Here is a 72089-nt window from a genome sequence, read left to right on the forward strand (position 1 = left end):
AGTATGCCACCATCGTGAGACTACGGTCCTATAGTATTGTGAGACAGATGTTCGAAGAACCCCGACGGCCGGGAATTCTTTGAGTGCTTCCGAATGTCATGAGCAAGGTAGGGTGTGCTGCTTTTTATTTTGGATTATTTTTATGTTATATATCAAGTGGCGTACCACATAGGCTCGCGCGTCGCTCGCAGGAATACTCACCTGGAGCGTGCGCTCTCGCAGTGAAAGCACGTTTATATCATTTTTAACGCGGCAGGATCACGAGAGCAGCTTTCGTAACAGTCACATGCTTGTCAAATTTTACTGCGTCTGTGCTATAAAAAAATAGCAATGGCATGCACATGTGCAGCTCGTACGACACGCTCTTTCGGTCCACTAAATCTGGTCACGGTGTTGTGCTCCTTTGAGTGCATGTATGAGGGTAGCCCGTTAAGCTTTCTTGTCCTTTGTGCTAGCTAGGATGTGTGCTTACAAGCTTTCTGCACGAAAGCTCGCGCTGCAGAACCCAGGGATCTTGGGTTCATTCCCCACCCCTGCCCGTTTCGATCTGGATGAGCATCGTACCAGCAGACCTTCGTGTTTCACTACTGCGTGACGGGTGTTAAAGACCCTTGGCTAGCGGTCGTACAGTACTGCCTAAAGACTGGTCTACAGCGCGTACCAGTGTCGTTGACCTTTTTAACATTTTAAGTGTCAGATGTAGCCCGCACGGACAATGGTTGCAGCTAGGCACGTAGCCAGGATTTTGTTTCGGGGGGAGGAGAATTTGTCGGTCGCGGAGTGCCCGAGGCTGGTAGAACATTGTGTATAAAAAAAAAATGAACAAATGAGTTGCTTCATTGCAATGGTAGTGACCAAGCATGCCCTCAAAGCTGGAAACTTAGCACATTCGCTTATTAATAACATCCCACTGCCTTTCCGGTCTCTTTGCAGGCAGCAAGCCAACCACTGCCTGTCTCTACAAACGGCCTTTCTAAACGCTACTGATATTTGCATTGAAGATGCCGTTTTATCGGGTTGCAACCACCTCCCGTGTCTCCGAAACCGTGTCAATAAATTATTAAAAGCAGTATCGTGTTCTTTCACTTGTCCCGGTCCTTGTGGTCGCTACGATACCTGTCGTAGATCCAGGGGTACCGCTGAACTAGCTAACTAGTCCATAGGCTTTCTCGGGTACGTCAAACGTAGCGGCACTCCTCTTTGCAGCCTCAGCTGCTTTCCTCACGTCGGAGACGGGCGGGAAGTTCATTGCCGGAGCTTGTCTTGCAAGCAAGCACGGAGCGACTGAGGCATTCGCACGCGGAACAACGTGAACGCCTGTGGCAAGGAGGGTGGAGGAGGGAAGCGCGCCGCGCTGATTGGCCGCGGAGAAAATACGGAAACTTACGTCACGACCCGGGCAGGAGAAAGTTGAAAAAATTTCAACTCTTCAATCCGGGTGCCGGAAGCCGTATTTACGTCACCGCCCGAACGGAGGGAGCGCTGACGTCACTACGGGTTCCGGCGCCCGGGTTTTCAGTCCGGGTCTGTTTGAACCGGCCTTTACCTGCAAACACGCCGGCCCTCCTCCCAACCTGCTAATGAGAATCGCTGACAATCACACCTGTAAATCTTCAAAGCTGGTATACATTATTTTCTCTACACTCTGTCCGACCTCGTTATATCTCGGCGAAACTGACCGCCGACTCCACGAAAGCTTTCGAGAACACCACAGACTTGTCATGCAGAAAGAGCGGGCCAACTTATATATGACCCCTCCAGAAACGTATCTAAACACTTCTCCACCACGGATCACTCCGAACTCAACATGCCAGTATGCGTCGTCAAATGAGGCTTCCATAGACCAATCTCACGCAGAAAAAGAAAACAGATTAATTTTTAAACTAAAGACAGAGTTCCCTTCCAGTTTCAACAAGAATTTTCCTTTCTGTTATTAGACATTCCCCTTTTACAACGCTCCTTTCTCTCTCTCTTTTTTTATAATTTGCGGGGTCACGGGGAGCTCTAAGCTTCCTCCCGCCCGTATTCCTCCTCTTGTTGACTTCAGACCCCCTGAACCTTACTCGAAGACTTTCCCTCCTCCCACTCTGACTCTATGACGCCCCATCTGATACGTGTTACCTCCGCCTTTTGTATATACGTGGTATATATATTTTGATCTGTCATCTTCCATTTTGGAATGCCTGAAGAAGGCCGTTTGGTCGAAACGTGTTCCCCTCCTTTCCTCTGACACCAACACTTCCCCTTTATATACCTACCGCATGGCCACCCTAATTCGCTCAAATGGCGCTTTCACTCTGGAAGCGGATCCGCAAACGCGAAGCGGGTCCGCAAACGCGAAGCGGATCCGCGCGTTCTCAACCGCAAGGTGGTTGGTTGGTTGGTCGGTTGATTTGGTGTCTATGGCGCAAAAGCTACTTAGGCCATAGAGCGCCAAAAACGAGACTATTGCTGGAAAGGTTTGGAGAGAAAAAAGAGGCTTTAGTAGCCAGTGATTAGATAAAAGATGGTAATGGGGTACCAAAAGGTAAAAGGGTGATGGGCATGATCTGTAGGCTAAGAAAGCTACAATCGTTGTAGAAGGCCGATACTATCTAAAAATTTGAAAACATTAGTGTGCGTCACAAGAGAATCATCACTTAAGAGCAGAGCTGGGTGTAGTGGGACTTGTTCTTGATACAGTTGCGAAAAATACAAAAGCCGTTCTTCATGATAAGCAGGAAATTCAACTAGAATATGAAAAATGCTTAAGGCATCGTCACACTGCTCACAAGTGGGGGCATCTTCCCCACGAAGGAGGTAGCCATGAGTCAGATGAGTGTGACCAATCCCGAGGCGGCAAAGGACAACCTCAAAAAAGCGTTCCTGGTGGCGTGCGCTCTGCCATTCGCTCAAAAAAAGTTTGATCATGTGCAACTTGTTGCCGATTTCTTGGTCCCATCCAGCCTGCCATTTGCACTTAACGTGACGCCTGAGAAGGCCTTTGTAGTCTGCATAAGGAATGCTGTGGAGGTCAACTGTTCGCTTTACGCAAGTACTTGCTGCGCGATCTGCTGCCTCATTGCCCGGAATGCCCACGTGGCTGGGAATCCAGCAAAATACTATTTCGTGTCCCTGTCTTGAGGCAGCAACAACCTTATTTCGCAGTTCAAGGAGCAGAAAGTGCTTGAGGGGTGTTAGTGAAGACAGTGCATGCAACGCACTGAGAGAGTCGGTGTATACGATGGAGTGAGAGAGCTTTTTATCAAGTATGAAGCCTAAGGTAAGAAGCAGACCATAGAGCTCTGCTGCAAAAATAGAAGCAGAGGAGTTGATTCGCTTAACAAGTTGAACTGTCGGGCCAATCATGGAACACCCAACAGCAGATTCCGTCTGTGTACCATCTGTGTAGAAGCTTACATATTCGAAATACTGACTTTGCAGTGCTAAGAATTCCTGAAGAAACACACCATTAGGAGTATCAGCTTTCTTGTATCGCGTGAGTGAAAGGTCACACTTAATAACAAGGTGCTCCCAAGGTGCTCCCGCAACAGTAAACTGCACTACCGGGGGCCTCCAATCGGGTCCCGTGTTCTTACTGCCACTTTTCAATTTCAAACAGAAGGGAAGCACAATTGTGGCTTTGTTTTGAAACACCCTTTCAGAGCGCATGTCTTCCACAGCCATTCGCGCAGGGTTATCAGAGATGGACCTGACTTTCAGGAAATACGTAAAGCCCAGTGAAAATCTCTTCTCAAGAGACAGCTCGTTGGCCTCTGCAAACAGACTTGGCACAGGAAACGTGCGAAACGCACCTGTCGCCAATCGCAGCCCAAGATGATAAATAGGGTCCAGCATTTTTAGAAAGGAAGGCCTAGCTGAACCATAAACAATACTGCCATGGTCTAATCGTGATCGCACTATCGAGCGATATATCCTCAAAAGGCACCTCCGGTCAGAACCCCAGGATCGGTGGGACAGGACTTTAAGAATATTAATTGATTTGTGAGCTTTTAGTCTTAGATTCTTAATATGGGCACCAAATGTTAGTTTGCTGTCAAATGTAAGACCCAGAAACTTGTGCTCAGGCTTCACAGAAACTGTGGCATTGTTTAGTGCAAGAACAGGTTCTGGAAGTAGTGCGCGTTTCCGAGAAAAGCACACACAAACTGTTTTATCTGAGGAAAACTTAAACCCATTTTGATTGGCTCAGGTTGATGGCTTTTGATAGTTAGCTGAATTCGTCCCTCACTTTGTGACAAATTGCAAGACGACTTAGAGATCCGAGGGTCGTCTACATAGAGTGAATATTACACCGATGGGGGGATAGCCAATTCAAGGGAGTTCATTTTGACAATAAACAAAGTGGCACTAAGAACGCCTCCCTGAGGAACGCCATTTTCCTGGACAAACACTTTAGATAAAGCTCTTCCTATTTGAACACGACAGGTGCCCCTGCTGAGGTAGCTCTCAATGGTACGAAGCATTCGACCACGGATACCCATATCATACAAGTTCCTCAGTGTTCCAAAGCGCCAGTCTGTATCGTAGGCTCTTGTGAGGTCGAAAGACACAGATAGGCATAGTTGTCTATGAACGAAAGCCTCATGCACGACTGTCGCCAGCCGTACTAAATAGTCAAGAGTGGACCGAGACGACCGATCCCCGGATTGGTTCACATCTAGATGTTTATTTAATTCCAGGAACCACATCAACCTTCTACTAATTATTCGTTCAAGAGTCTTCCTAAGGCAGCTAGTAAGAGCGATAGGCTTATAACTAGCTGCACAGGATGGCTTCCTACCGGGCTTGAGTATGTGTATAACGGTTGCCATTCTCCACTCACATGGAAAGTAGCCGTCAAACCAAATGCGATTAAAAAGGTATAAAACAATATAAAGTATGGAAAGATAGAGATGTTGAAGTATATAGTAATGAATGCAATCTGGACCACGTGCTGATCACTTAGAGTTTTCGAGCTCTATGTTCAGTTCATGTAAGGTAAAGGGGGCATTAAAAGCTTCGCGTTCACCACCGGATGTTTTCAGTACCGTACTTTCAGCTTTTATTTTATGTTGCAGAAATGCAGGCGAGTAATGCTGCGAGCTGGAAATGAATTCAAAATGCTCAACAAGGATGTTGCAATGCTCTTCAAGATTGCTTGGACATTTTCCATTTCTGGAAAGAAGTGGAATAGTGAAAGCATGATATGAGCCATTTACTTTATGAATCCTGTTCCATACTTCCTTGGAAGAAGTACTACTATTGATAAAGGACTCATATTTTTGCCAGCTCTCGCGTTTCGCTTTGCGACGAATGTACCCAGCACCAGCTTTCATTTTTCGGAAAGATATCAGGTTATGCCGAGCTGGATATCATCTTAGAACACTCCAAGCTTTGTTTTTTCTGTTTGCGACACTCTTTAGAGTCTTCATTCCACCATGGCTTCGGTCGTCTAGGGAGCTGTCCAGATGACAGAGGGATTGAGAGTGACGCTGCAGTGAGAATATGGGATGTTAAAAGATGGTTGAGCTCATTAATCGAAACATGATCGAGGCGAGAACAGGCCAGGAGTGACGACTGCTTAAAAGGGCTCCACTCTGCTTTTTCAAACTTCCAGCGTGGATGGCGCGTAGGTGAAGACTGCGGAGTGTCGTTACATTTGAAAATAATGGGGAAGTGGTCACTTTTATGGGGATTCTGATCAACAGTCCATGAAACATCGGGTAGCAGATATGCACTGCCAATAGGAAGATCGATGCATGCAGATGAAAAGGATGAAGGAGTAAAATATGAAGGATGGCCAGTATTAAAAATGCATAGTGTCTGTGAAAATAATATGGATTCGATTATCTTTCCACGTGTATCTGTATGATCACTTTCCTAGAGGGTACTATGTGCGTTAAAATCACCGAGTAAAAGAAGGGGCTCTGGAAGCTGGCTTAAAAGAAAGTCGAGATCTTGTCCCTTCAGAGAAAGAGAAGGTGGAAAATACACTGAACATACAGTTATGGCTTTATGCAACAAGAGACGAACAGCGATAGCTTCGAGTGGCGTTTGAAGCGGAACCTCTGCACACGGAATATGTTTTGGAAGCACCACCGAAACGCCGCCACCAGAAATGGACGTGCTAGTGCGGTCTTTTGGAAACACAATGTAGCGTCTCAGAAAGTTAATGTGAGATGTATTCAAGTGTGTTTCCTGCAAGCATAAGGCAGATGTCTCAAACTCTTTTTAAAAGTAACTCAACATCTGCAAGATTAGTGAATAATCCACGGCAGTTCCACTGAATAATTACAGAGCCCATTTTAAAGGATAAAAGATTTCATAAATGAATAAAAGTAATTCTGCATCTGCTACACACTAAGGAGGAACCACCGGCTTTTTCCCTTTTTGTTTTGATTTAGCAGTTTGCCATTCCATGTCCTCCTGATCCGAGGAAGGAGCTGAAGAGTCGGCAATGTCAACAGCTCCCACTGCATCCTGAACCTTGGACGCAGGTTTGCCAGTTCCGACGTGGTCGGGGACCTGGACCACGAGTTTCCGGCCACGGCCAGACCCCGCCGAAGGAGCCTTCGACGTACCAGGCCGGGACCCTCCCACATTCACGCTTTCAACGTCTTTTGTCACTGATAGAGCAGCAGGTGGGCCCTGTTGCACCGTAACAAGGCGGGCCGCCTCCGAGAGATTGGAACGTCGGCCTCGCTCTCCACCTTGAGAAGCGCCACTGGCACGAGTCTGCCCGTCAGCCGGAGGTCGTGCCTGAATCAACTGGGGAGTCTGTGTGCTCCCAGCGTTACCTGGGGCACCCTGCTTCTCCGCAGGTTGTTTCGGGGCCTGAGAAGGGCCTGCCAAGTCCCCAAAGAGGACTGAGTGACCCTGGACTCCGTACGTGGTGCAGGGCCCCTGCGCACCGCGTCGGAGTAGGTACCTTTGGAAATGAAGGAAAACCTTTGTTTTGCTTCAGGGTACGATAAGTTCTCTTTGGCTCGTGAGGTAAAGATCTCCTTTTCTTATCGCCACAGCGGGCAGGACTGAGAGTAAGCAGGGTGAGGAAACCTGCAGTTCGCGCAGCAAAATGAACCTTCACAGACGTCGGCCACGTGGTCGTGGCTCCCACACTTTGCACACGTCTCCCTCCCCCGACAGCTGCGCGACCCGTTACCAAAACGCTGGCAACGGAGGCATCGCTGTGGGTTCGGGACGTAGGGTTTGACACGACAATTCAAGTAGCCGGCTTTGACGAGTGCAGGAAGCGTGTGATGTTCAAACGTCAGGATAAGGTGTTTAGTTTTCACCTCTGCACCGTCACGTCTCGTCATAATGCGTTTGACAGCCACTACTCTAGACGCCTGCAGGCCTTCCAAGATCTCGTCTTCACTACTGGAAAGAAGATCATCTGAAATCACCCCTCAAATGGTGTTGAGGGTTCTGTGAGTGCTCACTGTTACCTGTATGTCACCTAGGGATGTCGATTTTAGAAGAGCAATGCTCTTGGACTTTTTTGCAACTTTAACAAGCAGATCACCAAAATGCAGTTTCTTTGCCTTGTAATCCCCACCAATCTGACTGTCGAGAGCCTTCGCTACAAGAAACGGTGACATCTTAGAGAGAGGTTTGTCAGGGACCTCGGAGTGGATCACCATGAATCTTGAAAAAGTTTCATCTTCTTTACCTTTCACTATGACTGTTCGTTCGGGACGATGCCTCTTAGGGGCGCGTTCAGAACTGGGGGTTTGGTTTGGGGAGTTGCCATAAGAGGCGAAGTTTGTTCGGAACCTGTGGTGTGCCGCCCACCACGGAGCCCAACATGGGAATAGATAACGCACCATAACAAAAAGGCCTTTGCTGGAGACGTTATGCTATTAGCACTGCCCAGGAACTATAATCGAGTGTGGTTCTGGACAAAGGGTCTCTCGCCACCCAAGGTTATCCCTTGCCTCCAAAGGAGTTGAAGAAGGAAAGAAGGGAAATGAGAAGAGTGAAAAGAAGGAGAAGACAAGGGTGAAAGAAGGGAGGGGGTAGTAGAAGATGTGGCGACTAGACTGAATCATCGTGGCCGGGTCTTACCAGGACTCTCGTCTATGAAAAGCGGGGGCCGAAGTGGTATATTGCCTTTCGCCCGGGGCGCCCCGAAGGGTCCAAACCTACCCCGGACTTGGCTCAACCACCAGGATGCCCTTTTCCCCAGACACGGGAAAGCCACGCACAGCCAGACGTGGGCGAGCGAACCCGCATGGCTCGGGGTCCGTGAAACGCCACTCTCCAAACACTTGCTTTCACAGGTGCCCCCTGCGGGGGCCGCAAGGCGGCTAGGACCGAGCGGTTGGAGCGCGTTTTTGCCAACTGCTTCAGGACTGATATCTCCCAACCACTTTCACGAGCTGCAAAGCGGCAACCAATCGCAACGCTACGCTGATCAGTTACTTTCGAGACAAGATGGTACCTATCGCTGGTGAGGCGTCCAAGGCGCTGTAGTCCTAGCATTACAGCAGGCAAATCAACGGAGAAACGTGAGGTTCACGCCCGTCACTTGAATCCATAGTGAAAAGTTATTGATTGAACGAGCTTCGCACCGGTGAGTTGGTTCTTGACTCTGGCTCTTATACTGACTGTGTTTTTTTAGATTTCTCGAAGGCATTCGATAAAGTTTCTCATTCTCTACTGTTTCAGAAACTCCGCGTCTTAAATATTGACCCGCACATACTCGATTGGATAAATGCCTTTTTAACTAATCGTCTACAGTTTGTGCGTGTTAACAACAACAATTCTGCTTTAGCGTCTGTTCATTCAGGGGTGCCTCAAGGTTCCGTCATTGGTCCTTTATTGTTTCTTATTTATATTAATGATTTAGTATCTAACATTTCTTCACCAGTCTGCTTGTTCGCTGATGACTGCGTTCTCTATCGCAAGATCACTGACCAATCTGACATGGTTCATCTTCAAACAGATCTTAACTACATTGCTCGCTGGTGCAATGCTTGGCTAATGGAATTAAATACGAATAAATGCAAGTCCATGAGAGTATCGCGCTCTAAAACTACATGTCTTACATACTACATTAACAATGCACCCCTATCACCTGTTTCCAGTTACAAATACCTCGGCGTCTATATCACCTCTAATATTTCGTGGAATACCCATATTGAGCATGTTGTTGTTAATTCCAACCGTATGTTGGGTTACTTAAAACGCAATTTTTCTCAAGCACCTTCATCGCTAAAACTTCTAATGTACAAGTGTCTAGTCCACTCTAAATTAAAGTACGCTTCATCTGTGTGGGATCCCGGCCAACATTGTCTTGTCACTGCATTAGAAAGCATTCAGAATTGAGCAGCTCGATTTATCTTATCTAATTATCATCCTACTTCCAGTGTAACATTTATGAAAATAACTGTCACTACCTGACTTATCTTCCCGCCGTAAATGTGCTCGTCTCTCTTTTTTTCATAAAATCTACAATCACAACTCACTTTTACGTCAGTACCTCGTGCTCGAACCATCTTATCGCTCAGCTCGCCTTGATCATGCTCATAAGGTTGGCATACCAAGTTACAACACTAACGCATTCAGTACGTCATTCATACCTCGTACGTCAGCAGATTGGAACCGCCTTCCCGCTTCAATTGCCTCCATCTCTAACGTTTCTCTTTTTAAGCAAGCACTTGGTAACAGCACCCTTAGTTGATTGATTTATTTGCCATCATTTTTTTTGTGTTCACTCCCCTCTGAAATGTACCATGTACCTTAAGGGTAAATAAATAAATAAATAAATAAATAAAGAATTTGTTTATTATTCCAAGTGCCACAGCCCGAAGCTCGCTGTTTTGTTAGTTTCTGCCCGTAGAACGTTGGAACCCGCCCTTGATCGACCGAGATGTCAGCTTTTGTAGTCACTAAGACAGTTGAGTGAGCTATTGAAAGCACACCGTGCATGACCACCACGGAGGCCAATAGAGACGTCGTGAGCCTGATTGCGCAGCCAAGGCACTACCGCGGAACTGGCAAGGTACCTGCGCTAGCTCGACCTGTAACGCTTACTGCCAACAAAAGAAAATAAAGGGAACATACTCAAGAAATAAAGTGCACGTACCAGACGATGCAGAGGTAATTCATACGGGGTTTATTCGAGCTTAATGTTAAACAAAGAGCAGACTCGGCCGACGTGCGAGTGACGAGAGGAGAGTCCGCCACCAACGAAGCCACGACCGGCTAGCAGCGAACACATTCCCCGCACCACAATCCACCCCACCTCTCACAAATTCGAAAATGATAAGAGCGAACAACGAGGGAGGAAAACTGGCCCTCTATCCCGAGAACAAGGTCAGCTATTCATGCGGGAAGGGTCCACCTCGAAGAAAAGGTCGGAGGCATCCTGTTCTGAGTCAGCAAGGCGCGCTTAGCTGGACTTTGCTTGTGGGCGAAGTCAAGGGAATCACAGGCGAGTTTGGCGGACCTCTTTTTTCGCTCTCTCAACGCGTTATGCGTGCAGACATCCCGAAAAAATCTTCAGAGTGCCAAAATAGCAAGCCTTGGAACATAGCAAAATTTTGGCTTTGGATCGTGGATTAATGTGAATTTCGGATTGCAAAACAGGGTTGCCAAACGCAAGTTTCAAAAGATCACGCGTGATTGCCGAAAAACCGCCAACCGCCACTCGGTGTGTCGGAACGGGGTCGTTCACGAACCGCATCCGCAACCGGTTCGCGAACTCAGGTTTGCTTACAGTGTGAATGCGCCATAAAAGGCCAGGGACGAATTGGGAGAGGGGGCAGAGGGATGGAAGGAGAGAAACAATTGGTGTGTCACGTGACCAGGGAGAAGAAAGGGAGGGGCACCCTAGGAGACCGGATGCGATATGAAGAAAGGGAGGAGCGGGGAAAGGGAAGAGAGAGCGGAGGGAATTTTAGGTAAGTGGGGTGGGAAGGAGAGATGGTGCGATCGAGGGAAAGGGAGGCCAGCAGGGAGAACCAAAGCCACCGAACAGAGAAAGGCCAGGGGCTACGCGAGTTACGTCGCGTACTCGGTTTAGGTGAAGCCCAATCATACGGTGGAGGTGCGCTGAAGAGGGTAGGGATTGCTCGAGTTTTTTGCAACGAACTCTTTAATGACTCGCTTGTTCAATATTTTGAACAAAACGGTGGTCACCGTGCATGCTAGGATATTCACCTTTTCTTAGGCTTGCCAACTTTATTTTCTTAGGTTTCTTGTTTAATCCAGTAACTTCGTCGTGGAGCCTGCTACAAGGCTGGTTTACTCAAACGTTTGTAAAGCAACACATCAGATGATTCAACAGGACCTCACTCGAGTGTCCTTGTTGGCACACATCGAAGTCGGTGAAATCCTCGTCGCCCAGTAAGTCCATGTGAGGTCCGTGACCACCTGGCATTAATTACTCACCTTCAAAAAGTCCAGTCAAATTCATTGGGGGTGGGCGTCCTGGTCCGGATGGTGACGACCGATTACGGTGCTCGCTCGGTGACAGCCCCCGGGAAGTTGATAAAAAAAATTAAAAGTTGTTCGATCCTGCTAGACACATTGCGACTTTGGTTGGCTTTACAGTGGCCAGTGTGGTCGTGTTTATTATGATACAAAACAATTCAACAGTGAGTTAAACTCCAAAAATTAAACCCCCTACTTTTCTTCCCAGTCTCCCAAAATCGAATCGAAGCCAAATCCCCATGAATCCTCTCGGCAGTTTTTTTTTGTAGGCTCGTACGGACCTCCTTTTCCCTTAGGGACCGACCAATCCCTTCAAATTTCACCACTCCCAGATGAGAACACTGTTCTCCAGTGTCGGTGAGCTGTCAGCCTGGCGCTCCAACCGCCAAAATCAAATTCCTTCTAGTGTCGGCCCCTGTATTTTTCGCAGTCTGGCTGGCGCCAACAGCTATATTATTAGATCGGGTAAAAAGAGACAATTTTACACTAAGCGGCGAAACCCTTCATATACGGGCACACTCGGTTGAAAGCCGCAAGCAGCTCCAAGCAGGAGTTCTGCCCGCACCGCGTCTTTAAACCGAAGACGTTTTTTAACGACCGCGGGGGAAACTCTCCTACCTCGGCCGCGATTCCCCCGTCAATGCTCCCTCGAAAACGCCGAACCCAACATAGAAAGTTAAGAACAAAAAAACAATGCCGACGCAACTCTGGAAAGAGCAACTTTTCTAGCAAAAATCACCCTAATTAAAAAGCGGGATTTCTACATACTTAACACCTCCCCACCAAGATTGCTGCAAGTACACTTGTTGTTCGCGCAACATCAGTCCCACTGTTCGTCACTTCAGAGACACACAGCACCCAGAGTTGTACATTCCAGATTCCACAATATCCATGTAGATATAATTAAAACAGCTAATCTCAAAACTCTAGAGTATGGTTGCTGACACCAGTATGCACTCTATTCCTAATAAAGTTCGCACTAGTCAATATAAACATTCAAAATAAAACAAAAAACTATACGACTTGAAAAAAAAAAAATGCAGAAAGCTCCAAGAAAGGAAACTGCAGATACCTCTCAGCGTCTCCGCCAGCAGTTTCTCTATGCTCTTTCGATCCTCGACCCGCACGTTTCAAGATATACGTGAGGACTGACAAACTTCTATCGCGGAGAATAAAACTATAAAAAAAAAGATTATGTACAATATAAAATACCGAGGGGCCGACTGAAGAGCAAAAGGAAAGTTAATCAGCAGGGCAATGAAATAAACGGCGAAACAAAACCTGAGTAGCCTTGCTAGCTACCCTCTTAATCTTGGCCGTCTTGTCGTCCAGCTCGTTCCCATCGAAGACGTTCTGAGAATTGCCTGGGGCGGCGCGCAGTAGGTCGCTTCCACAACACTCGCTGATCCCGAGCTCCAACTGAAAGTCTGCTGTCCTAGCGTGCGAGCTCTGGTCACTGGCCGAAGTGGCTTCCTCTTCTCCTCCGTGGCCATCTGGCGCTTGAAGCCCCCGCAGCTCATTGCGTCCGGACTCCTCCTTCCGGAGTCGCTCGACACAGCCTTCTTCCTGATCGTCACTCCACGATGTACCGCCGGCCTGACCTTCGGTGACGACACGGTGCCGGTACCGGAGTTGGTGTTATCACCATCGCTCCCACTCTTGCCTCCCTTCATCACCGGATCACCGGTGGGTGCTTACGCCTTGTCGGCGCCAGCTCTCCTTCCATTATTCACTTCGCGGCCGCCGCAGTCATCGCCGTATGCATTCTCTTCGCGGTCTTCCTCCGGACTCATTTCAGTCTCAGCGCTCTTAAACCATGCCGGAGCGAGGGCTGCAAACTCCTGCATCGGCGCGAGGGCGGCGCGGGGTTCTTTCGCGAGCTCTTTTAATTTTGTTGAGTCCCTCGAGCCCCTTTCAGTCATCGCCTGAATCTGGGCCAGCTTTACATTCTTAATTTCGGGTTGGAGGCTAAGAATTTCAAGCGTTATAGCTGCCGGCGTGCTACCTACTTCATCCTCTGCCCCCGAAGAGCCGCCCTTAGCCCCTGATCTTGTGCCTTTGGGCATTGTGAGCCTCGCAGGAAACAACCCTGGGTCTAACCTGAGAACGAGGGTCATGCGTGCCGTAACATTTCCCCGGGGCTTGTCTGTGGCTCCCTTCTGCCGCCTCTTTCCGCCGGTCTCGGATTCTTGACTCCCAGAGCCTCTCGCTTGGATGTCGCTCCGTCCGCCGCACACAACTCAACAGGCTATTGCCGCCGTCTTCTCACGCAGATATTGGCGGGGCTGACCATCAGCCGACGTCGTGGCGTCCTTCTTGAGTCCCTTGACTCCCGGAGCCTCTCGCTGGGATGCCGCTCCGTCCGCCGCACACGACGCAACAGGCTATTGTCTCCGTCTTCTCACTCAGATGTTGGCGGGGCTCATCATCAGCTGACCTCGTGGCGTTCTTCTCGCAACCCGTCACAGAAAGTCAGCGGTATCCCGTCGACTGCGCCAGTCAACGTCCTTTCGGCCTCGTGTGGACGTCCTAGTCCGGATGGTGACGACCGATTACGGTGCTCGCCCGATGGCAGCCCCCGGGAAGTTGATAAAAAAACTAAAAGTAGTTCAATCCCGCTAGACACAGGCGACTTTGATTGGCTTTACAGTGGCCAGTGTGGCCACCTTTATTATAAAACAAAACCACTCAACAGGAGTTAAAATCACAAAATTAAACCCGATACTTTTGTTCCCAGTCTCTCAAAATTGATTCGAAGCCAAGTCCCCCAAAATCCTCTTGGCAGTCCTTTTGTAGGATCGTAGGGGCCTCCTTCCCCCTCAGAGACAGACCAATTCCTTCAAATTTCACAACTCCCACCTGGTAGACTGTTTTCCAATGGTCGGCGAGCTGTCAGCCTGGCGCTCCAACCGCCAAATTCAAATTCCTTCTAGAGTCATCCCCTGCATTTTTCGGAGTCTGGGTGACGCCAACAGCTAAATTATTACATGGGGCAAAAAGCGACAATTTTACACTAAGCGGCGAAACCCTCTGTTTAGAAAAAGACTAAATTGTAGCGGTAAATTTAGCGGGGAAACTAAATTCACGTATAGGTCACATGACATCAACTTGACCACTTGGGGTATTAGTTACGTTAAGTTAACCATATGACGGCAATTTCCCCGCTAAATTTAACAAAAAAAAACGCACGGCCGGACGGACGGACAAACATCTGGCCATTTGCGGGTTGGAGGTTTCGTTAAAAATTAAAGAAAGCCTTATCTTCTAGAAAGTAGTGTAAGCCCTTGATGGCTACGCACACACTAAATAGCTCTCTTCCAATACACATTCTTTCCTATCGTAAAATTATGTGCCACAATTTATAATTTAAAATGAAAATCCCGGGGTTTATAAGTCATACTTTGGGGCTGATTGTCTGTATTATGCACACAAGTCAGAAGTTGGCTTTCTTCAATGCGATACATGTGTACGACTGATGATTTGAAAGTATTAAGCCTACATAGGAATGAGTTGGCGCATTAGAATAAAACGTCGCTTGTTTCTAGCAAAACCGTCTGGCAGCACCTTCTTCCAGAAATTATTTGGCCATCATTCCGAGAAAGGTCTCGGGAAGCTTGAAAGTGACATAAATTGTTTCCAGCGAATGCGCCCTTTTACTCTGTCCGCGCTTTCTTGCAGGAGAATCATGAAAGGGGAAGCCCCGCCCACCATTGTCTCCAGACTATACTCCGTTTCAAACATAGCGTGCAACGTAGTCAAAGCTAGCGCGCCGGTTTGCACAGCCGACCGCGGCTACGTTCGCTCCACAAAATAGTGCGGCCCCTGAAAAAAAAAAAAAAAGTCGAAAAGTGTACGTCTTTGTAGCTAGTAACTAATAGTGGCGTTATGATTTCGAGGGAACACCATTCTTTTTCAATAAAAAGGAACAGATAATGTAAACGACTCCAAATTGTTTTCCGTTTTCGTTCGTGCGGCACTCGCACTCGCTTCGGGTTTTCAGGTTGTGCGGCTGCTCCTGCCTCGCCGGTTTCGAGAAGATGGCGTCTTACGGGGGTATGCTTTCTTTTCCTGCTCGGATATTTTCGAAGATTCGTTGTGTGAAGATCTCGCAAAAGTGCAAGAAGGTGATCGCCAACGTGTACGCGAGTTCAAGAACGTGTTTCCCGGAGACGTCGGTCTGTGAGGTCCTGGAGACGGTCAGTAACGACACCGGAGTGTCTGGCAAGGTGGCGTCCCCGAAGCGAAGACCTCGCAACGTGAAAGTTCCGAGCACGCGGACAGTGTTGTGAACTGCCACCAGTTATTTCTGGTGTTGAAATCGGCCTTATGGCTTCAAAGTGAAACAAGCCTCAAGAAGGAACTGTGTCGGTGATGAATCGTGCCTACGGCTCCGTCTGCTTGCGGGACCTTACAGCAGGCGGTGCCCGTGATTGCATTCCGAAGCGTCTGGGTTCTTCTGCCTGCGGGACCGTAACCTTGGTCGGCTCCGTCTGCCTGAAACATCTTAACCTTGGTCGGCTAAGTAAACGACGCACATGCCCGTGCCTGTATTCCGAGGCCCCTGCTTTCCTCGAAAAGGAAACAACATTCGATCCTGATCTCGAGTGCCGTGTGTTGTGTACGCGTCTATTGTGAATCATTCCCGGTTCATGGGGGCGCCGGCACCAGAGCACCGAGATACTGCCGTCTGGATGACTTCTTCCATACACCGGCGAGTATTCCGATTCTGAAGGAAACTTCCATGAAGTCACATCACGTGAGGGAATGCCAAGCCGTCTGACCAATGGCAGTGCGGTCCCCTAATCACAGTATTCGTGATATAAAGGACCGTCCACCACACTCTCAAGGTACTCTCTGATTTTCACGCTACCATGTAAATAAACGGCTTTAAATAGAGACGCCCTGGATCTCGACCGTTCTTCCGTTTTGACGAGGCCGGCGCAAGTTCAAGCGGAACACCAGCCCCTAGTATACCTTCTTATCAATAAAAATCGAAAAAAAAAAAAAGAGGAATTGAAATATGCACTTGCACAAAAAATAGGTCGAGGAAGAAAAAAAAAAAAAACCTTTGCGCCCTAAGTGGATTCGAACCATTGCCACCGAGACGTCGGCATCGCCAGAGCTGCGCCTTATACCGCTCGTCCACGAAATCTCGCGGAGTAACACATTTTTTTGTGTTTTTTCATGCGCACTACTTCAGTAGCTTTCCCAGCGTTGCACGCGATGTTTGAAACGGAGTATAGGTACTGTCAGACGACATCTGAAGGAATGGCATCATAGCGATGAGACTGCCATGGGCTCTGAGATTGAGTTGTGTGAGAAGTAAACCAAAGATTGTTTTTGTTGTTGTTGATGTTGCTTAGCAGCCCTGACGCATCGCTTAAATTAGTGCGTCCTACTCAGGGGAACAACCTAGACCAGCCCTTGAGTTCCATTGGCCTTGAGCAACTGCATCACATGAAGGACCGTTACTTCTCAACGTCCTTAGTATTCAACCAAATCAACTTAGACTGCGATGCTGTCTTAAAAGTGTTGTGTGACCTTGAATATCTCAAAAGCATACATAATTGTTTTACGCCGCTACGTCGTTTAATTTCAGTTCTTATTTAGCACCTTGCATACCTTATTATAATATATTGACCATCCTTAAATCTCAAAGAACAAAATCGCTATCAATAGTTCAGTGCTTTATAATAAAAATTAATATTCTTATATAATTATATTTTATCCACCTTCATTACACTAAATTTCTTCATAATTATACACATTTATAATATCTAAATTATACTATATTTATTTATATAAATTTATAAAAGAAAAAGAAAACGATCGCTTACTCTTAAACCTTAGAAAACAAAATTCCTATCAACGGTTCGGTGTTTTATTGCTCGCTAAAAGTGAAGAAGCCTCGTGCCCTTCTAAATAAAAAAAACAAAAAAACCTCGCGTCGTTCTCCAAGCATACGAACTCAAAGCTTTCTTGTGGGAGTTGTATCTATATTAACTTTAAATAACATATATTACTTTCAGTGGCTCAAACACACGACAGAGTTAAAATATGATAGATTCACTTTCTTGTCTCTCTCCAATATAGATGGTAGCGAAATAGAGAAATGCTTACCAGTAAGGGGTTTATATATGTCCAGAAAAATGCTTACGGCTAAGTGGTTTACATACATTTAGATTTTATTATCGACATATTCATTGCGTAAAACCAGCGATCACGCTTTGGTGCTGCCTTGAGTGCGATTTTTTTTTATTGAATTGTATTCATTGTATTATCATTTTGCATCTGCTTTCTCCAGCTCGTTCTCGAGCAGGTGCGCGCGTTGATATATTTGTATTACTGTGAGGCAACGTGTTTCAGACACAATAAGAAAATATATAATCCTATATATTTTATTACGGAATGCTTTCGCATGATATCTTTTATGCTGAATAAAAGGTTAAAACGCGCGAACAAACGGGGACAATGGAGAAACACGGATGACAGGACAGGCGCTTCCTGTCGTCTGTGTTTCTTCATTGTCCCCGTGTGTTCGTGATTTTTAACATTTTATTCAGAAATGGACCAACTAGCCCAAACCCAAGTTTTAATGCAACATATATTTTATATAGAACATTGATGAATTCTGTGAATACAACAAAATTATATACAATTGACAGCCTCTAAGCTTCGAAAAGTAGTGTTCGAACGATGATTGGCTTGTTTGTGTCGAAAACCGGCAGCAGTTGCACTGTTTTGGCACAAAACATACGAACTTGCAAAGTGCACTAAAAGGTCAAACATGCAAGTTGAAATCTTAAAAACGAGAATAAAATATATATCAAATAACCGAGGACACAATTTATTTGGTACAAGATAAAGTGCAGGATACTTTTCCCTTTCTTTTAGTTTTGGAGCGTCGCTGAAGTGCCGTAAGCGGTTTCACCAGCTAGTTACTAGAAACGCTAAAAATTATAATTCTTAAAAAAAATATATACCAATCTGGTAAGAATACACTTTCAATTAGCTTAATTTCAACACTGCGACTTCGTTGTATTGGCAGGTTTAAACGCTAATACTCTATATCAGGTACTCATATTTGACTCAGAGGCAGGTTTAAACTCACGGTTTAGTTATACTACGCGCAATCACTTGCGACACGCACTCTTCAGATAGGACATTTATAGGAAAGTACATCCAGGAACTGCACAAGTTGTACCATGAAGAAGACAGCTTTGCTTGTTTCGAGATTCCCTTTGAGAAAAAATCATGGAGCCATTAGATTAGAAAACGCTGCGAGACCGCATGAAATTATGACTTGAAGTCGAGCCTTCCGCTGATGAAGTTTCCGAGGGCGCACTCGTCGTCTGAGCTAAAGTACTCTTCAGCCAGTTGGCAAAAGTAGTCGTAGTCCAGTTTCTTGGTTTCGTTCTGCATGAAAGGAAGCACCAACGGCAAATTGCACAGCTCCCAAACACTTTTATAAAAAAAATTTAAAACGTTTTTGAGTTACAGTGCCTTTCCTCAAATTTGTTTTCATGTCGCTACTTGGAAATCGTAAAGTTCTTAATGAGGGGTTTCCAAACATTTTGGCCAAAAGACCGGATTAGCTATTTGTCGCGGTGTTGAGGGGCCGGAGAAAAAACAGTAATTCTAAGCAAGAACTGCAAAATAAAAAACCTAGATAAGCATTGAAACACCAATTAATATTAGAGTAAGTATTAAAAACCCCGGGGTGGATGAACACCTAGAGTTCACAATGTAATTTAATCTTCAGATAATTATGACATTACACAATCCATGGCAACAAGAAAACTCACCAGGCATAAATCAAAGCGTGTGGGAACTCTAGCACTTTTGCGCACTGCAGAAGACTAATAAAAATTATAAAACTAATGCTGACAAAAATTATTGAGACAGAAGACACTAAGCGCAATGCATATGACAACTCCGTAGAATTTTAGCCTAGTTACACTGACATCAAGCACGGGAATAAGAATGGTAATACTAGCGATGACAATATTCAATTAATAATATGGTGAGAGGACCCGTGTTTTAAAGTTTTTCTTTCTGGTATATTAATTTGTGCATCTGGAGCGCGTCCCGGCGTCGTATTTTTACACTCACTATTTTTGCGCCTCTACCAGCGTGTCTGCTGGAAGTGGGCTGCGGTCGGGCTTTATTCGACAGGCCGCGGTAAGACGCGGGCCGCTCTAAAGACTTCGGGATCTGGCCCGCCGGCCGGGGTTCGAAGACCCCTGTTCCAGAGTAACGTCCCCGATTTCAGCCAGCCTTATCGTTAACGTTTAGCACTCACAGTATCACAGACTACAATACAAAGTTTATAACAAGATCCTTCAACCCCAGCGCAAAACAGAACAATCTCAGGTTTCTGAAGCTATCAAGGTATGTTGCAAACCTTTATTGAGCTCACGACATGCTGCCTTCTAAGAAAAGAAGATTTGACTAACATATTTGTCTTCGCTGATTATGCTAATCAGAGGCATGTGGTTGTGTCATCTAACACCACCACGACGTCTCTTGAACAGACCTAAGGGGTCGGCTTGAGAGGTCTCGCATTCCTTAAGCCGAGTACATTTTTTTCCGCCGTCAGGTGCAAATTTCTGGCTATTGTTGCTTACTTGAATTGGTCTTCAAATAGGATTGTAGCGCGCACCTCCCGCCAAAGAACAGTGTCTTCCTCTACCAAATATTGCAACTCCAAGAGCGGCAACGAAGCAGAACACCGCTATCTTGGGAGCCGCCGTAAAACACTTGATTCCCGATTAGACCGAAGCTTGTCTTGACTTGGCTTCAGCATTCTCTCAAATTCTCGCGTATCGCGAAATTAGCGCAAAGGGTTTGCGGCAAGTTGAAGTACCTACGCCAGTTTTATAACAAAAAAATGTTGTGCGCACATAAAACCCCAAAAGCGGCCTGGGTTCGGCGCAGACGCAGTGGCGAGACTTCTTAATTTGAGCTCGCAAAGCCACTGGCTACTTTATCTTGAAACTTCCGAAATTCAAAATTTAAAACGTCTTAAATTTTGTTTAAGCCATGAAAATATCTGTCTATGTCTGGTCCCATAGTAGTATTCACGAAGGTCGATTGCTACCTTGAAGTAAATCAACAGATGTACAACATACGTTCTAAAAGGCCATTATATAAATATAACCGCGTTGCTTTGACGTTGGCAACTGATTTTTTTTTTTACCCGAGCATATCATCAGTGAACCTTGCTGCTCATAATTTCTGGATTTGTTTTTATTATTTGGCTTATTATTACTTTTTCTTATTTTTTTTTTTGCTCAAGTTATATTTTACATCATCACTACCATCGCATCAAATGTATTTATTTAAAAATTCTCCTGAAAAAAAATAACACAAAAAAGAAGACCGGAACAGCAATTTTATTTAACTGGGCCAGGATTATTGAAAGATGAGAATTATGTTGTTTCGTCACAACAAAAGCGACCACCTCAAAACAAGCAACAAACAAGCAAACAAATACACTAGTTTTGCAAGTAGTGCTCGTTTTCTACATATCTTCCTCTGAAAAGCGCATCAAACATTTTGTGCCTTATTATTAAAAAGTCTAAAACGACACATAAGCTTTTTTAAGCCTTTGCAAAAAATATTCTTTCTAATAAAACTGGGCGTGTCAGCAATGTTATAAATATGTTCTATGAACCAAAGCGCAAGGAAAGCCCCTAGAAAGGCAGACAATAAATAAAGTGATAATGGAAAGCCATCAAAAGGAGATGAAGAGTTGGTGTCTTGAACATTTCGTGTTGTAATATAAAACACCAGCAATTTCGCCCGGGGCGCTTAGAAGCAATACCCCAGCCACCGCTGAGCTGACAAAGTGCAGGTAGCTACGTCTCTGTCGGACCAAGCAATCTGCTCTCTGGGATTCGTAGAACCCGATTACCCAGAGCACTTGTCTAGACGTGGTAGTTCTTTGCAATACGTGTTTGAACAGGCAGTGAAATGTGACACGACTGTAGAAAGCCAAATTACTCCTTCCGTCCTGGTCTACTAGTGTAGTGCTACGTCACCATCAACTTTATCTGATACGTCCAATTGTCTACAAGACTGGTTACTACAACGAGTTTCCGGTTGTTGATACTTTTCCTGCTTAAGCCTCTCTCTGGAGTTGTGCCTTGGAAGAATTATTTATTACAAGGGGAGAAACCTTTATTGGTTCCGTTACAGAGCATTCTCAAGTCTACTGGTTGCGTCATTCTGGCGTTACAAAGCTAGACTGTAAAAATATGTTACTGAGAAAGATTACCGAAGCATTTGTGTCCCAATCAGTCTTAGTTAACCCTCCATGACTTTTCCCTACATCGTTGCCTATTTAGTTAGATTATATTATCCATCTCTTTTAAAATGCTATTTTTTCTCAGCCCACTAATTTATCTTTTACAAGGCCGAAACAGGTATGCAAGATTGCCTGGACCAAGAATGCCACCGCGGCCTACCATTATTTACAGCTGCAGTGCTAGTTTAATATATTACCGACTTGAATGGCCTTGCCGATAGCACGTGTAACGTTAATACGAGTATTCTTCTTTCCTAACCGATCCCTTCCCTCATCAAATGTCGGGGTACTGAGGATTCTCGTAAATAATTAAATAAATAAGCTTTTATTATAAATATACTGTCTTTTTTTCAATCCAGTATTTGCATGCAAAAGCTGGTGGTATACGATTTGTTCTTTATAAAATGGAGATCGTAAAAGTGGTTTGGCAAAGCAAAATAAATCGTCTATAGGTATTATATGGCCACGATGTTAAGTCATCTAAAAAGTCTGCAAACATTTGCTATTTTTTTTTAATTTTTCATCTGAGGAAGGCGCATGCGTCCTTGGTACACGCTTCAGAAATAATGAAAATTTCCAGTACGTAGAAATTCAACATTCAGTGTTCTAATTTAAGAGACATTTCACTGGACACTTGCCAAAGAAGGTTGGAAAACGGTAAAAATTTCAACTACATTATTAGGCTACAAACACTGAGTGCGTATGTTTGAAAAACCTTGACTAAATTACATGTTAAAGTTTTTATATTGAGTCTGTTACTCCCGCAAAGTTCCCTCCTTCAATTTTACTCTCAGAAACTACCTTGTTTTACTCTAGTATATGTAATGAAAATATAATGGATACTCTCATTATGCTTTAATTATGCTTACCCCAGCCCCAAGACGTAAAAAATATATACGTACTGTTTAGCTATTTGTACGTTAAAACAAACTATTTTGGTAACATGCGCGGGGCATCAAAGTTTAGTAATCACTTTTTAAGACCAAACAAACGATTTGGTAGTTGCCATTAGAAGATCCTACCTCAGTCATGATGAGAAAGCATTGTCTTGATTGTCTCGCAGGAATTCCAAAGTGTTCGAGTACATAGCAAAACTCCTCTACGTCCACCACGTCATCGCCTGAAAACGTACATTAAAAATTAGAAAGGTGAAAACATAAAAAAATATGATTGACAATGGTTGGAAGCGTAATGAGTAAATTTAAATGTTAAATGAAGTTGAGCAATATAGTAATCCTAGTTTAATGTTCATTCATGTACACACTGTCGTTCAGCAGGTGAACGTCGAGCGGCAGGTGAGCTAACATTTTAGGTCGAGGAAAACCAATTTCCACTTCACAAAGATTAATGTTCCTCTTCGTTAACCGTATTGCTTAAAAAGATGACATAGATCAAATTATGATCCCTAGACACACAAATAGGAGCATATTTCAGACTAAACGTAACTAACTTCAAACTGCGCCGTTTTGCATGACTCAGCCTTAAGTTTACCACGATTGTTTTAAACATGTACTTACTCATTTCAAACTGTGATTGAGATGAAAGGATTATATCTTTTTTGCTCTAGCTCTCAATGGGGTTTTGGGCAAGTCGGCCGAAATAAACAGGCATACAAGAGCGACAGGACAGTAGTGCTAAACGTAACCACAAACAACCCTCTTGTGAAACCATGCTATCTCTCAAGAATTACATGGCTTCCACGCATAGGTAACGTAATCTCCACCTTAAAGGAGGCCATGAAACAATACTGAGTTAAAATTTTGAATGATTCGCACATACAAGATGACAGAAATACAGCACAAGTTTCACGCATTCCATGCCACGCAACCAGAAGCCTCATTGTCATGGTGTAATTTTTAGGAAAAAGAAACGGACTCCTTCTTTTACTCTTTATATCACAAAGCTTGATAATGTAGTCGTGTAACCAAGATGTTGGCGTAGTCACGGAAATAACCGCTGGTTAACGATAGGTGAATGCGACGAATGAAGCGGACACGAACATTGCATCAGTACTTGACTTGAGCTGGAATACTATCCACGTTTCTTGACATTAGTGTCATGGCTTGTGCCCAATCACTACACTAGTGAAAACTGCCTAGATCTCAAACGTCCTCGGGATGTCTAAATTCCTTTGCGTTTCCAACCCAACCTCCTCCTCCTCCTCCTCCTCCTCCCCCCCCCCCCCCCCAATGAGCAGCGACCGAACGGCGGAAGATCATGTGAGCCCAAGTTTGTGGTGCGACTTAAGAGTGAAATTTCTCTTCTTTCTTTCATTTTTGTCTAATACTACGTCTAGATAAAATGCAATGCTAGAATTGAAGGTAATGAACTTCAAGAAGTTCTACACACCAGACCATTCCTGCGACTGAGGCTTGTTGCCAAGTCGCCAGAACACGCACACTGCTCTATCAACAATCCTTCAAACGATCTTATGGTGAGGAACCCCAAGACAGCCAATAGAATACCAATGAGCTCGTGGTAATAAACTTCCTCAACCACCAAAATGGCCCGTTCTGAAAAGCCTCTCCTAAAATACCTGGGACCCTACCAGGTGATTGGCCAAACTTGACCTGTAAGCTACCCAGTGGAGAGAACAACCTCCAAATGGCCGGCGGGCCCAATGTCACCACGTTGTGCACGTCAATCGTCTAAAGCCATTCACTGGCAGCGACACCAACTTTTAACTTATTGGACTTTAATTTCCGGCCGAAATAGCCTTCTTTGAAGACAGCGAGAAGGGAGCGAGTGTTTCGGCGTAATAGTGTACGTATTCAAAATCTAAACTCGGTGATCTCGGAAGCCGTTAACACTGTTTGCTGATCCTTTAGCTAGAACACCCCCGCAATATATATAATTCATTATGAGCAGATTATGTACATTAATAATTAATTCTGAAGACGTTAGAGACATTAAAATTAGTTGCAAACAAAAATATGAACATATAATATTTATGTTGTTCGATGGTAAAGTAAAAAACAAAAATACATTATTTAACATTATTGTCGCGACCATATCCGTTTGGAATAAAATGCTTCATATCTGCAAACTTAATCTGCCCAGTTGCTTAGAGTGTTCTATAGGTACCATCTTTACTCCCGCTACACTCTACCAAAAGTTTCCTCACAGTAGACCCATGCGGGCGTTTTAGGGATCCCTACAAGCGGGAGATATAAACCAGGTTCTCAGCATCACGAGCCTACCTTTGCGACCACTGGCGGGGATGCAAAACACAAGCCGAACTAACTAAGCTCGCAAGACATACATCTGCGAGTTTGTCTCCTAAAACATAACATGCAGGGACGTGAGAATGCATAGTCTTTTAAACTAAACACCTGCCATCCGAGTTAACCAAGCTGGCAGCTTCATTTCTGAAGCAAACGATATCACCACGTTCAACGAGGCTAGTTTTTGTGTTATTTGAAATATACTATTTTCAGCTTTAAATTTCGCGAGTGTACCGGGTGGTGTTTTTAATGCGCAGAGGAAGTGTTTCCTAATTTACCAAATTTCTCATAGAGCATTTGACAAGGTATATATTGTCACGGTTGGTGACCAAAAGAAAACAGGAAATAAACAGGGAGAAATAAACGTTTAATGTGGCGAACTTGTGCCGAAAATAAAGAAGGAAACAGAAGAAAGCAGAGCGTCGCGGGCGTCGAAGTCGGCGTGTCAGCAGAATCGAGCGCTAGGGCGAGACTGACTCGACAAGGTCGCGGGCGGCCTCTTATCTAGAGTGCGCCGCTATCTCGAAGATTCGGCGAAAGCGGTTCGAGCGTCGCGTGATCGGGGCGAGAATGAACACGCACTTTCTAGAAAACAAAAGCAGGGATAAATGATAGAAGTTACGTGCGGTACATGAATAAACGGGAACTTTCTGGAGGACCGTGACCGAGCGTTGCTTTCTCAGCCTTGCGCGCGGCATTACTCCCCCCTTTAAAAGTGCATCGCCCCGATGCAGTGTAAAACAAATCAAAATAAAAAAAGAACGATAAACTAAAGAGTCTTTTGGAGCACAAAAGGTCCACAGACCTATCGAGCGTAGTACGGCTTCAGGCGCACGACGTGGACGACCTCAGGTCGTGGTGGGCGGCGTGACGATGTTCGTGTTCCGTCGGGCATCACCTCGTAGTTCAGCTCGCCGAGGCGACGAAGTACCTTGTATGGTCCAAAGTACCGTTTCAGCAGTTTCTCTCTAAGGCCGCGGCGACGGATGGGCGTCCATACCCACACCCTATCTCCGGGCTGGAAGTGGACGTCCCTGCGACGAAGGTTGTAGCGGCCGGCGTCGACGCGTTGCTGGTCTTGAATCAGGAGTCGGGCGAGCTGGCGAACTTCTTCGGCGCGTTGAGCAACCGCCTGGGCGTCGTCGCTCTCGTTGTCAGATGGCTCATGGGGCAGCATGGCGTCCAGCATGGTCGTTACCTTCCGACCATGTACCAGCTGGAAAGGGGTGAATCCAGTGGTCTCTTGAACCGCCGTATTGTAGGCGAACGTGACGTAGGGCAGCACCTCGTCCCACGTCTTGTGCTCTACGTCGACGTACATAGAGATCATATCGGCGATTGTCTTGTTGAGTCGCTCCGTCAGCCCGTTGGTCTGCGGGTGGTACGCAGTTGTACGACGATGGCTGGTGTGACTGAGTCGGAAGATTTCTTGGGTCAGTTGTGCCATGAACGATGATCCGCGATCTGTAATCAGAACTTCTGGAGCGCCGTGCCGGAGGACGATGGACTCAATGAAAAACTTGGCAACTTCCACAGCAGTCCCCGAAGGAAGAGCTTTCGTTTCGGCGTACCGCGTGAGATAATCTGTGGCGACGATGATCCAGCGGTTCCCCGACGTCGAAGGCGGAAAAGGACCGAGTAGATCCATTCCGATTTGCTGGAAGGGTGCAGTTGGAGGAGAAATAGGCTGCAGGAGTCCGGCCGGCCTCGTCGGAGGTTTCTTGCGTCGCTGGCACTCGTGGCATGATCGTGTGTACAGGTGGACGGTCTTGGGGAGCTTGGGCCAGTAATACTTTTCACGAATACGGGCCAGTGTCCGGCTGTATCCAAGGTGTCCGGACGTCGGGTCGTCGTGACATGCTTGAAAGATCTCCCCTCGAAGGTCGGTCGGGATTACCAGCAGCCACGGCGAGTTGTTGTTCCCGAAGTTCTCTTTGTAGAGTACACCTTGTCGGATGGCGAAGGTCGGCAGTACTCGTGAGAAGACAGGTGGCACGGTACTCCTGCCCCCTTCCAGGTGCTCGATTAATGCGCGCAGCTCAGGATCGTCCCGTTGACGTCGTGCCATATCGTCGGTGTTCACTGCTCCTAGGAAGCACTCGTCGTCACTGTCGTCGCTGCAGCCGGAAGGGGTTTCGACGGGGGCTCTGGACAGGCAGTCGGCGTCGCTGTGCTTGCGGCCTGACTTATAGACCACTGTCATGTTGAACTCTTGTAGTCGAAGACTCCATCGAGCGAGGCGTCCTGAGGGGTCCTTCAGGTTCGCAAGCCAGCAGAGCGAGTGGTGGTCCGTGACTACACGAAACGGGCTCCCGTACAAGTACGGACAAAACTTCGTTATTGCCCAGACGACCGCAAGGCATTCTTTCTCAGTCGTGGAGTAATTTTTCTCCGCCTTGGACAATGTCCGACTCGCGTAGGCGATGACTCGCTCGATGCCTTCTTGCACTTGGACTAGTACTGCGCCCAGTCCCGCGTTACTTGCGTCCGTGTGAATTTCTGTTTCCGCATCCTGGTCGAAATGTCCAAGCACAGGAGGAGTCTGGAGTCGTTGTTTCAGTTCGTCGAATGCCTGCTGTTGCTCCTCGGCCCATTCGAACTTCTCGGCGTCCTTCGTGAGATTCGTAAGTGGTGCGGAAATCCTTGCGAAATCCCGAACGAAGCGTCGATAATAGGCACAAAGTCCAAGGAATCTTCGCACGGCCTTTTTGTCTGTCGGCGCTGGAAATGCCGCGACGGCGCGAGTCTTCTCGGGGTCTGGGCGGACGCCTTCGTTACTAACCACGTGGCCAAGGAACTTCAGTTCGTCATAGGCGAACCGGCACTTTGACGGCTTGAGTGTGAGTCCGGCGGTCTGAATGGCTTGAAGAACAGCTCGGAGTCGTCTCAAGTGCTCGTCGAAGTCAGCTGAAAATACTACGACGTCGTCAAGGTAGACGAGACAACTCTGCCACTTCAGCCCTGCCAGCACGGTGTCCATGACACGCTGGAAAGTTGCTGGCGCCGTGCATAGTCCGAAGGGCATCACCTTGAACTCGTACAGTCCATCCGGCGTGACGAAGGCTGTCTTCTCTCGGTCCCGTTGGTCGACCTCGATTTGCCAGTAGCCGCTCTTCAGATCCATCGATGAAAAGTATCGAGAGTGGCGCAGCCGGTCTAGAGTGTCGTCGATGCGGGGGAGTGGGTAGACGTCTTTCCTCGTAACCGTGTTGAGCTGCCGGTAGTCCACGCAGAACCGAAGAGTTCCGTCCTTCTTCTTAACCAGCACGACTGGAGAGGCCCATGGACTGCTTGAAGGTTGGATTATGTCGTCATTCAGCATCTCTTGAACTTGCTGATGGATCACCTCCCTTTCCTTAGCGGAGACTCTGTACGGCGATCGATGCACAGGGCGCGCGTCGTCCTCGGTAACGATGCGGTGCTTGGCAACCGCGGTCTGGCGCATCTTCGACGACGTCGCAAAGCAGTCGCGGTATTCGGCGAGGAGGTTAGCCAGCTGACGCCGTTTAGGGTCCGGAAGCTTAGGGTCAATGTCGAGCTGCGCTGGCGACGTACTGTCTTGCTGGGGCGGCGAGGATTCGTCAGTAATCGCGGTGATTTCGGCGGGGTTTCGGAGTTTCTCGATGTGGCCCACGGCTGCACCTTTTGTGAGGTGTTGCGTTTCGTTTCGGAAGTTCGTCACGAAGGCCACAGTCCGCCCGTCCTGAAGTTCAGCTACTCCCCTTGCGACGCCTATGCCTCTTCCCAGGAGCAATTGGAGGCTTCCCTCGAGAAGAACTTCGCCACAGGAAGCTTCATCGATCCCGACAAGTACGAAAACACTCGACCACGGTGGTAGGTTTACGTGGTTTGCGAGGACTCGGACCGTGGGTGACGTCGCTTGGGGTCCCTCCGCTGGTGGAGCAGGTTTTCGTAGCGTCAGCCGGTTTGTTCCGAGATCGATGACGGCGCCATACTCGCAGAGAAAGTCCATTCCGAGGATAACGTCGCTCGAACAGTCTTGCAGAACGACGAACTTGACAGGGCACGTTTCACCGTGGATGTCGACGCGAGCAGTGCATCTCCCGACTGGTGTGATGAGATGTCCTCCGGCGGTTCGTATTTGGGGTCCTTCCCACGGCGTCATGACTTTTCGAAGGCGGCGGGAGAGCCTCCCACTCAAGACTGAGTAGTCTGCTCCGGTGTCCACGAGTGCCGATGCGTCGAGGCCGTCGATCACAACGTTCAGGTTGTTAGACACCGATGCAGGAGCGTCGTTGTGATGCTTGGGGTCGGGAGAGTGGGAGCGCTCCGTCGTTCTTGGAGGCTCTTTACGTCGGTTGTCTTCGGCAACTCCACCTCCAGGGGTTGCCGCGCCTAGTTTCCCCGGTGAGGAGCGAGGGGTGACAGGCTTTCACGGCGGGGTCGGTGCATCGGCGAAGCTGGACGTCGGGGCGATGGCGACCGGAACTCTCGGCGGGACGCAGGCTCGGGGGACTGGGGTCGTCGCAGGTACTCGTCGATCTCCCGAGGGCGTTCACCATACCGGGGGCGCGGGTCGTTTGGGTGGAATCCGCGCAGCCCGAGTCGTCGGTATGGGCATCGGCGGTACACATGGTCGGCTTCCCCGCAGTGGTAGCAGAGCGGGCGTCGGTCGGCCGTTCGCCACACATCGGTCTTCCGGGGTACACGGGGCTCCTGGCTGGCGTACTGGGGCTGGTCGTCGCGGCGTCGGTCGTGCTGCGGCGCAGGAGACTGGCGTCGGGGCGGCGCGACATAGGCGCGAGGAGGAGGCGGTGGCCGTCGGGCCACTGCGGCGTAGGTCACGGTGGGCTCCTCGGGTGCAGCTACGTTGGCAGGAGCCTCCAGTTGAATTGCCCGCTGAACCTCGTCGCGGACAACTTCGGCTATTGACACCGAAGCCGGCTGGTGGGTAGCAGGCAGGAGCTTCTTAATTTCCTCCCGGACGACGTCCCGGATGATCTGGCGAATGCTGGAGATGCTGGAGCCAAGGTCGCAAGCGGACGGCGGAACCGCGCTGACGCCGGGTAGCCTCTGGTAGTGGCTGGCTCGGGATTGCAGTGCACGCTCAATGTTCGTCGCCTCGGTTACAAATTCTTGAATCGTCGTCGGTGGGTTGCGTACGAGGCCACCGAAAATGTCGTCCTTCACGCCGCGCATCAGGATACGCAGCTTCTTTTCCTCGGTGGACTGAGGGTCGGCGCGGCTGCTCAGGCGGAGGACGTCTTCAACGAAGCTGGTTACCGTTTCGTTGGGCCCTTGAGTTCGTACTTGAAGGAGGTCTTCCGCTCGCTGTCGTCGTGTCTGGTTCGTGAATGTCTCCTTCAGGCCAGCGGTACAGGTGTCCCACGACGTAAGCGACGCCTCGTGGTTCTCGAACCACTGCCTCGCGGTACCCTCCAAGGAGAAGTAGAGGTTTTGGAGGCGCTGCTCAGTGGTCCATCCATTATGGCGTGCTACACGTTCGTAGTGCAGGAGCCAGTCCTCTACGTCTTCGTGGGTCTCGCCATGGAAGGTCGTCGGGGTTCGCTGGGCAACAGGCAGGTAGACGACGGCGGCGGCGGTCGGGGACTGCGATTGCTGGTCGTCCATCGTCGGCCTCGTAGGCTGCCTGGTCCTGGGTGGCAGAAGTCCGTATTCCGGGTGTAGACCTTGGGTTCGGCGACTGGTCCGAGTTTCAGGTTCCGCGTTGAGTGGTCTTGTCACAGGGCTTGGAATCGGGCTTGCACTGCGGGCCCCGGGAGGGGAACGCTGTACGGGCATGCGGTACCCCGCACCTCCACCAAAATGTCACGGTTGGTGACCAAAAGAAAACAGGAAATAAACAGGGAGAAATAAACGTTTAATGTGGCGAACTTGTGCCGAAAATAAAGAAGGAAACAGAAGAAAGCAGAGCGTCGCGGGCGTCGAAGTCGGCGTGTCAGCAGAAGCGAGCGCTAGGGCGAGACTGACTCGACAAAGTCGCGGGCGGCCTCTTATCTAGAGTGCGCCGCTATCTCGAAGATTCGGCGAAAGCGGTTCGAGCGTCGCGTGATCGGGGCGAGAATGAACACGCACTTTCTAGAAAACAAAAGCAGGGATAAATGATAGAAGTTACGTGCGGTACATGAATAAACGGGAACTTTCTGGAGGACCGTGACCGAGCGTTGCTTTCTCAGCCTTGCGCGCGGCAATATGCATGTCTAGAGTTTTTGGGAAACAGGAATTACAATGGCCAACCATCACGAAAAGCCTTTAAGACACAAATACCTTTTTTCTGGGAAAAACCTCTTTTTCCCGAGACGCTAGTTATGTCTCTACCCTTGCATATTACCACATCTTATAGTAATGGCAAAAATACGAGCGTTCTATACTAGGTTCGTTTTCGGAGGCCCGGAGCATATACGTTGTGTGCTACAACGAGTTTAGAAAATGTAATTGGGACAAAATAATCTAACTTGCTAAATTCTTTTAATTTTTGTCTACGCGTTGACACAGCGGTCCATGAAACAATGATCTTAAATGATGAATTATTTCTAAATAAAACCAACTCACATGTTCGGTCGTACATGTTGAATCGAAACCACATGTACGTTGCCAGCCATTCTGGGGCGTCGCATTCTTCGTTTTTTCTTTCTTTCTCCGAACGCCGCTCCCAGAGCCTCAACTGCAAGTGAAAAGAGACGCGGTCATTAGGTGATGGTCATGACAATTCGCATTTTATTTTTCGACCAACCGCTGCAAATAAATTAGGAATAAAAATAAAACACAGCACAAAAATAAATTGCATTTGCCTGCATTGTCAATCGAGAACGATTAATACTTATGGGATGAGAAATTGACTTGAGAGCGTTGCTTTGAACAATTTTCATCGAAGGTCAGACGACTTCGCATCTGTTGGTTGATAGTGGAAACATTCATTGTTCTATATTTGTCTTTTACTTGAACGTGTTAAGCAACGAGCAAGCGACATTATGAAGAGTAGGTTTGTTGTCTTGCTTTGTGGTTGTCAAGACATTCGGCAAAATATGGCTGCGATGGGAGATTGGCTGTACCTACTCCTCTAACTTAATAATCATGTTCACGTAGATTATTAAAGTCTTCTAAATGTTTAAACATCTCTAAATATTTTCATTCCTTTTCAGAAATGTATCCGTATTCATGAGGGAACTTCAGAACCTCTACGCCGGGGAAGCAGCTTGGCCGCTTTGTGCGGATCTGCAACACCGATTAGTTGCCCAGTGTCGGCCGTTTCTCCCACGCGTGCGGTTCAGTTCCAAAACAACCTCGCTCACCCCGGTACGCAATTAAGTGAGCAGGCCTTTAAGCGCCCAGGATCTCGGTCTTTGGGCTCGCATAACATCACAATATCGTTTAGCGATCAAAAGAGACACCGGGTACACCACCAAGACAAAACTGGGGAAGCGACAGTGACCGTGTTCACGATTCACTCAACAGAGGCGGGTGTTGGTATTCTGCTTTTTACTTTTCTGAAAATATATTGCTGAAACTTTGTGTTCGGCGTGTCCTCTCTACTTTAAAAAGTGGATCACCACACATCATAGAAATTCAGCCAGAGGCGTTGTGACTACCAACAAAAATATTTTAGGGCCACGAAAACCTCTGTTGTCGATATTCGGTATGATTGCTTTGTTTTACAGCTGCTTTGAGCTGAGTATGTGAAAAGTTCGTTGTAATCGTCTTTCTGATTTTCTACATGCATGTAAACATGTATGTTTAAAATAGACTTCCAATGACGTTTAGAACTACTCCATTTCTAATATATGACAAACAGTCCTTTCGGGCGACCATTCTCTTTTTAATTATATAAATTACTGGTCTAAGACGGTGGAACAAAGGTCACAGAATTTAATTTGAAGCGCTAAAGTGTGGACTTCTAAGCTATAGGCTTGTAAATGATCGAAAAACTGGAGCGATTTGAGGGACGAAACGTTTGAAGAACTACTGAGGGTTCGCAATGGCTCAGGTTTCCGAAGGGTTGAGGGCTCCGAAGAACTGAGGGATTCTGAAGCACTCTGGGCTTGTAGGAGTCAGGGGAGAGACCTCATAGGGCTGAAACAATATTTTAGATTATTATTGGCTAATAGTTTTTTAGGGTGGCCTCTAGGTTTTATAGTAAATTAATTATCGTCCTAGAGTCAGCGACAAAAGCTCTTGCTAAAAAATATAAATATCACACCTCCGCACGCTACCCCAGGGGAAGGTCCCCGATTGTCTCCACTTGACGACTACTTATCTACAAACCTGTGGTTTCTACAACGCACAAAAGCAAATATTAACCCGGTACACCTGAGCGAGATGTCCTAAATGTGCCACGTAGGTATTCTCCACTTCGCCATAGTCCCTAGAGGCTTATCCAGCTATACTGTTAGTTCTTAAGAATTTCAAGGCTTTTCTTTGTTTCATGTTACACATACTTAAAGCCTAGTTTTCAAGGCATTAATAAACCTCACTGCAAGTTCATCCAGCATTTGTATTTTTATTTTGGAGTTTTGTAGCCATCATTATGTTCGTTCCATACATACGTTCATTGGATAGAATTTTGTTTAAGCCGCAATATATTCGGATTCACAATATTTGGTCTTCATTTTCGTATGCTTTCGGTATTAATTCATATATTTTTGGCCTTGCGTGCATGTTCTGCTTGAAGAATACTTGCACCCACAAAGTCAACATTTTTTATCGTCTCAACAGTAAACGTTAACTTTCAAGCCGCGAAACTGTAAACAAAATTGACGTTTACTTTCTTGGTCGGTGAAGCCGCGCTTTTTTATCGTGTTAAATCCAATTTCTTGATGGCCTCAACCATTATCTTTTTTTTTCTTGATGACTTGTAGGCTCTAATATAAGACACCAAACGTGGAAAATGGTTGCACGCCCCATTTCAGTGTGCTGCCACTATTTTTGAAAACAATATTAGCTGCCAAAAGCAATGAGCCACATAAATAATTACACAATAGCGTGAACGGAGTCTCACGCCAGTGAATGCTGACATCTTGAGTCGATTTTTTTATGTTACCCACAAGTGGCCGAGAGGGATGGGGAGGGCACAGAAGACGGAGAAGTGCTGCTTCAGCATTCGGTTCGGAATCGTAGCCATTTTGTTAGACCACGAGTCTCAGACAAACTCTCGCGTCACATCTGTCATATCTCGGTCACGCGTTGGCCGCTTTTAGGTGCCATGTAAAATCAAAGTTTTATGGCCATGCTACCTAGTAGGTGTTTTACGGACCTGCTATTTTTTTGTTATAACGGGACTGAGCCCAAAAGGAAGTAACCCCAACTAAAAAAAAAAAAAAAAAACCTTTTGAAATTTAGACGTTTTAATACCGGGAACCGGTTCAAACCTTCGCATAGCGCCATCACAAAACTGCTGACTGGTTTGGTAAAAGTTCTCACAGTTTAAATCAAATCGTTTTACTGCTTGAGCGGAGCGGTACGCGGACCTGTTCACACCGCACAGCGACGTCGCAAACGGCTTGAAACTGGTCACCGGTTAAGTGGAACCGATAAGCAGTTTGATCAAAACGGATTCAAGTTTCGTTATACCGCTGCTTTGCCGCCACGGGAGAGAGGCGAAAAAAAGCAGGCTACCTCCATCAGACGTCGAAAATTGTAACATAAACAACGCCACCCGTCCCCGTATCACACTGGTTCGTAGAATCAAACTTGTGTAATGTTGCACACATAAAATTAATGGCTTCTTCATTTCAAATTTTCGTTAATTTCTCCTAATGCAGGGTTTGTCAAGTTCAAATGGATCAACCCCTGTAGCTCATCCAAACGAGTTCATCCAATAAGTTTGTGTATTGAAAAAATCGCCACAAACTCGTAATATTCGTGTGCTGGATCAATTCATTTCCGATGGCACTCATTTGGGGCTAACGAGGGACCTTCCACCAAACCAGGATGGCCTGTTCAAAAGGGTGCCGTATCAAACGTGAACACGTATCGAACCGGTGCCCGTATCAAATCTGTAATAAACTGCCACCCTTATTAAAAGGGTACCCATATCACACGGGCACCCGCAACAAGCGGGTACCTGTATCTTATAATGCCATATGACATGAACGGGGCGAGCTGTTTAGAACCAATGGACCTTTTTCCAGTAAGCGTCTGCGCACGCGCACACCCTTTTCCCTTTACCTTGACCGCCCTTTCGCCATTCTTGGGGGGCACTGTTTTCTTGCGACACTAATCTGTTCCTTAGGGAGAAGGCGAGTCCGGTTGCCCTCCATTTGTAGTTGGCGGCGAAACCGCCATGAGGCACTCCTTACTGGAAAAAGGTCCATTCAAAATTCAAACGCTTTTTTTTTATAAGGAGGACTTTTGGGAAAGGGGTTTCTCACCTGAAAAAAGCGCGCTTTCGCCGCCTAAGCATTTAACATAAATTTCAAGCGACGAAATGTTTTGTGTTCTCTTCTCCATACTACGAGATCTAGGTGGGTTTCGGGGAATGCAAAGTTAAGCGAAACTTGTGATAGACACAATATTGCTGATGAAAGTTAAAAAACAAAACAAAAAAACTTCATGATTGTGATGCCGCAGGGCTGAATTTGAGGCGTTACCTACCTTGGGCCAGCGCGGTAATTTGATTGGACACTAGAGCTGCTTCAGCGTTCGGTTGCGACGCGCCTTTATTCGATGAGAACACAAGTACTAGCCAAATGCTGACGCACTCAATCTGTCCAGTTTGTGCCCCACATCGGTCTCCCGCATTTTACATAAAAAACGAGCACTGCGCCCTGTTTTCCAGGAGATGGATCTCAAAATACATAACGTCTTGTGCCAATGAAGTCAGTGCTTCGTTGTGTACTCCTTTTAATTACGTCGCTACTAATCAAAACACTTTGGTGGTTCCTGAAACCCTTCATTATGCGAATTTGCGTCTATGAGCACCCCTGTTTCGGATCTACCGTATACTCTCATGAGATCATACTCTCAGGCTGGCACACTGTCCTCGTTTAAAAAAAGTTAAAGCGAGTTTTGTTCTGGTTCTGAACCGTTAGATTATCTTATGGTTAACTGCGACGTTGGTGGGACTCGTAGATATCTACCTAATGCCGCATAAACTTTAATGGGCCGTAATACAAGGAGGGTGAGAACTACGGTGCCCTCTTTGACGCGGAATATCGTGTCTGACTTATTACATTAAATGGTCTTTACATGTTTTCATCCCGCTTTAGTTGCAATTTGAGGGCATTCAACTTTAAAAACGCTATTTTCTATCAATTGAAAACTTCATTTCTTCCAGGAAAAGTTCGCAAAATTAAGGGTCATCTTCAAACGTTTTTATGGCTCCTTGTTTTTTCAGAATCCGCCAATAATTTTTTAACAATCTGTCCACCAATAAAACATAGTCTCCGAAGGTTATGCTATCTACCATACACTTTTTTAATTTAGAGGCTGGATGGACGGATAGATAGATGGATGGTAATGGCTATATCCTTTCTAACGGGCGGAAGCTTGCGCGACCTAGCCTAACTTTCAAAATAGTTCTTGATTTTTTTAATGTTTTGTATATATGACGTGCACCATCACGCTCACATTGAAAAATGTTGGCGACTGTAGGTCTTTTGCAGCCCTGAACATTCCGGGCTGTTTTTAGTTTGCAGGACCACCACCTTTATTTCTAATTAAGAGTAGAACGACCAATAGTAAACCCCAAGTTTTCGCGAAATGTTACAAACTTACCCATTCTTCGGAGGTTATTTGATTGTCCGAGTCATAGTCGGCCTCTGCCCTGAGCATCTTCCACATTTCCTCGAAAAGTTCTTGCGTCTTGACGTATTTTGGAGAACCTTCCTCCCAACCATTCAGCTTGCAGATGTGCTGCGGGTAATAGGGCACATCAAAGCGAATAACGCTGTTAACTAGGTAAGACCCTTTTTGTAAAAATGTAATTATTATTAGAAAGGCGCATATAAATATGTAATCTCCTTTGCTCTTTTAAGCGGCAGCAGGATGAAATAAAGATACATACTTTTCTCGCTTCATTGAAGTCTTCAACAGTTATAACGCCATCCTTGTTTATATCTGTCGATTAAGGAACACTTAAGTAAGGCTCTAAAATAACTCAACTTTTCTTAAAAAAGACTCTTGGGTACGCATTTGCAAAAAACAAAAAATTGCTCTTCCATTCCTGTTGTCGTGAAGGGGCCTAAAATAGCAATATGCCCATTACCACAATAATGAACGCAGGAAATATGTTCGCACTTTAAAATGTATATAACTGTACGCACTCTTTTCATACCTATTGAATGTGTTAAAATACGCCACCGCTAAATATAGTTGTGTGGAGCTTAACTGGTATCTGTAGAGATGGTATTCAGTTTTGTACGTATTGATTAAATGTCGTTATGATACATATACAATGAAAAAGATACACTTTTCGCTAAGCAATTTAGAGGTTGATGGAACTTGTAGAGGACAGAAGGAGACGAATCTCAATGTGGGATTGCTAGCATATGCTGAATTATAAATATTTGAACGCAAAAATGCATCTTAAATGCTAAATTGTATTGCTGCAAGTATATTATTTACACGAAGAGAAAGATTACTCATTTGCTTTGTAATTTTCGCCCATAGAATGCACTACATGTTCCAACTTTGGATGGAAAACAAAGGGTTCATATTTATTTTTGTATAAACAATGTATCTTGCTTTCTCGGAAATAAAATAGTGATCTATTTAGAACTATTAAATTCAGCCTTACGGTGGAGACATTAAAGTTGAAATATAGTTATATCGCGAGCTCCTACTTGGACACAATTGAGAGATGTCGGGACAGTGTATAAAATGAAGAACTCAATAAATGCATCATGGGTTCTAAATTAACCAAATTGTTTTGCACCTTCTGCACTCTTACAGAAGTGACACCCCTATTATCATGATCGCATACTCGACATTTTTAAACGTTGATATATGATTGACATATCTCATTTTTTCTTCATTCCTAATGTTGAACTAAATTTGCTAATGTGACTGAACAAAAAAAAAGTCTTAATGCAAAGTGAAACGTTGTTTAGCATGATATGAATAACAGCTGCAAAAACGAGGACCACAAAATGGACACTGGCGACAAAGCAATTCATGACATTACAAATGACAAAATTAGTAGTATTTAAAGAATGATTGATATACGTATTTAAATTCTTCTAGTACCTTGTGTCCTTAGATTCCATTTCACATTAAGGAATGCATTTTTAATAGGGCCGGGCACTTCATATTTTAACCCTACGATTCATAAAGTAATGCTTTAATCGCGATTATTTCTTCAGACGAAAAATGCATAATATTTCCGATAAACAAATATATTAAAAATGCAAAACATTCATCACGCAGACATGGACAAATTTTCCTGTATGAAGACAACCTATCATGACAATTTAATCTAAATTTAACTACAGATCAGCATTTAAGGCTCAAATCAAGTGGAGAGCGAATTTCTGTTTAGCGCAGGAGAAACTTTTGTGAACGATCAGAAAAGTTCGCTATTGCAGAATAATATAAACGAGTCTCTACCTCTGCAACTAAAGTAATATTTTTGTGTGTGGGTTTCTTCCTACTGTTGTCAACAACACTTCAAGTTTGGTTAAAAATTTGAAAGTGTACATTGCGCTGTTCATCACATATTCAGCAAAAGCAAATACATTTTTCACTCTTATGGTCTATTATGCATGGGAATGAATGAAACCGATTAATAGATTAATGAATGGATTGAAGCGTGGCGATTCATTGTGTTAAAGAGTTTAAACGATGCCCAGCCCTAATTAGCAAATATTAAATACTGGAACTGGAAACTCGAAAACCATTTTAATTAAATGCTATATTGTTCCTTCATCGTGATATCCTTTGTATTTCAAGAGCCCGACTCTTGCGGTGGTTTGATAACTTTGCCAAAAAAGGGAGACAGTTCGAACGGACGGGCAAACAGAAGTAATAGAGAGTTTTCTATGTTTGCTTTTCATCCAACGAATCCTGTCTAGGTTGTCGCCCTGGCGCAAACGTTTGAAGTAGTGGCGCTTCGAGGATTGTCACCCCCATGTTATACAAACCGCTTTTTTCTTTGCTGAGGTCGATCGGCCTAGATGTTTTATGTAGCCTTTAGAAGTAAGCTCACACCGTACTTGAATTGCACATGTTTTCCTGAATCTATATCCCCCAATTTTACGTCAAATGAACATTATTGCCTAGTTTTTTTTTTGTTTTATATATTCGAATTCCGCTAAAGATAGCCTCCGTTCGCTTCAAAACAGCGCTTTTACTTTTACGTAGGGTTAAATGTAAGTCAGACATTTCCAAGTATAGGATTAAATTTATTTCGAAAAGCATATAAAGATGGCGGAGTTTGTTATAGTTTAAACATAATAATTTGTAAAATATTCCAAGACTTGTGGCAATAAACATGTTTGTGCAGAAAGTTTTTTTATTTTGCATCTGTTATGTGTTAATATTTTACAAAATTCCTGAATATTATCATTCCCTAAAATTATGACACCAAATCTGCATTGCTTCGTTAAGGGTCAAGCACCACAATTTTAGTCGAAAATATCAATACAAAAATCTTTATTTCGATCACACAACTCCTTGACCCTACGTCAAGTTTGGCCGAGGTATGGCCCTGACCAGTAGAGTTCCCTTTATTACAATAATAGACTCGGTAAGTGATAAACGATTTGATGCGCGACTTGCTGGTGCCCTAAATTTATATTACCACAATTTTGTTCTAATATTTTGGCTATGATTTCTTTCTAACCCAACACCGCAAGCCAATTTTGTCTCAATTCTTGTGTAATAGAAAAAAAAACTTACAGTACAGAAATCATATAGAAACCTTTTGCAACAACGACACCTTTCTTGGCATTTGCTATTGCTCTGTGCAGACTTCTCGTAGTTTTTAAAAATTAACACTACCTCTAGCTCAAAAGCTAACTAATAAAAATGCGTATTTTAAAAATATTTAATATTATCCAAAGGACCTTTCTGGTTATAGTTGTGCTTTATTAGAAAAAAAAATTGCCTGGTAGCAAAGCCGTACTGCACGCAAAGGCCTACGAATGGGGTACAGCACTGGCGGCTTTACTGGGTCGAGTATCTACAGTTTGTCCTAATTGCATGTCAAATCATTGTTAAACAAAACATCAAAAGCATGCCAGCGAAATAGATAATTTGTTTTCCCCTCCTTCCTCCAAGAAAACCTTTTATCATCCCCAAGCGTAATAGGAGAACTTGACATTAGTTAAAATCAGAGTGCCCTTGGCAGTGTCACATAGTTAACAAACTGGCAGCCTTCCAAGACAGAGCTCTGCTGTTTATTTTTTTTTGGATTTCTCACCATTAACAATTGAAATGTATTAGCGTTCATCCAACTAGCCCAGTTATCAACCCTTTTACACCACTAACAAGTATTACTTAATTAATTTATTTATTTAGTTGGTATCGGGATTGCGCGAAACTGCTAGCATTCACACGCTTTCATTAAGGCGCCGACTGTACCGTCTTTCTCTACCTAGCCGTATCTTTAAACATAACATGTCTTTGCGTGAATTGCTACTTTTACCCCCGTGGTAGATCCCCCCCCCCATCCCCCCTCCCCTTGATCATGACAGCAAATTGCGGCCCACCTCTCCGCTAACTACTTCATTCAGTATTTCAACTTTAACGTTGGCCATCAACGACTGTAACATACTAGAAAACGGCATTGTTACCATAATTGAAAAATATGAATTTCCTGCCTTTTCAACGTCTTTAACTTCTGCCTTATCCTACTAGTTTCTTCTAATACGTTAAGGAGAAATATGTTCTGTTCAGAACAAATAAAAAATAACAGATGTACCATTTTGCTGTGTAATATCGTGAGGCCTTCGAGGGTAGTAAATAATGAATGATGATTATGATGAACAGTTTTATAGTTTTCGCTAACCAAAAGCTCAAGACAAGCACCAGTGTTGGCGGTAACGCTGTACAACTAATGGCGTTACCTGTAATTGGTTACTTTTTTTCGGTAACGTTGCAACGTACTTGATAGATTTTAAAAACACCAACAGGTAACGCACTTACGTCACTGATTTCGAGTAACGTGTAACGCGGTTTTGTTACTGGTTACATATTTCTTCCCAGGACTTCAATAAATCAAACTTCAATTTTTTCTCATGTTTGAGACGCCAAGGTATATATTTTTGTGTGTTTTTACGTCTTTTTGTGAATAATTAGGCGTAACGTAAAAAAAATAAGGAAATTAAGTTCAGTTTTTGGACGAACACAATGTTTTTAAAAAAATATGGCGCTTATGCACACCTGTATCCTCAAAAGTTTAAAGCGTGTTAATTCGACATTTTAAAAAAGTAACGCAAAAGTAGCGTGCGTTGTTTGTTTTTTTTTCGTTTTTTTTTTTTGTTGTTGGTGACGGCAACGGTATCGCCTTTTTATTTTCAAGTAACGAAGGTCGATAACGCATTACGTTTATTTGGAAGTAGCGAGTAACGTATTCCGTTACTTTTTTTTTGTAACGCGTACGACACTGACAACCACAAAAGTTCTCTTTTGCAAAAACGCGAGGAAGAATCGTGCAACTTCGCCGTCAGACACAACGGGCTTTCCACGCGGCTCACGCTGACGAAGAAGAGGACGCTTGTGGATTTCAGGAACCTCTGGCAATACCAACCTCATCCCACTTGTTTTACAGGTCTTTAGTTTTCCTCCAGATATGAACTAATAGTTTTGCCACTTTAAACAAAAAGTTTCCTTCGGAGCTTTGATGCACTTGCTTATCCATTGAAACACACGTTCTCTTTTGAACTATGTTGAATTAACCTGAGACTGGGGTAGAGAAGAAACATCAAAACGTAGAAGGGACAGAAAATAGACAGGACGACGTCTCAAACTCAGCTCAGTTTGAGACGTCGTCCTGTCTATTTTCTGTCCCTTGTACGTTTTGACGTTTCTTCTCTACGCTAGTCTCGGGTTAATTCAACATGGTTAATATTCACCAGCTCGCCTGCACCCTTACGATTTTTTTCTCTCTTAAACCTGATTGGCGAGCCACACTTTCCACGCCTGTGGCTGGAATCGAAACCTAGATCCCTAGGTATTTGCGACGTAAATTTTAGATCAATTTATGAATCCTTCCTTTATAAGCCAATCAAATATTTCTTAATTTGAGATTTCTACTTTGTTTTAAATTACGCTTTGATTCAGCATAACTACGAGGGAAAATACCAGTACCAGTTTCGCGCGCTCTAAATGAATAGACCAATTCATAACACTCGAACTCAGAGCAAACAAAAACAAGAAAGTTAAATATAATAAATCCGCCAACTGTCGTAAACACCCATATTTTAAAACAGCAACGAGAGAAAATAAGGACCGACATGTTTTTCTGTGCGTGACATCTGTGGAAGCCAAACACATGTCGGATGAAGCTTTAGTGCCTGGGCTGCGAGAAATCTAGACCAATAGAGCAGTGAAAAGAACCCCGTGGAAACGGGCGGTGCCTTGAGACGGGAAGCATGAATGGACCACGATGAACGAACAACCATTCGTCATCAATATCAGTGCAAGGAACCCTCGAATTTAGTTTTTATCGTCGCTGCGCGAAGTCTCGCTACGCAGGCATTCTTTCGAGGATAAACGAAGTCAGGCGCACGAAATATCGCCAAAGCATCCGAGGGTTGCACGTGAATGTTCGCTGTCCACGTCGCACCACTTTTGGCCAGTCTTCCCTTTTGCGATATTTTTACTGCGGCTGATTCCTGATTACTTACACCCTTACTGCTACCGAGATTTACTAGTAAGGTTACTTGGGTAAGCCTTGAAAAGACGAGCTCAAAGTTTCAGATGTAACAGGCGTGTTTGAGTTTAGGTTTTTTTATCCCAAAAATGTTTGAATTATGTTAGCCGGAAGCCACAGCCACTTTGTCGCAGTCTTGATGGGCTGCTTTTGGGTATATGCTGCCACCCCTTCTTTCTCCCGGGGCACACCAACGTAATTCCCTAAAAGAGTTGCGAGTACGGTACCACTGACTATTTTAACGACGCACGACTAAAGCACTCTTTTACCGAGCGGTTTACTGCGCCGCCAGGCTTCGCTTTTCATTTACGCTTATGTTTATGTAGTTCCTACCTTGGCGTTTATACAGAATGCTGGCATTATAAACATATAAAAATACAAATGATTGCGTGGCCTAATATTTAACAGCCAATGTCTAGTATGGTGTTATATATTTCTAAATAACGAGTCCATCACTTACGTGCCTGGAAGGTTACCACTACTCAATTCTAAACTACCGTGAAGCAAAAATGCTAATAAACTCTAATATATACTAAAAACTTTATTTTAAAAGAAACGACACCCTAATTTATTGGAGAAGGAAGGGGAGATGGAGGGGATTAGGGGGTTAAGTTATTGTCACTATGTTGGCATTCATTGCATACTACCAGAGAAAGTTCATTCTTGCTCAGCTATGGGACGAATCCGCTAGTAGAAGCGAGTCTGTGCGGATCGGCGCTTCTCCTGCTGTGGCTGCAGTGCAGGACAGTCTTCTGCGGCGTGCAAGTTCTTCTGATCTTTGAGCACCTCGTGCGTTTTTTTTTTTTTTACCTCCCAAATGTGCCCGTGTGCTTGCACTTCCCCCCGACCTCAACTAATGACGGCGCCCGCTTGGATGACTCGTGAAAGCGAGTGCCCTGCGGATTCTTTATGTTGCACTCTGATTTGTGGTGTCCATCCTTGCGGTCCGATGTGCTAAAAACGCATTTTGGAACCCTTGCTCGCGGTGTATAAGGTGTATGGTCGTTCGGATTGGTTTCTGGCAGGAAGAGCGGGTTTGGTGGAAAGTACTATCCTTGGTTCGGTAAAATTTTAATTTGAGGGAGAGGCCATCGGTTACGGCGATTCCTGTAAACGCCCTGGCAGCCAGGACCTGCGCCCCCCTCGAGTGATTGCGGGGTAGGGGGTTGTCGAGGGTGGATAAGGTAGCGCAAATGGCCGCTTTGGCATGAGTGGCTTCAGCGAGCTTTTTACTTTCAGGAGTGGGGGGATGCCGAATGCAGGGTGTGCGTAACAAGTGTCTCCCTCGCGCGTCCGTGGGCTATCTCATTCTCGTTTCTACCACAATGGCTGGGGACCTACTGAACGCGCACTTGGATGCCCCGGTCGCATTGCCTCCCAGTACAAAGCCGCTTGATGGCGTGTGCGGGAATGCCGCTCCGGCGGGAGGCGGAGTTTTTTTTTAATGTCCTCAAGGTTGGCGGTGCAGAGTACTTACATTGTGCCGCGTTGAGACGTATAAGTTTTGGGGGGATCCGGTTCGTTGGATGCCGGAGCACGTGCGGCTCGTCGGGGTTGACGAGCAGCCGTCGTACCTTTCGTGGGAAAGGGGCTCTAAGCTAAAACGCTGGTGTCCTCTCCTTGGGGAAATGCGACTCAGTATGTGGACGCAGTTCTGCGTGTGGTCGTCACAGTGAAGGGATTGCTGGCCCTAACATGTGTAGAGGAACCTAAGAGTCTCTCCTCCATTCGGTAATGGCTGACATTTTCGGGTAGTGAAAGACCACTGTGTCGATCGAGTTCCGCGACGTGGGTGTGGGATGGGGTGCCAGTAGCAACTCGGAGTGCCGCTCCAAGATGTGTCTCGAGTCTACGGAGTTAGGCGCGTGTGAGGTGAAAGGGGATGGCCCCGTACTATGCCCATGAGGTGAGGACCGCTTGGACAATCGTGTGAGCGATGTATGTGGTCGTCCCTCCAAACTTGTGAAAGATCCGTTTGATAATTTGCACGAATATCTTCCCCGTAGGGACGAGTTGTTTTATCTATTCATGGGCCCCACTTTTGAAGCTTATGGATTCAAGGGTTCGAGTGCATCCTTCCTCCGGCTGAGTGGGGGGCTGGCCTTGCAGCCCCAAGGACGACTTGGCGCGTAGAGTAGTCGATCCGCTAGAGAGCAAGTAAGAAATCTTGTCTCTTGTCTAATGACCCGTTTATGAATGTGAAGGCAAGCGAGTGCTCGATTGTCAGTAGGGCATTCTGAATTTTCTTACAAGCGCGATCTGTGGTGGGGAAGTGACAATTCTCAGTTGAAAGCATAACATCGAGTGCGTATGGATTAAAACGGATCAATAAATCATTGTCCAGGGCCATGACCACTTGGCGCATGACCATGTGAAACGGAAAGAGGGGGGGAAGTAATGAATCCTTGGGAGATTCCCGTACTGTTGGTGCAGATGGTTGGCGGCGAAGCCCCTTTGCGGACTTCGTATGTGCGGTCAAGAACGAAGGTCCTAACAAACTTCAACGTGAGTTTACCTTGCTAAGCGTCGCCTAGGCTGTTGAAGATGGCTTCAGGTCTAACTGTGTCAAAGTTCTTTTTTTTTTAATATCAAAGGCCACCATGAAATTTGGTTTGTGGCGTCATATGCGCTGAACATTGCGGCAAGGGAGAAACAAACTCTCTTGCGTTTCAAGTCCAAAGCGTTACTTATCGAACCATTAATTGCTTTGGTAAGTTTTAGTTTAATCGGTGTTTGTATTTTTAACCCAAGGAAACATAAAAAAAACATTGTTGATCGGTTATTCTTTCTCAGAAGGAATGACTTCGATGAAGCAGTGACCGCCATTATTTTCTTGATCATCTTTTTTTTCGACGGCGCTCTGGCGGTGACATCATGCTCCCCCACTGCGCAAGTGCTGCGAACACCGCCTGCTTCCCGACGGCCTCCGTGACGAAACATTCGCGTTACCGTGTTTTTCTTTGTGCTTTATATCTGGCGCTCGTCCGCTTTGACCTTGAGTGCCCCCTCAGGCTTTCGTGACGAGGCATTTCCGTTGCTGTGCTTTTTTGTTGGGTCTTATTTCTGAGGCAAGTGCTTGATGACGTATTGATGTGACCATTTTTCGGGTACTACGCCGCCGCTTCTTCGCGTAAAGGGACAAGTAATTTCACCTTAAAAGGAAAAAGCTTTTCACTTAGCGCACACTTTTTGAAGAGCAAAAACCCCGCGAGGTAGCCGAAAAAAAAGGAGAAAGGGTCAACCACGCAGGTTTCTCAACTGGTTCCAGAGATGGCGCCACTTGTGTTGGTCCTGGACGTGCTCTGGGTGCTCACTGTTCCCCACCCAGTAGCCAGAATAAACATTTTAGACCCCCAGTCAGCGTTAGTACACTTATAAGGACGAAATGCTAATTTCGTGGCTTTCTTTTTTTTTGCATTTTGAGAGAGTTTTTGTTTATGTTTTTAAAATTAATCCTTTGTGTCAAATGCATTATTGCATAAAAGGGAGCTTGTGCGATTTGATATAAGCAATCGTGCGAGCGATATATTTTCGTATTTGAGTACGGCGCAAATAAAACATTTGTATGAATGACTCTGATTGTCACACACCACCAAATAATAGCTTTTAGGTGGGGTGACAAGGACATCTTCAAGATAAGAAATAAGTAAAGGTATCAGGTTAAGGTTTGTGTTTCGTTTTAATTTACATGACGTGTACAAGATCACTAGTTATGCAATTTGCCAATACGCAATAATTATTTTTACACGTTCTTGGTCTCAGTTAGGACTAATCAAAGTTTATATCTTTGCATGACACAAGAAGCCATTGAACTCTGGCATCGGTCACGTGGACCCAAAATACAGTGCCCATGTAGGTGCGCACTCTTTGAGCTATAATCAAAGCTGATTTAGGGCTCATCCACACCACCTATGCTCCGTGTAACCGTACGACCGACCGCAGTAGATGTTACGAGCCGTGTTAGCCAATCCAAGACAGTATGGGTGCTACGTGACCTCAGAGAGTGCGTGCAGTGACGGGTCTAAAGAACCTTCCGTGCTGCGTTCACAGAGCTGGATTGAATGATATGGCTAGTAGGGTTCCCTGCGGTGAAGCGCAAGGCAAGATTGAGTAGGGGCGACGTGCGCAGCCAAAAGGGTCGCTGTGAACCACCTGTCATTACTGGCCAGAGGCTCACTATGGCATCTTGAGTAGCATTTTTTCTGCTCTCACCGATGGAAATAAGAGCAAGGTTTGTCTCTCAACTCTGGCGGTGCTGATTTATGAACTTCATGACTAGGCTTTGTTTTTGACGCACCATCGTACTTGTCGCTCACTTCTAATATAATGGTTGTGACGTCAGGGATCAAAACCATAAAGCCCGAGCCCCACAAGAGTCACAAACAGAAACAAATGACAGCGACAAGCCTCCAACACACGCAGCATATCCGGGATGGTACCTTTGGCGGGAGTTCAGTCGTTCGGTGCTCGTGAAGTAAGCACGAGTAATTACAAACCTGGCAAATATCTCCTCGCGTGCATGATGCTCGTATTTGAGCATGGCCTCCTCTATTCTACAAAACCTGCCAAATCGCGAAAGACTGGTTTTAGGTCTGTCGCTGTCGCTTGTTTTTGTTTGTCGCTCTAGTGGGACTCGGGCATAAGAGGGCGACACCGAAACACCTCGTCGCTAACAGAAGAATCGTAGCCCGTTCTCTAGCATGTCGGGGGTCATCGGAGTAGGATCTAACGCCAGACGCCGATTCAACACGAACGTTGCGACAGTGTCAATGCGTCCACGAACGCTCGAATCTGGTTAGCAGCTGATATCTGAGTTGGCGCCATTCGTATAGGGTCACGTTACGCGAAGATAGGGGTGTCTGTTCACGAGATTTAAGAATTGCAGTAGATGTTGGCTGGCCTAACAACAGCCACATTTGCTTTCCCTCGTATGTGACATCATCCTTGATATCCCGACTACCCGCGATTGCAGCCGGTGCGACTATTTCGTTTAATGATTAGGCAGAGCACAGTAAAGAGTAGAACACAGACGCACAAGTTAAAAGCAAAAGATCAGGGTGAAGTCACTTCTCCCGATTGGTGACAGCACACGCACGGAAAAACGTCGAACGCCGTTACGCTCCCCTTTTGGAGCTACTGATTACAGTGGCCCGTATATGTACTAAAATGCACGTTTAGGTATAAAAATATAGTGCAAAAAGCACAAGAACAAGAGTGAAGAAACCAGTCCAAGAGAGTGGTTGTCCTGTCTACTCTTCTGTACTTGAGTATGCTGTGCTATTGCACCTTTGTACCTTTGTGCCTAAGTAAAAGTAGAAGAAGAAGATTCTAACGCAAGTGCGGGGACACTGTATTCTGTCTTATGTTTCATAATCAGTGACGTCATACGCGTTACTTACACCAAAAAGGAAAGAGCGCAGAACTAAGAAATGTATTTGCTTTTTTCAGCTCAAATAGTTCCAGTGGCACGTATATGTACCAGTAAAACTCGTACTCAATCCGGTCCACGTTGTTTAGACGGTAAAGCGAGACACCCTGCAAGCTTAAATCGACCCACTCTCGATGTCCGAACTGAAACCTTTTTGGTCTGAAAACTTTATTGTAGCCCTAACATGTTCTGAGACCCCGTAGAGTTCAGAAATTGGGTTTATTCTGATATGCGGAAGGTGAGGATGCGCTCGCATTCATACTCCTTTTTACCATACGTCAGACCAGAGTGAAAGTCAGAATGCATCCCAATATGAGCACATACACCAAAAGCTCAAGTTCAAGGTCCATTCGCTGGGGTTCAGTGGTTTAACCAACGACAGCGTAAAAAACAGAAATTTGACTTTTGTAGTTTCTTGAATGACCCGAAATCTATCAAAGTGGAAGCTCCGTTTTGACATAGTGTGAAACGTAGTATGATTTTATTTTAGAATCAGACGCTCTACGCGACTGAGAAGTCAACACACCCCCTCTTTACAAACACACATAGATAAAAAAGCTGCATTTCAGGCGGCTTGGTTACAAACATGCATTTTTGTGGTCGGTTTAAGTCAGTGATACCTAGGAGAGGTTCGGCCAATTATACACGTTATTTTCTCACAAATCAAGACAGTGAACAATTTATAAGTTGGGAGTGATCATGTGAGCATTAAATAAATGCGAGAGGATATAGGACGAGAAAACAGAAGTGTTAATAAAGAAGATAATTTTAAAGAGAACATAGTTGACAGGATAAATGAACGGTTTCAATCGTGCCAGAGTGAAAGGTTATCAACTGAGTTATATGCTAATTTATTCCACAAATATGTCGCGTGGCAAAATAAATTAGTTACACTAACCTGTACTGAGCAGCAATGCCTTCCGGGAATAAATTTACACAAAAATAAGTTGTCACATTGTTTGCACACAAATAGACAAAAACCGCTTATCAAATAATTGAAAAGCAAATTATTAACCATGGTATTCGTAGCAGAGTCATCAGGTCCAAAATTATGCTGAGGATTTTTTTTTCAATCTGGTAATACGGCTTAATTTATTCACATTAAATCTCAATCGTTTTTTTTTTTTTTTTGATAACCGACTTGCATGTTGTATTTCAAAGTGACAATAAAAGTAATTCAGAGGTTAACGAATTCGGTTGAACGGTTCGTGCGATTTCTTCACTAACTGTACTAGTGATTCAAATGTTAATATATATATATATATATATATATATATATATATATATATATACAGGGTGTCACAAAAGAAAATTTACACGCTCTTTTTCACCGCAAAAATAAACTAGGCATCGCCGAACGCTCAGTCTCCGCCCAAAGGAAGAGCTAGAGGTCACAACCAGATGCCAAAGTTTCAGCCCGATCCGATAACTCAATCAAAAGTTATGAGTGATTTTCTGAAAATTTCAATGGGAAAATGCAGCCCGTTTTCGCCCGTTTTCGGTTTCTGGTGCCATAGAGCCCCATGTGTTTGAAAACGCCGTCGGCCGCCATTTTCCCATTGAAAATTTCAGAAAATCACTTATAACTTTTGATTAAGTTATCGGATCGGGCTGAAACTTTGGCATCTGATTGTGACCTCTAGCTCTACCTTTGGGCGGAGAATGAGCGTTCGGCGACGCCTAGTTTATTTTTGCGGTAAAAAAGAGCGTGTAAATTTTCATTTGTGACACCCTGTATATAATAAGTCAGAGATCCGTACTTGCGGAGTTGCTATGCTAGGAGTTTATTGCATGTATTTCGACAGTTTCTCCTAGAGGCTCGGCTTTGTCCTCCTGACGAAGCCGAGCCTCTCGGCGAAACTGTCGAAATACGTGCAATAAACTTCTAGCATAGCAACTCCGCAAGTACGGATCTCTGACTTATTACATTTTCCCGGCCCATTGTTCTCAAGCTACTCTGCCTCACGTATATATATATTAATAATTAACGCTAGCGTAAAACTGGCCAACAGGTGCGATGCAAACACGGCGGTTTTCGAGAGGATGAAAGGTAACGCTAGAAAAAAACAAAACACGATTGCTTAAGTACTTCCGGCAAGTGTTATGTGAAAATACCTTGACTGTTGAGACGGTTTTAGCGTCGGAAAGTAAACAATCTACTATTTCGGAATTATACTCTTAATTTTATTTTCTTTGGGGGGGCGGGGTATACTTTTATACCCTTGGGGTGATTTACTTCCGATTTACTTCTATCAAAGCAGACTTACTTCTAGTCAATCAACTTGGTAGAGCCGGCTCATTTTCACTGGTGTTGTCGCTAACTTCTAGAAGTGTGACGCTAACGCTGTCGGTTGTTCACTGTGTAGCCCTGGGTTCTGCTCCCGAAGCGCGAACCTCACTATAAAATCGTTTGGCAAAAAATACATTCGTTTAAAAACGATTTTTAGGGCTTTTTTTACGAGTTCATAGTTCGACAATCTTATTCAAATAGGTACATCGATTGATTTCTGAATTTTCGAAACCGGCCCCCAAACGGCGTAGTTATTAGCGATATGTCAAAACGGTAAACACTAATAGCTGTTCTACCGGTAGAAGATAATCACTCAGTGATGCGCGTGCGCTGCAGTACCGCCATTTATGATTGCGGGCAAAAACACGGCATTCTCACTCACCTTTTTTTGTAACATTTATTTTATACTCATAAAGTAGCCTAAGATATTGAACACAGAAGACAAAGCGTCTGTTTCTTTGGCGTGACAAAAGACATGTGATGTCTGATAAATTAGCAAGGTGCAGTTTTGCAAAAACGCAATCTGCGCATCATTTTTTTTTAAATGCGAAAATCGCACAGTTTGAAAAAAAAAATAAAGCACCACCTGAAATAACAAAAACAATTTCGTAGCTCTCTTTGTGGTTGAAACGTGGGCTCCGGCAGGTCATCTGATGTTGCACGTTTCAAAAAGAATGTTGCAATTTTCGGTTACGTTATCAAAAACTGCCCCGTTTTTCTGCTCCAATAACCACAAAGGACAGAAGTCTCTTCTTGTCTTCTCGGCTGTCGGATTTCGAAAGGATGGTGTTGCTACACAATGTTAGCACCTTCGAAAACCAAAACTTAGCTCCCAGTAGCAAAGATAAGGTCGAAGGACAAAACACTCGTCACTAAAGATCGCCTCGCGGCAGTTGTTCAAGGTTCCCTTTCCCTTCTTCGAGAGTAATGTTGTTGTTGTTGTTGTTTTCCCAAGTTTACAAACACAACACCATCAACATAAAATTATATTTAAACAAAACGTCTAAGTGAAGCCTCCCCTTGAAAACAGGAAGAGAATAACAAAGGTTTGGGAGTAAAAAACTCCGTAAAAAACGAGCAAAAATTATTCTACCCGAGCGTGCTTCATTGGTGCATTTAAAGGCTGATGATAATCAAACAGTCTACCACTATTTAGTCCAGTAAATTCATGCAGCGCGAAAGAATTATCAGCAAATCGTGACTTTCATTCTTTGCATCTCATTTATAACCAACAGGCTTCATTACAATCTAGCTTTCTTATGAAATACATCTATGCGTGGTATAGTTTCGGGCTCTAGAAGTATCTGTTCAGTGCAGACACTTAACAGTAAACGTGGAAAAGTGCTCATAGCAGATTAAGGCCCACTCCATTGCGTGGGCCATAATAAGGTATAACCCCTTTCAAAGATTTCTAGACTTGTTCAAAAACAAAAATTGGAATTTTTTAAAGAAGGTTACAAAATATTCTTAGACAAAAAAACCTACACACCGGAGACACGGCAAAACGTGAAGTGTTCGAACCATTTGCCGTTTTACAACAGATAGCAACCATTACCACCTTCATAAAAAAAAAAAAACTTCTGCACAGACTTTTTAATGGTGCAGTCTAAACAGCATTTAGCAGGCACGTTTTTACATTATGGTTGTGACTTTGATAAATATAAGTCAATATGCATACGGACGGAGGTTTTATCTTTCATTGCGTATATTTGTTTAACACCTGTGTAGCCGAGCGCGAACAAAGCTTCTTTTTATCAGGCGTTTCCGGATCTTAGCTCTCAAATATGCGTGGTAAATTGAACAAACAAGCTCGGAAGCAGCCCCAAGTAAATATGCAGATGCTGAACACAACATAACAAAAGAAGAAAAGAGAAAAACAATAAGGAGTACTAAAGGAATAAGATCTTATATGCGTTGCGTTCAAATGTGATACTGAAGTCTCAGAGATTAAATGTAACATCTTTGCATGTTCAACTAGAGAACATCTCTTCTAGAAATACCAGAAGTGTATTGAAGGAAAACGATAAAACCCTAATCGATGTAATAGACTTCTGCATCCGGAATCTCTTAAGCGAAAGCAAACACTAAGAAAATTGAAGAGGCGTATACACATTTGGTCATGAGCAACACGCATAAGAAAGAACCAACCACCTCAACAATCAAGCAAAAAAGACGGAGTGTTTACCGTAGAAAGTGTTGAATTCGCAGAGTAGCTTTTTCCGACGGAAGTAGGACACACATGGCTCCTTATCGCCTCCGAGCAATTTCTTCAAGCTCTGTCCCATGATCAGCGATTGTAGGGGCCGGCGCGAAGCCGGCGATCGTTTTTGTGGGTATTATCCTCGTAGCAGCGTGGTGTGACACAGAAAAGCACCTCATGCGCTGGCTGGATATTGATGATTATTCTAAAGAGAGAAGGGCGATTATGTTCTACAATATGGTTTATCACCGCTTCTGTATCCAGCAGGCAACTTAATATGAAAGCGAAAGGAAATAAGTGTGTGAGAAGGGGAAGAGCGGTTCACATATACAAAAGACACTACGAGACGCGTTTTAGACCGTTTGCTCTACAGACACCTGCACGAACCTCACCGCAGTCTGTGACGTTGGTGGACGACGTCCGCAACTCCAGGACTTCCCTGACTGGTTGAGGCGACGAGATCTGATGGACAGTCAAAATAACGTAGGGATTCCCGGCATGGCAAGGGCAAAACCTGTGCGGAGAGAAGGGGGCACCGTCAATGCTGGGGCACGCTTCGAGGCGAGCTGCCACGGCGGCCGTGGCGCGCGGACGCGAGCTGCGAATGCTTGAACGGAAACCTCACTCGCCCTTTTCCCGACAACTGCTTGGCTGCCGTTCTCGCTGTTTATGCCTGGGCAGCTGTGGTTGCTTGCCTTTGGGGCAAAGCGAACGACACTCTCGGCGGCGGCGAAGCATATTTCCCGAACGTTATTACGTTCTTCCTTTTTTTCTTTTTTTTTCTCCCTGGTAGGAGTAGAATTCGCGCGTCGCTACGTCGCCGTCGGTGTTTGCGCCCAGAATTTCGAGCGGAACAGGATAAGGCTGCTACGTCATAAGCAGCGTCGTGGTAGCTTGTTCGAACAAGGAGCGTATGCGGAAGAGGACTGACTTGTGCTTTGTGATTACAAACGCGAGGAAGAACGTTCAGACACTATGCTCCGTTTCATCTTAGATCCCGGCGTAGCCAACACTGCGGGCCGATGGCACGAATGGCACCAACTGCGTTTCATTGTGCTTTCTTCTTTTTTTTTTTTGCCGTGCATTAAATGGACAACATTGTTCACACAGTTGCGTCATGAGTGGTTTGTTTAGTTAATATTACGTTGCACCACTTGTATACGAAAAGATACAAAGCACTGCAGAGCATATGTTATTTTGTGTCTAGATGTTTAGGTCAACTTAGAATGTTCAAATTTGCTTCGATTGTATATTTTTGATGAGTCACAATTGAATGACTTTTAGATAAATAACATTCTTCCTTGCCATTTTGCTAATTTTTTATATTTTATTATATATTTGATTGTCTTTGCAACTCACGACTTCAGCGAACTAAAGGGTTTGCCACTATCGGGCAAATATTGCGGTCTCAGACCGGTCGTGCCGTACCATGTGCCACCACAACGCACTACCCTCGGGTTCCAGCAGGAAAGCATTGGGCTCAAAATTGTTGGTCGCGGTTTTTATTCACAACCTATCAAACGTGCCGCGGTGTATTGCCGTAAACAAGTTTCCAGAGGCTCGACCCTCTTCGGGGAAGCGATGGAAGGACTGAGGTACAGATGAACGTTGATAAACGAACAATGTCTGGTCCCCGCGGCAGCGTATAGGCTGTGTTTAAAGCGACCTGGGCAACAAACTGGTAAGACAGTAATGACATAGTTACCGAGACAGCTCTTCCATCGCGCCGGCCGCCGAAAACATGTAATCAAGAAAGCCACAAGGGACGAGCAGATTTGGCGAAAGAACCTGTTTCGATCAATTCAGTGATTTTTTCTTTTTTTTCCCCCCATGGTGCCGTTTATTTTGCTGGCGTTACGAATAGCTTTACTTCTGTTGCGTTGTTGTACTAAGTGTGGCCTACGCTCTTTCGGGCATCACCTGTTTTTCTCCTCTCCCCTCTCCCGCGAGGATGCTACCCGTTAGATAAATAAGAAAAGCGGCAGAACGGAACGCCATCGTGCTCATCAGATTTCTCTAGGTGTTCTATCATCTGCTGAACAAATTTAGCGCGGTGAATACACGATGACCTTCGCTTTTGAGATGTCTGTCGGTGTTTACGTGTGTTCGAGCCTTTCCCTGAGTTCCAACTTATGGCGAAAGGAACCATAGGAACACGTTGCTGTATAATCATATCAACTGGCTCTAACAGCCTAGTCGTGTCAGTTTAACTTGAACATCTCAACCGCAAGTGTGACAGTTTAAATGTTTTGTTTTAAATGTGTCTTTTATTGGTATCAAAACACGTGTTCTGCTGCGACTCTACACAACGCAATCGTTAACAGTCATTAAAAAAAAAACTTTCTGCTGTAATATTGCCGCGCGCAAGGCTGAGAAAGCAACGCTCGGTCACGGTCCTCCAGAAAGTTCCCGTTTATTCGTGTACCGCACGTAACTTCTATCATTTATCCCTGCTTTTCTTTTCTAGAAAGTGCGTGTTCATTCTCGCCCCGATCACGCGACGCTCGAACCGCTTTCGCCGAATCTTCGAGATAGCGGCGCACTCTAGATAAGAGGCCGCCCGCGACCTTGTCGAGGCAGTCTCGCCCCAGCGCTCGATTCTGCTGACACGCCGACTTCGACGCCCGCGACGCTCTGCTTTCTTCTGTTTCCTTCTTTATTTTTTGGCACAAGTTCGCCACATTAAACGTTTATTTCTTTCTGTTTATTTCCTGTTTTTTGTTTGGTCACCACCCGTGACATTTGGTGGAGGTGCGGGGCACCGCATGCCCTTGCAGCGTTCCCCTCCCAAGACCCGCAGTGCAAGCCCGACTCCAAGCTCGCTGAGAAGACCACTCAGCGCGGAACCTGAAACTCGGACCAGCCGCCGCACCAAGGGAGAGGATCCGGAGTACGGTTTGCTGCTGGACAAACCCAAGCCGAAGAAGACGACGATGGACAACCAGTCGCAGGCCCCACCGCTCCTGCCGTCGTCTACCTACCCGTCGCTCCTCGGACACCGGCTCCATTCCACGGCGAAAGCCACGAAGACATCGACGACTGGGTACAACAGTACGAACGAGTGGCCCGTCATAACGGATGGACACCGGAACAGTGTCTGCAAAACGCTTACTTCGCCTTGGAAGCCACCGCCCGGAACTGGTTCGAGAACCACGAAGCTTCGATCACTTCCTGGGAGCAACTCAAGGCTGAGTTGCGAAGAACGTTCATGAGCGAACACCGAAGAGAACGCGCGGAAGAGCTTCTTCAAGCGAGGATTCAAGGCCCTAACGAGAGCATCGTTAGCTTCGTGGAAGATGTCCTGCGACTGAGCAACCGCGCCGATCCCGAAGCATCCGAAGCAAAGAAGCTCAGAGTCTTGATGCGTGGCGTCAAGGAAAGCATTTTCGGTGGTCTTGTGCGGAGCCCGCCTACCACCGTCGAAGGCTTCATGACGGAGGCCACCAACATCGAACGTGCCCTTCTAGCACGAGCCACCCACTATCACCGAGTTCCCGGCGTCGGTTCCTTTTCGCCTTCCGGCTGCAACACCGCGGACATCCGCGAGATGATCCGAGACGTCGTCCGGGAAGAGATCAAGAAACTTCTACCTGCCGCCGCAAGCCCAGCCTCGCCCTCAATCGCCGAGATTGTCAGGGAAGAAGTCCAGCAAGCGCTGCAGCCTGAGGTTGTCGTCAGCACCGCTCCGGAACCACCGACGTTGAGTTACGCCGCAGTGGCCCGACGGCCACCGCCTCCTCGTCGCACCTATGTCACGCCGCCCCGACGTCAGTCTCCTGCGCCGCAGCAAGACCGACCCCACAACGACCAGGTCCAGTACGCCTGCCCGGAGCCTCGCGCACCCCGCAAGACCGACGTGTGGCGAACGCCCGACCGACGCCCTCTGTGCTTTCATTGCGGGGAAGCGGACCACACCTACCGCCGATGCCCATACCGACGACTCGGGCTACGCGGGTTCCACCCGAACGACCCGCGCCCCCGTCATGGTGAACGCCCTATCGAGATCGACGAGTACCTGCGACGACCTCAGTCCCCCGAGCCTGCGTCCCGCCGAGAGTTCCGGTCGCCATCGCCACGTCGTCCAGCTTCGCCGATGCACCGACCCCGACGTGAAAGCCTGTCGCCCCTCGCTCCTCGCCGGGGAAACTAGGCGCGGCAACCCCTGGAGGTGGAGTTGCCGAAGACGACCGACGTAAAGAGCCTCCAAGAACGCCGCAGCGCTCCCACTCTCCCGACGCCACGCATCGCTACGACGCCCCTGCAACGGTGTCCAACAACCTAAACGTCGTCATCGACGGTCACGACGCATCGGCACTCGTGGACACCGGAGCAGACTACTCAGTCTTGAGTGGGAGGCTCTCCCGCCGCCTTCGAAAAGTCATGACGCCGTGGGAAGGACCCCAAATACGAACCGCCGGAGGTCATCTCATCACACCAGTCGGGAGATGCACTGCTCGCGTCGAGATCCACGGTGAAACGTGCCCTGTCAAGTTCGTCGTTCTGCAAGACTGTTCGAGGGACGTTATCCTCGGAATGGACTTTCTCTGCGAGTATGGCGCCGTCATCGACCTCGGAACAAACCGGCTGACGCTACGAAAACCTGCTCCACCAGCGGAGGAACCCGAAGCGACGTCACCCACGGTCCGAGTCCTCGCAAACCACGTAAACCTACCACCGCGGTCGAGTGTTTTCGTACTTGTCGGGATCGATGAAGCTTCCTGTGGCGAAGTTCTTCTCGAGGGAAGCCTCCAATTGCTCTTGGGAAGAGGCATAGGCGTCGCAAGGGGAGTAGCTGAACTTCAGGATGGGCGGACTGTGGCCCTCGTGACGAACTTCCGAAACGAAACGCAACACCTCACGAAAGGTGCAGCCGTGGGCCACGTCGAGAAACTCCGAAACCCCGCCGAAATCACTGCGATCACTGACGAATCATCGCCGCCCCAGCAAGACAGTACGTCGCCAGCGCAGCTCGACATTGACCCTAAGCTTCCGGACCCTGAACGGCGTCAGCTGGTTAACCTCCTCGCCGAATACCGCGACTGCTTTGCGACGTCGTCGAAGGTGCGCCAGACCGCGGTTGCCAAGCACCGCATTGTTACTGAGGACGACGCGCGCCCTGTGCATCGATCGCCGTACAGAGTCTCCGCTAAGGAAAGGGAGGTGATCCATCAGCAAGTTCAAGAGATGCTGAATGACGACATAATCCAACCTTCAAGCAGTCCATGGGCCTCTCCAGTCGTGCTGGTTAAGAAGAAGGACGGAACTCTTCGGTTCTGCGTGGACTACCGGCAGCTAAACACGGTTACGAAGAAAGACGTCTACTTACTCCCCCGCATCGACGACACTCTAGACCGGCTGGGCCACTCTCGATACTTTTCATCGATGGACCTGAAGAGCGGCTACTGGCAAATCGAGGTCGACGAACGGGACCGAGAGAAGACAGCCTTCGTCACGCCGGATGGACTGTACGAGTTCAAGGTGATGCCCTTCGGACTATGCACAGCGCCAGCAACTTTCCAGCGTGTCATGGACACCGTACTGGCAGGGCTGAAGTGGCAGAGTTGTCTCGTCTACCTTGACGACGTCGTAGTATTTTCAGCTGACTTCGACGAGCACTTGAGACGACTCCGAGCTGTTCTTCAAGCCATTCAGACCGCCGGACTCACACTCAAGCCGTCAAAGTGCCGGTTCGCCTATGACGAACTGAAGTTCCTTGGCCACGTGGTTAGTAACGAAGGCGTCCGCCCAGACCCCGAGAAGACTCGCGCCGTCGCGGCATTTCTAGCGCCGACAGATAAGAAGGCCGTGCGAAGATTCCTTGGACTTTGTGCCTATTATCGACGCTTCGTTCGGGATTTCGCAAGGATTTCCGCACCACTTACGAATCTCACGAAGGACGCCAAGAAGTTCGAATGGGCCGAGGAGCAACAGCAGGCATTCGACGAACTGAAACGACGACTCCAGACTTCTCCTGTGCTTGGACATTTCGACCAGGATGCGGAAACAGAAATTCACACGGACGCAAGTAACGCGGGACTGGGCGCAGTACTAGTCCAAGTGCAAGAAGGCATCGAGCGAGTCATCGCCTACGCAAGTCGGACATTGTCCAAGGCGGAGAAAAATTACTCCACAACTGAGAAAGAATGCCTTGCGGTCGTCTGGGCAATAACGAAGTTTCGTCCGTACTTGTACGGCAGCCCGTTCCGTGTAGTCACGGACCACCACTCGCTCTGCTGGCTTGCGAAGCTGAAGGACCCGTCAGGACGCCTCGCTCGATGGAGTCTTCGACTACAAGAGTTCAACATGACAGTGGTTTATAAGTCAGGCCGCAAGCACAGCGACGCCGACTGCCTGTCCAGAGCCCCCGTCGAAACCCCTTCCGGCTGCAGCGACGACAATGACGACGAGTGCTTTCTAGGAGCAGTGAACACCGACGATATGGCACGACGTCAACGGGACGATCCTGAGCTGCGCGCATTAATCGAGCACCTGGAAGGGGGCAGGAGTACCGTGCCACGTGTCTTCTCACGAGTACTGCCGACCTTCGCCATCCGACAAGGTGTACTCTACAAAGAGAATTTCGGCAACAACAACACACCTTGGTTGCTGGTAATCCCGAGTGACCTTCGAGAGGAGATCTTCCAAGCCTGCCACGACGACCCGACATCCGGACACCTTGGTTACAGCCGGACACTGGCCCGTATTCGTGAAAAGTATTACTGGCCGAAGCTCCCCAAGACCGTCCACCTATACACACGATCATGCCACGAGTGCCAGCGACGCAAGAAACCGCCGACGAGGCCGGCCGGACTTCTGCAGCCCATTTCTCCTCCAACTACACCCTTCCAGCAGATCTGAATGGATCTACTTGGTCCTTTTCCGCCTTCGACGTCGGGGAACCGCTGGATCATCGTCGCCACAGATTATCTCACGCGGTACGCCGAAACGAAAGCTCTTCCTTCAGGGACTGCTGTGGAAGTCGCCAAGTTTTTCATCGAGTCCATCGTCCTCCGGCACGGCGCTCCCGAGGTTCTGATTACAGATCGCGGATCTTCGTTCATGGCCCAGCTGACGCAAGAGATCCTTCGTCTCAGTGGCACCGGCCATCGTCGAACCACTGCATACCACCCGCAGACCAACGGACTGACCGAGCGACTCAACAAGACAATCGCCGATATGATCTCTATGTACGTCGACGTAGAGCACAAGACGTGGGACGAGGTGCTGCCCTACGTCACGTTCGCCTACAATACGGCGGTTCAAGAGACCACTGGATTCACCCCTTTCCAGCTGGTACATGGTCGGAAGGTAACGACCATGCTGGACGCCATGCTGCCCCATGAGCCATCTGACAACGAGAGCGACGACGCCCAGGCGGTTGCTCAACGCGCCGAAGAAGTTCGCCAGCTCGCCCGACTCCTAATTCAAGACCAGCAACGCGTCGACGCCGGCCGCTACAACCTTCGTTGCAGGGACGTCCACTTCCAGCCCGGAGATAGGGTGTGGGTATGGACGCCCATCCGTCGCCGCGGCCTCAGTGAGAAATTGCTGAAACGATACTTTGGACCATACAAGGTACTTCGTCGTCTCGGCGAGCTGAACTACGAGGTGATGCCCGACGGAACACGAACATCGTCACGCCGCCCACCACGACCTGAGGTCGTCCACGTCGTGCGCCTGAAGCCGTACTACGCTCGATAGGACTGTGGACCTTTTGTGCTCCAAAAGACTCTTTAGTTTATCGTTCTTTTTTATTTTGATTTGTTTTACACTGCATCGGGGCGATGCACTTTAAAAGGGGGGAGTAATGCCGCGCGCAAGGCTGAGAAAGCAACGCTCAGTCACGGTCCTCCAGAAAGTTCCCGTTTATTCGTGTACCGCACGTAACTTCTATCATTTATCCCTGCTTTTCTTTTCTAGAAAGTGCGTGTTCATTCTCGCCCCGATCACGCGACGCTCGAACCGCTTTCGCCGAATCTTCGAGATAGCGGCGCACTCTAGATAAGAGGCCGCCCGCGACCTTGTCGAGGCAGTCTCGCCCCAGCGCTCGATTCTGCTGACACGCCGACTTCGACGCCCGCGACGCTCTGCTTTCTTCTGTTTCCTTCTTTATTTTTTGGCACAAGTTCGCCACATTAAACGTTTATTTCTTTCTGTTTATTTCCTGTTTTTTGTTTGGTCACCACCCGTGACAATATTTGATGTCTTTATTAAACTTCCCCGGAATTGGGCAAGCCTCGGACCAGCAAGCTGAGAAGAAGGGTCCCTGATTTTTATCTAGTAGCGCGTATTTAACTTGGCGGCATAGGATATCATCATGTGCACAAAATAATGTTTGTTTTTATTCTGCCTCTTTTCGTACTAAAGTTGTTCTCAAGACAATATAACCTTACAATGACATAGTGTATATATGAAGCCCAATTCTCTATTGACTTTCTTTAACTAATGGACTGATCAATATTTCAAAGCGAGCCCAGGGTGTTCATTATTCAGCCAGCTCAAAGAAGAAGAAATGGAGGCGGCAGTGTTTTTAACATTATGTTGTGTCTTTAACTGTGTCGACCCTCGAGTAGTTATTTAGCTATGATAGTTTCTTTGGGAATGTTAGACTACTCAACTTCGCCCGTATTAGCCTCATTGAGATGTATATTTTTGTTTTATTTTGTGCATGAATTTTACAGCCGGAATAACAGTAACCTAGCTGGCACCTCCTATAATAAATAGTTCGTATCAGCGGTGACCGATAATGAATTTTACAGCCGGAATAACAGTAACCTAGCTGGCACCTCCTATAATAAATAGTTCGTATCAGCGATGACCGATAATTAATACGGAGAAATAAATATTCATTTAATAATAACTCCAAAATGTTAACTTGTTAACTATATGGCGAAAATTCAACCTTGCCACATTTCTTGTAGTCCGGCTATGTCTGATATTCTTAGATGCTCTTCTAATAAATAAACACCTCCGAAAGTAATTACAGGCTACAGAAAACAAATAAAAATTACGGAATCACGCTTACTCTATGATTCGTTTCACCTAAAATCCGACCGCAGCTGACGTTTTGATACGATGGAACAAATCAAGCACCGGCAAAAGCGCATGATCACGGCGCTCATAGCTTTCTGGTTGGTGATAGCTAACCTAGGAAGAAAAGTTAGTGCCGTGACGACGCACTTTAGCTGCTGCTTGACTGGCTCCATCGAATGGTAAAGTCGGATACGCTCTGACTTAAAGTAAAGCGGAGAATCAGGTGACTTCGCTACTGGGTGAGGGTCGAATGCTGTTAGTGGAGGCTGTAGTGAAAGTGAGAAAGGCAAACCAACAGAGAAGGACGCTGGTACCCTTGCATTGTATGGGGGAATTCGAAACCAACCTCTCCGTTTGAGATTATGCTGTTCCGCAGTCAAGCCATAGAGTAATGTTGTGTGACGTCAAGTGTGGCCACTCTCATAGGCCGCCCCAGCGGCTCACTTGGCTATCAGCGCACCTAACGACTGTTGTGGAGGTGGTCTCGGCTTCCTGTTTTGGTTATTCGGTTCCCAACATGACTAGAGACATATGTGGCTGACATTCGATTTTCCGAAACTAATATCGTCAATTCCGTTCGTACTAGGTGGTAGCGTGCGCCACCTGGTCAGCCGTGACTAACTAGAATATTAAATTTAGGAAGGAATCGATCGCTTAAATTCCCGCGTGAATTCTAAATTTGAGAGAAGACAATGCACAATGTGCGATATCAAATTACAACCGTTTCACCTCACAGAGAAAAGAAGGGGACCACCGAACGAGAGAATGGCGTAATTCACAAAAATTTAATGACCACAAAGACAACCCTAACAAAAATTTCTGCTGCAAGCGTTTGTAGAAGTGTGTACTTCATTTCAACGTAAGGACGTGCAAAGGAGGAGCTACGAGAACGAGCTCGACGCTCCAAACGTATTTGTAATGCATGTACACTCCTGAAGTACAAGCGTCGTTCCAAACAACAGGTTTTATTTGTAGCGTAAGCTCACTTAAATTTATGGGAAGCGAAAAAAAACTGCCTTTTGCCGACGCAGCTGACCCTGAAGAGACGTTCGATTCTCGAAAAACGCTCTACGTGCATGGTTTCTCCAAATTCGTGACAGTGGCGCCTCTAGCGGACTCTGAGTTTACGGAAGCAGACGACGCAATAAAAAAGTATAAGCTCTGCGACGTTCTAGACCTAGAGCTTTGCGAGCACCGTTTTGTCACTCCAGAGACTGAAACAATTCATTACGGTCAGTCCGCTTGCCAGCAGAGTTCACTGATCACAACTACAACGACAAACAAATAACAACGCGCGCATAAACAAAAATAGAGCAGTTTATTTAGCGCTCTCAAACGCCTCTCATGGGATCACACGCGTTGGAAACGCGATTGGGAAGTGGAAAAAAGGTGTTTAGCTACTCGAACTACGTCGTAAGAGGTTGCTATTGATCCGTTACAAAACGGACTTGTCACAATTTCTTACCTCAATAAGTGATCCTTAAAACTTGCTCACATATTATTTTAATATTACCAGAGCAAGCGCAACAGCCGGTGTAGCATAAAAACAAAGCAAAAAAGTAAGGATAAAAATGACCGTGCAAACACTTTCCGAACCTTGCAGGAATGATGGGGTCGCTATCCCAGACGAAAGTAAGAAGGAATGGGGTACGATCGCGAACAACGGCAAAGAAGTTAGCAGACGATAAAAGATACAAATCACCCAGCAAAGAAACGCCTTCAACGACGACGATTGTTGCGCAGGTGGTTGTCTGAGTCCACAACAAAGCGGAAGCAACACGACGGAACACAGGGAAAATAAAAGAGCTTAACTTTTTTTTTTTTTTTTTTTAGCGGCTTTTGACACGTTTGTTATTTGCTTTTGCGGCGTTCATAGGAACTACAAACAAAACAGGGGAAAGGAATCCCGAAGTCCAGCTCACGCTGCCCGTAAAATAAGAGAATCCCGGACAAAAGCTCACCGGACAGAAGCTGACCGGACAAAAGCTCACCGGACAAAAGCTCACCCATTTTGTTTTCACAGGCCCGGACAAAAGCTCTAGGAGAAAATGTCCTGCTGGTCTTAACATGGGTGCAGATAACTTAGGTGCATGCGTGCGACACTAAAATGTAACGCTAAATTAAATCTGACAGGCGCATGGTTTGTTGCTTAGAAAAGAAACAAGTTATTTATCAATTGGTTAGAAGCGAATGCAGTCCCCCACTTGCTCCAGCAGTCTTGGTAGATCTGGGTGTACCTGTAATCCCTCAAAATATTTTTCACGCGATTCTGCAGGCGCAGAGTGGCTGCAGAATCGTGTGCGGGCTTCTGTCAATGCCGAGGCAACGAACGCCTGATTTTTCTGTGGACATTTAATCAACATCCAGACGCTTGGATGGGCGTGGCCGACAAACTTCTGGAACCCGGTATTCCATCCTTCGCAGGTGCATGTCCGGTCTTTATCTTGAAGAGTGACGTCGTGCATATTCCACTGTTCCGGGGGAAACTCCGATCGTCGTCGGCACAGAGTCAGGCAAAGGGAAGAGTTCGCTCTGGGTGCCGTCGCAGAAGGGGCAGAAGCATAACGGAAAGGGCTGTTGACATACGTGCAATCAAAGTAGTCCAGCACGTCGCCGATGTCACCGGTAGACTTTTCCCTGATGTAGGTTAGTCCTTCGGGCACAAGCTGCGGTGGAAGGAACGCGAGCCTATCCAAAATCAGCTTTCTAAATTGGTCATCTGTCCAAAAGGCCACACTCCCGTTCCTTCAAAATATTTTTAAAGCTTCGCAACTCAATTTTTTGCATATTACAGTTTTGCTTCAGTTTCCTTTTCACAACACCCTGATATAATCCTTGATTTCAAATACATTTACGACGCTCAATGACAGAATGAATTTAATTTTCCTAGCCATTCAGTTTAAATACTAACCTGGATTCCAAGAAAACCCATGCATTAGCAATCAAGAGACATTGTGCCTCACCTTTATGTGCGCATTTAGAGCGACATAAGCACAATAAAAAAGCGAGGTCGACAAACGTTGACTTCGCTTCTTCAGTCACTCTTCGGGTTCAAAAACTTCGATTCACGAGGTTTTTTTGGCGTGGCACAAGGGTGCTCCGACAGACCTTGAGCCAAGCAAGATTGATATTATCAGCTCCAGCTGCTCCACTCAGTTTCAGTGACCTAAATTTTGGTCCCAAATCGTTGCTTCTCTGCCTGTTACAGCTTATCTGTCGACACCTTTGCATGGGATGGGATGCCAGTTCTCCTAAAAATAGTGCAATGTCCATCGCGTCCGCACTTTATCCCAGCCCATGTTTCGTCCAAAGTAGCAAAAAAAAAAAAAAAACTATGAAGTAAGCTTTTGTCCGGGTCTGTAAAAAAATGGGTGAGCGTTTGTCCGGTAAGCTTTTGTCCGGTGAGCGTTTGTCCGGTGAGCTTTGGTTCGGCTACCAAAATAAGAGTCGCACGCTGCAATCTCGCACATCCGAGCAGTGTATGACCTTTTTTTCTTTCGCATTTCTTCTCCCAGTGATTTTGACAGATTCTTCTTTTGCTAGCTTGGCGAGGCAGTTCAAAAGTGCATTCAACTATACCTTGTTGGCGTGCGTGTCCGGTCAAGCTTTCCACACCGCGACTTTGTTTCGTCGATCAGAGGCCTCAACTCCGCTTGCAGCTGAACGCTTGTCTGGTGTGTCCAAGCACGGCTGATATGTTACCGGCTAGGCGACGAGCTAAGTCAGAAGGTGGTGTCATTTTCGCAGGCGAATATTTCTCGCTCTTCAACGAAATGCCTTCCGAAGTGTTCCATGTTTCTGATTGTAGTTGAACTTGGCAAGCATGACCACAGTTCTTACCGGCTGCCCACCCGGCTAAATAGGACTGGGCATTCAGTTGTGCGTCTGGTCTGTCGCCCGTGAAGCTCTCCGCGATCCCCTTGGAGTTGTCATATCATAATCGTCTGTTGAGGTGTCAGTGGCGATTTTCAAGCCACATTTGGATAGCTCTTTCAGTTTAATTTGAATGCTGCAGTAACTTGATTATTCACGTTTGTTCGGTCTTCGCGAAACGGAAGGATTTTCCACCACATCGCAGAAACATGTTTTTGCAGTGGTAGGCAGCGCATGGCCTGCCCGCCATCTTCAAGTATGCGCTGGTGTATGCCCGAAAGCGGCCGGTTGATCAACAGATAATGAGCAATAGCAGATGGCCCCCGTTCACAAATAAAACGCGAAATGAAATGTATAACGAGCTTATACTTCTTAAGATATTTAATAAATATCAAAAAACACATATAAAGGTTTCATATTAGAAACTCGATCGAAAATGAAAGTAGGAGGTTATCGCAGACAACAGTAAAAGAAAGCAACAACAACCACAAAGTTGCAGACGGCCCTAAAAATGTCCTGCCATAGTAAGCGCCGAAGCGAAGGAAAGAGAGTAAAAACTAAGCCAAAAAAGCCAGTGAAAAATACGCGATGGTTTCAACGTCAAGCAAACACAAAGGAGAGAAAAAAGCGAAAACAAAGATAATCATAAAATCAGTGGGAAGAGACACTGCGCCGGCATAGCATAGCCTCAAACATAAACAGAAAGTGAACTATGAAAAATGAACGTTATTGCAGAAGGGACGCAGAAGACGTTAGTCGTCATGGCGCTAACAATTGGAATTTGTGCACCGTATATAAAATTATTCAAGTCACCTTTATTTATCCTACATCGCTCTCCTCTTTATTTGCACGCGCGAGAAGTCGGCCTTTTTGTGACTCCGCTTTTATTAATTTCAGTTATAGCGTCAAATTTGCCTGTGCACAATCGACTTCTTCCAGAGCATACTGACCTCGCAGTAACAGATGTGGTTCGAAATTGCCGTTTTGCTTCCTCATCCTGAGACTTTGTTAATTTGATTAGCCAGATCGCCTATTCGACAAAACGGTTATAAACAAGACCTTCATGAGAAATGGCAATTGCATCAAAGCGAATTGATTAAAAAAACAGCAAAGTCGAAAACGTAGCTATGCTCTGAAATTGTAATACATTGCCCTTTTTCAAAATACAGCGCAAAGGTACAGTCGTGTGTTGTCTGGCTTAGATAAATTGTGACAGAGTGTCACAACCTGAAAGCTCTAACATCTTTCCCACGCGAAGGAAATTTCCTTCACTCATGAGATGGGATCTATGTTTTTAACAATCCAAGCCGCAAATACCCGTGACAATTGTTTTTCATTGGGCACCTTGCATGGAAATAGGAAAAACCAATGCGTTGTGGAGATTTCGTCTGCTAGCTGAGAGTTCGAGCTCGCCAGGTGCGCTGCGATCACCTTTCGCCCGTTCTCCGCGGGAGTTGCCGGTATTGGCTTACATGGTATTTGGTTTCACTTTAATCGTCTTACCTTCGCAACAATGGAAGAACATCGAGAAATGCACACGATGACAGGAACATCACGCCGCATCCGCTGCCGGCCACTTTGACTGTCGTTATGTTGTCCGCAAACCGCGCGTCTCGCAGTCGTTGTAATATTTTTGAAAACATTCGAAGCTACTAAGAACTTTATAAATATATAAATTAAAGAAAAGTTATTTCTTAATCGCAAAAATATTACGACTATATAATTAATTGGACATGACTGGGCACCGCTGCAGGCATCGCTAGGCACCGCGGAACCGCGATAGGACTTTAGTGGTCGCTCTTTTCGTATCACTATATTACCCTATGGTTAAACCGTGTAACTGTAGCATAAATATTTATATACGTATGTCCATTGTAAGAGAGCGGGTCTCTGCAATCAGCTTGAAGAATGCAGACTATTAACACCGCCACGAGGTCTGTCCTCCGCCGGTTTAATCGATGACAGCAGACATAAGTCCCGTATATACTGCACGGTATTGCAGCAATACGGTACGGCATCAACAATGCAGTTAGTGAAACTGCGAACTGACTATATTGGGCCCGACGAGACATTTGCGAGATTCGAGTCTGTACAGAAGTTTGTGAAGAGAAACAGGAAAACAGAAACAAACACAGCAGTCGTCTGTTTCTCTAAAATCCGCTTGCTCTAAAATCTAATAATGTAATATAGACCACAACGAAATACTTTCTAAATTTCTTTTGGCCATCACCGGTCTTACCTCGCCTCCGGGAAGCTCCTAATATATCCATACAATACAAATAAAACGCAATTAATCAGTCCGGTCAGGCCAGCTTGTCTTCAGTGCACATAGAAAGTTCCGAGCCGAATGCATCTTAAATACCGGGTGTTTCTGAAGATGAGTGCACAGCCTCTTGCTCACCATCAAAAAAGAATGAAAAGAAAAAAACCGAACTGTTAGTGTCCGCCGAAGTGTAGAGCTAGTGGTCGGGAGCAGCTGCTAAAGTTGCTAAACTTTTGGCTATCTGAGTCGATAGTTATAAGCGATCTCTACAAACAAAATGTTAAGGAAAAAACACTCGATTTTTTTTTATCGGGAAAACTTTGTGGATTTTTTTGAAAAGGAATAGAAGAGAATTGTAATGAAGGAGATAAGGACAAAGAAGAAAACATTCAGCGGTTCTTCCTCCCGTTTTTGTAAATTTCCTTCACAGACTATAAATTGGTTGAGGCTATTTTGGGGAACCGGTGCCCGAGTGTTTTAACGAAGTATTGCTGGAAGCACGTGGAGCAAACGCTCCAGCTGAAGAACGCAGATATTTTGGGTTCAATCAACCCCCCTCCCTCCCCCTCCCAAGAGAGAGGGAGAAAAGACTTGCAAAAGAGGAAGGTCTAACATGGAAGTTACAGCCAGAGGCCAAACGCTCATCTTTAGTTAGAGGGAGGGGGGTTCCTGCCTATTTATATTTGAATAAGCATCGTTTTGGCGTGCGGCAGCATGCCCCTACTGCGTACGTAACGTACGCCTGTGACCAGTGGAAGTCAATTGCAGTGGGGTGGCTTAATTTCCCATCTCCAACAGAAACACCAGCAGCGGTCTGCAACTTTGGTTAAACTCACTCACTCACGGCCAGTTAAAAAAAAAAAAAAGGTTAAAAATACATTTACTGTTATCTTTACGCCCGCAAGTACCTACATTCCTCACTCACGAACTCGTGTTCTCACATAACTTACGCCCTTACCAATCTCACAAACTCACGCCCCTAACCGAACTCATGAACTCACTCACTCACCGAAGTCACTCACTCAGACATAGTTGGGTGAATCCAGATAAGATCGACCAAAGGGTGGCTGGTTGAAATTTTTAAATCAACTGATGTTCTTATATGCCATTGTCTAATGTCTGGTATAAACAAATCCGCACTTAGGCTTGACCAAAAAAAAATGGGGACAGCAAAACTCGTAAGGCATGAAGAGGTGGACAGTTGCATTAACCCGCACTGATATTGGGGCACGTTTGAAAGTGAATAACTAAAATGATAAAGTTAACATAATTCTAATACTTTTTAAACACAAACTATGGGTACAACCTGTTTGTGATATAAGGTAATGATATTTACGAAAATTTTATTTATTTTGCTAAAAACTGCCAAACATGCCGTTTCGAACGACAAATGGCACAATTTGGATGCCAGTATCTCATGAAATAATTTAATCATTATAATATAATTTGCAGGTAGTATTTTACTTATAGATGGGTATTGTTTAGAAGTAAATAAGGTATCTGAGTGAGAATATAGTTGGGATATATTTAGGCAAACATGGGAAAACAAAAAAAAAAAATTCCGATGCAGATAAAAAAAAAGCACGACTTTCAAATTTTTTTTTTAATTTGGATATTCTGTCATACTCTATTTCGGCATTCGTTTCTATTAAAAACATGTTGTATTATTTTATTGAGAAAAACACAACTGCCTAAAGGGTCATTTTTCGAAGCCTACACTTAGCAGTGCCCTATATATACGAGAGGTGACTCTCAGTTCCAGTTTCAGGAAACTAGCGTATATCTTTTATATGTGTTTATTCAGATGAGGTCACTGACAACTAGAGTAATCGGTGACGCGCTAAAAGTGAGGAAAAACTATGCACAGCATTTAGCATACAGCGTAAAAAGTGGTATCTTACTATAGAGACTAGTGATTCGAGAAAAGACGAGGCACTGTGTAGTTTTACTTTTCGGTATAATTTATATTTAAAATAAAAGAAGCAAATTTATTTCTACACACACAAATAAAGATATAATACTAAAATTGTTTAGGTTAGTTATGTATTTCCGGGGACAAACCATTTCAGGTGAGCGCTGCCACCACGCCGGACTGTAAGAGCTTCGATACTCTCTGTTTACGAATTGATCGTGGCAAGCCGAGAAATTTTATCCTGCGCGAGAATAACCTTTCGTGATTCTCATGTGATGATCAGATAAAGATTATAAGCTATCACCAAGTAAAATAGTAGGTTAAATACCCCGCGAAGAAAACTGTGATAAATAAGATAATCCTGCATTCGAAATGAGTAGTCCTTGGGGCATCAAAAGTCGGCACTTTACACAAAGACTTTCCTCTATGTACTTATTTAGTAAAGATTCTTCTAATTAGATCCGACCGTCCTTGATACTTATACGTCACAGGTCCCTTCTGTTGATCACTTGCACAGCCGTCACTTGTGCCAAGACTGAATGATAGGAAAGACGCGCACCGTCAGCCTCTTTTTTTTTTCTTTGTTGACAATACCGAACAAGCTCATTTTTGTCCAGATACGCAAGATGCACCCAGTTTCTCATATCGAACGCTCACCATTGTCCTGGCCGTCTAAATTGCGTTTATTGAACGTTCTCTCAGGTTGTTCAGCATGGCCTGGTGCTTCGCGAGTCCGCCAACTCCGCCGCATGCATTTTCCCATGTCCAGAAGCAGAAAATAACCACTGGGCTTGTGGGCAATCATTATGTGCAAACTGGAGAAGCTGGTAGTGATTCTTAAAATGACTGACGGCCCCGTCACTTACGTACGTCACGTGCGAGTAAACCGCAACGTTGCCTTCAACCCACTCTTTCACTTTTTCTAGAGCCAAGCACGTGAGAGCGACGTCGTCACACAGGTCCTCACTAACTCAACAAACGTGTAACCCACAAACACGCTGTTTGTAGATTTTATTGTCGTCCCTACACATTGAATATCGTAACTTTTCTTTTCTTTACTGGTATGCGTTAGCTTTGTCAGGAAGCATGATCTTCCAGTTTTCAGCCAAGTCAAAATTAAAGACAATGCTCCCGCGTTGCAGGCAGCTGTTTTTCATCGTAGATCACTTTATCTGGTTTCTGTTGGATATAGTTGTGAAATATCCAACTTTCAACCGTTACTTGAACGACTTTTAGAGAAAACCAAAAATCCAATAAACTTTTTTTTTTTTTTTTTTTACAAGGTCGCCGGACTTTTATGTTTTAAGCACAATTTTGTCATCCTCTGGGATATGAAGTTCCTCGAATGTAAGAGACTGGCCTTTTGGGCACTGACCACAGTCTCCTTAAAGACGCAGACGTGTTAGTGGGTCGCACAGAAATGCTGAGTTCATTTCACAAGTGTTGAATGTTGAGCCTGTAACGGTCTCTACAGCCGCAATACAAAGGTAATCATTGGCGCAGTGCACACAAACGCACACCTCCTAATGTGGAATACCTTTGACCCATCTAGAGCGCAAGGAATAAAGTTTCGTTAGCCTAACCCCGGAATCAGGATGCTTGTCTTTGTATACACGAAAGGCCTCTCCCGGATTGAGCGTGTCAGCAACCGCTTTGGCACAAATGTTTTCTCCCCGTCGAGCATCACAGAGATCACGTCCTTCTGGTTGGGAACCTGGCGTAAACATTGTAGCTCGTCTTTTGTGAAGTATTCTAGGGCAGCAGACAGGTTCTCAGGGCTCACATTGCACCTCGCGTAAGGATCCGGCTCATACCACGCGCCATGCTTTTCCTTGCCTTAAAGATAAACACTGTCGCCATGTTAATCTTTCCAAAGTTAACATGGCGATAGTGTTAACGCTCTATTGTTTTTAAGCGGGGCTCGAGTATTTGGGGGTTATGCTCTCTGTCGGTGTGCGTCTTCGTGCCAAATATTAACGCCCGCGAAGCCAGCGAGTGGAATGGCGACAGGTACGGCTTCTCAGTAAACAGGCATCGGCGGCAATATTTTTCAGGTTGAAGCGAAGCCCCTCATTCTTGACAGCGATCGACCGTTTTGCCAGAGCTAGCGACGGGTGTCGCCTGCTACTTCCGTCAACTATTGCACAATGATCGTGATCTTTGCGAGGAAATGATTGTTGAAATGAGCGCCTGTCCTGCTTACTTCTTGTCCTTGTTTCTGTTGCGCTATTTTATATGTTTTACTAAGATGAACCAACTAGCCCAGCAACGTACCTTACTAAAATGATTGTTGCTAGCCAAAGAACACTATCATGCAGAAAGGGAATGCTTGATTATGTTTTAGG

General features: G+C 45.8%; 1 protein-coding gene across 1 annotated transcript; it reads right to left on the reverse strand.

Moving 5' to 3' along the window:
- Positions 1-18664: 18664 nt before the first annotated feature.
- Positions 18665-53098, reverse strand: LOC8050857 (sarcoplasmic calcium-binding proteins I, III, and IV). Its single transcript, XM_029990597.4, has 7 exons — positions 53056-53098; positions 52649-52868; positions 36938-36990; positions 36649-36786; positions 31489-31600; positions 22753-22850; positions 18665-18837 (listed from the first exon to the last, which is right to left on the reverse strand). Exons 2-7 carry the CDS (start codon positions 52746-52748, stop codon positions 18718-18720), a joined length of 621 nt encoding a protein of 206 aa, XP_029846457.2. The 5' UTR covers positions 52749-52868; positions 53056-53098; the 3' UTR covers positions 18665-18717.
- Between the last annotated feature and the right edge of the window lie 18991 nt (positions 53099-72089).

Source organism: Ixodes scapularis, unplaced genomic scaffold, assembly GCF_016920785.2.
Source record: "Ixodes scapularis isolate PalLabHiFi unplaced genomic scaffold, ASM1692078v2 ptg001013l_1__unscaffolded, whole genome shotgun sequence".
Classification (NCBI taxonomy): domain Eukaryota; kingdom Metazoa; phylum Arthropoda; class Arachnida; order Ixodida; family Ixodidae; genus Ixodes; species Ixodes scapularis.

Bases quoted from the DNA above. Each gene is read 5' to 3' on its own strand.
- LOC8050857 (XM_029990597.4), bottom strand. From the start codon at position 52,748: ATGGGACAGAGCTTGAAGAAATTGCTCGGAGGCGATAAGGAGCCATGT. The intron at 36,787-36,937 runs GTATGTATCTTT...TATTACCCGCAG, and splicing joins ACTTCAATGAAGCGAGAAAA to CACATCTGCAAGCTGAATGG. The intron at 31,601-36,648 runs GTAAGTTTGTAA...TTTCACTTGCAG, and splicing joins AAATAACCTCCGAAGAATGG to TTGAGGCTCTGGGAGCGGCG.